The sequence below is a fragment of the Terrapene carolina genome, unplaced genomic scaffold (genome assembly GCF_002925995.2).
Source record: "Terrapene carolina triunguis isolate 2854851 unplaced genomic scaffold, T_m_triunguis-2.0 Scaffold194, whole genome shotgun sequence".
Classification (NCBI taxonomy): domain Eukaryota; kingdom Metazoa; phylum Chordata; order Testudines; family Emydidae; genus Terrapene; species Terrapene triunguis.
In genome coordinates this window covers 5400425-5472513 of record NW_020664545.1, presented here as the reverse complement: position 1 = coordinate 5472513, position 72089 = coordinate 5400425, and the positions used below count along the sequence as shown (strand labels likewise).

The 72089-nt window shown below is 42.0% G+C and overlaps 1 protein-coding gene across 2 annotated transcripts; it reads left to right on the top strand.

The window, feature by feature from the left end:
• The first annotated feature begins 12382 nt into the window (after window positions 1-12382).
• Window positions 12383-60915, top strand: PTBP1 (polypyrimidine tract binding protein 1). 2 transcript variants are annotated; one of them, XM_026654971.2, is made up of 15 exons: window positions 12383-12487; window positions 17877-17907; window positions 34475-34550; window positions 35591-35763; window positions 37101-37247; window positions 46485-46655; window positions 48664-48774; window positions 49187-49361; window positions 50460-50534; window positions 52246-52394; window positions 55173-55206; window positions 55713-55805; window positions 56275-56491; window positions 59972-60049; window positions 60514-60915. In XM_026654971.2, exons 1-15 carry the CDS (start codon window positions 12480-12482, stop codon window positions 60644-60646), a joined length of 1671 nt encoding a protein of 556 aa, XP_026510756.1. In that variant the 5' UTR covers window positions 12383-12479; the 3' UTR covers window positions 60647-60915. The 2 variants fall into 2 exon arrangements, with proteins under 2 accessions (XP_026510756.1, XP_026510757.1); XM_026654972.1 differs by lacking the exons at window positions 12383-12487; window positions 17877-17907; window positions 34475-34550 and having other exon boundaries at window positions 35683-35761; window positions 37098-37247.
• Window positions 60916-72089: the final 11174 nt, after the last annotated feature.

Here is a 72089-nt window from a genome sequence, read left to right as displayed (position 1 = left end):
TTTGGGTTGAATAGAAATGCCCACAAGGTGCATATTCACTTATGTAACTAATCACTTTACATATGCCAATTAGGCCTGGATCATCAGTGGTGAGCAAGGCTCCTGAAGATCTGCCTTTCTATCTTTCCCCCCTTAGCTCACCACAGATGCACAGGCTCACACATGAAGCCATACACCAGCACATCTGTATGACCCATGCCTCAGTGAGGGTGAAGAATGTCCTATGAAGCAAGGAAATTCAATTAAACTAAATTTAAACTAAACTAAAATTACATTAATTTAGCCTCCTGGAGAAATATTGTAGCACTATTGCATTGGCAAGGGCCTCCTGTTATCTGAGAAACCTGCAGTACATAGGTAATATGAAGTCAAAGACAGACCTACACTGTATTAAAGATACCATTTTGTTTTTTTGGTTTAAATTGTTAGTTATGGTTTCAAAGTTTAATCTTACTGATCTATGCTGTGCCTGCAGAACATGCACAAGCACGTAATGGTATATACAAACTAGGAAGCCGATCTTACAAATGACAATTGTGCAAACACGTACCAATTTATTGATGCAATTACCTAGTTTTGCACACACGGATTAAGCCCTTATGATTGACATTTCAGGCCCAATTCTGTAAGGTATTAAGTTCCTCCTGCATGGTGCTATCTGTCTTTATGTTCACATTATACTCATTGCCAGAGTATCTGAGCATCTTAAACATTTGAGAGGATATTATGTTGTTTTTCATTCCTTTGGCAGTTGAAGTCTGAGTGCCCCCAATTCCCACTAACTTTAGCATCTTGCAGGATCAGTCCTTTTGTCCTCAATATTCTTTTAATGCTCTAAAGGTATTTTAATACGCAGCAGAATTGGAAATATGCACTACACTAACTTTGGATGATTTGAAAATTCAGCATAAACTAAATAACAGCAAGGATTCCTAGCATGAGGCAAGCAGCAGCATTCATTTTCAGAGATTATCTGGAAATGTGAAAATAATGTAATGTGACTATATGGCCAGCCTCTCTTGCGTTAGACCCATTGTTTAATTTATTTATGACACAAGCCATTTCTCTTAATGCACTTCCATCTAGATAGTTCAAGTAAGAGTAATGATAGTTTAATTTTCAGACCAAAATTGGAACATTAGTTCTCAACATTTTTCAGCTGAAACATAAGCAAGTCCTCATGCCACAACAGAAAAACCACATAGCTTTGGGAACGAAGCACCACTGTGTTTTTCCATGACATAACATCCTTCAGGAACATATGGGCCAGCAAATAGAAGACGCCCGCTGCATAATTATGGCACTGACAAACCAATTGAACCTCAGCAGCTGCCACTGGGGAGGTTTAATTCATTCCTGGTATTCTTGCCTTTTAAACTTAAGTGGCACTGGAACAAGCCCATCTTTGATCCAAGTAGGAAATCACTTGGAGCTTGATGTTTAATAGCACTTAAGATCTGGGAAAATGATGTCTTTATTAGCCTATGTGACAATGCAGGACTCATGGCAGGCATGGTATACACAAGGGTTTGGTGTCTGAACTGAACTCTATTACTCTTTTGGACATACTTGAGTATATGCGTTACTATGCCAATACAGAGATGATTACAATAATACATTGTGTTTCATTAGCACACGCACTGAGCATCCCTGACTCTGCAGGGAAGCTTAAAGGAGCTACACAACTCTCAGAACAGTGCCAGCTGACTGCTTCCAAACAGGGCGAAGACCTCTCTGTAGCCTGGACAATAGAATAAAGGGGCTGGGATAGACCTCCCCACACCACAACTCCCTGTGGGGACCACTTAATTTCTCCTTTTATCTCCCATGGCAGCTCCACAGGGGTTACTACAGCATCAGGCTTAGAGCAGCTTCCATAGGACTTGTACAAAGAAGAGAGAGGGCACCATGATCCCCATAATAAGTCATCAGGTGGGCATGGGAGATCACTGGCATGAGCGCCTCACCCCATCCAGGAATTTGAGTCCACTCCATGCCCTTTCTATGCCTGCCTAGCTATCCTCAGGATTACTCAGGGCAGTATAGAGCCCCAGTCTGGGGCGTACGATGCACCCCTGCCATTTACTCTACCAAAAGATGCTGTCAGTATTTATCCCTAAGAGAAAGGTGATCCAACTTCATTTTGATGGAGTGTACTTTTCGCACGCAACATAAGGATGATACAGTGTGTTGCATTACATAATTCAGTAATTTATGAGGTGCTTAGATACTATGGTAATGAGGGAGCATATAAGTACCTTAGATCAGTGGTCTCCAAACTTTTTTGATCCTGCACCTCTATCAGTAAAAAATTTTTGAGCACACACCCCCTGCCGTGCCAGCTCTACCATTTTTGCCAAAGCAAAAAAAAAATCTCCTCCTGCCGCGCACCCCCAAGAATTCTCTTGCGCGCACCCCAGGGGTGGAGACCACTGCCTTAGATAAATAGGAGTCCTCCTCTGATGGAACTAAAATGTCTGATCATAACTTTGTTGATATAATTTCATGACAAATATTAAATAGCCATAGGAGAACTCTTCACACAGCTGTGTAACTATGTAGTGTGTGCTCCAGGACATGCATTATAACTTGCAAGCTTAGAACTAAAATCCTACCCAGAATGAATCTGGTGCAGGGGAGGTAGTGGTGAATTGCCAGCTGCATGTTCAGCATGAAGTTGTTCTACCCCACCAGGGCAGGATGTCTCAGAACACATGTTGCTGATGGTAGCATATGATCTACTCAGTCAGAACCTAGCTTACCCCTTTTCCTGCATACCACACCCCTGCAGACCACAGTACACAGCCTTGCATGTTATGGGTGCATTATGATAAAAAGGAGAAAACCTGTTGTCTGTATCCTATGTAACTATAATTTGATAAGAAAGGGCAGGATTTAGCCCTAATACCACAGCAATGGATTGTGCATTTGCAAGCCTTGCAACAGTGTAGTTATTGAAAATCTAATAAATCAGAGCCATAAAAAGACCAATAATGATTCAGTGAATACAGTCAGAGAGAACTTATGCTCAGAGTTCATTCATTAGAATAGTTCATCAGTCTCTGGTTGTGAAACATTAGGAAAGGTGCCAGTACTCCCCTTCTGAAAAGATAGTATCAAGTGTGTCTTTTAAAAAACGAATTTCACTTCCCTCTTGCATTTTAACAATATTCCACCTACATACTTGAGACACCATTTTAAAAAATCCTAAATACATTATGTTTTCAAAAGCTGCTTCAGAAATGCTGACAAGCAAGTACCCAATCAAGCCATGATTGACCAAATTCATTGGTGGATTTAATTTTAAAAGAGATGGAACCAAGTTCCTCTCTTAATTTGTTCAACTAAGAGCAGAATTTGGCTAATGCTCAGGGCAAATTTTTACATCTTTAGACAAGATAGTGAGTAGCTTGCAGATATATTTGTCTATAAAGACACAAAATAAAGAAATTCTCTGTATAGGGCCTCAGTTTCATTTACATTTGCTGCATTCAGATCTTGAAATTAGCCTGTTGTAGTCATCTAGCATCTGTGTAATCCCCAATTAAACAGCAGATGCAATGGGAGGTGACCTGCTGCCACAAGCACACAGGTGATGAGCTAGCATTTCGGTGAATGATACTGCTATCTGACAGGTGAGAGATGGATAACTAGAAGAAATAATATATGAGCTTTAACTCTGAGTTGTGTTACCCTTCTTGGTGGTGGCCAGATGCTGTTTCATCTACCACTCTGATCACTTTCATACTGTCAGCTTGTGCATTCAAGTGTTGAAATAATTAATATACCTCCATGGCCTACTCAGAGGTTTGGGGAAAACTGGATTCTCAGAATGACTGAGAACAAACAAGCCCTAGGATTCTGGAGATTGAGTTTCTGCAAGATACACAGAGACACTGGGATCCTAACCTGCACCAGGACTCTTTTTTTAAAGGAAATTGTCACCATCATTAGAGGGTACAAAAAATATAATCGGTGTAGGGAAATGGACCAGAATGCTCTTTAATTTTTTTAACAGATTTGCAGCCATGGGCAAGTGACTGAACTGTGCTAATCTTTAATTGAAGAATTGCCTCCTGATAAAATGTCTAGCAATGCAGCTTTGCAAAGGAGAACAGAAAGAAAAATGATGTTTATTGCTCTGCCTTAGGATAGCACACTGAGATGTGCTTGCAAGGATGGATGTTTGTATAAATAAATGTTCATTCTTGACTGTGGAATGCAAACTATGCTGCAGGGTTGGAAACAAACCACTTTATAAAGCTGAGGCCAGGGTAAGGGAAAGACACAGGGATTGCGGGGAAGAAATTCACATTCATTTTTAGCAACTTAGGAGAGTTTCTCAAGCATTTTTGACATTTTTAATTATGCTGTGGAGTCTATTCCAAGAACAAAAGTCATGCTTTTTCAGGGGACTAAAGGGTAAACAATTAAGAAACTTAATGCAGATCAACCTAATGGTGGTGGTATTGGTTGTGGGATGGGAAACCTAGCTTCAGCACAACTTCATATCTTGTGCTTTGTGGACAAATGGACTTCAGATGCATTGTACAAATCATGTGCAAGGGATAGTGGATTCCTAGGGAGTTAGGGCCCAATCCTGCAAACACTTTCTACTGGGATAGTAACTACCAGTGCCGGCTCCAGGCACCAGCCCTCCAAGCATGTGCTTGGGGCGGCACCTGGAGGGGGGCGGCGCTCACCCGGGGAGAGGGGGGCCGCGGCCGGGCTCGCCACCCTCCCCCGGCGCTCCGGCCGGTCGGGGAGAGCGGGACCCCGGCCGGGCTCTCCGCCCTCCCCCCAGTGCTCCGGCCGGCCGGGGAGAGCGGGGCTGCGGCCGGGCTCGCCGCCCTCCCCCCGGCGCTCCGGCCGGCCGGGGAGAGTGGGGCCGCAGCTGGGCTTGGCGCCCTCCCCTGCCGCGCTCCCGGCGGGGGGGCGGGGCGGCGGGAGGCTTTTTTGCCTGGGGCGGCAAAAAAGCCAGAGCCGGCCCTGGTAACTACTACTAAGAGTAGTCCAATTGCATTGAACAAGGCAAGGAATGGATGAGTTCATGCTGTTGCTATTTGATCAGAGAATTTCCTGCAAGGCTGGGAAGCAACACGTTGCTCTGTTTACACTGGCCAAGTTAGGACCTGTAACTTTGCAATGGGAAAAGGCAGAAACTAAAATTTCTTTTTTTAGACAAAATATTTAATTCTGCTGAAAGGCATTTCCACAATTTAAAAATCACAGAAGCCACAGGGGTTTTTTTTATGTCCGTGATTTTCTACTAACCTTGCTAGTGCACCTTTCATGGTTATACCATTGAGAAGGGCGTGATGGAATACCCACCCACCTTTCTTACTGAAGAAAGACAGGGAATTAGAAAATATTGTATATAATATAAAAATATTATAGTTCCATCTGGCATGACATTGGTTAGGTCTGGCATTGGAACATAATGCGCTCCTATTCATGGCTGAGTACAAATATTACTAAATAGTAAGGGAGCAGTTTTGCGCACACACACCTGCTCTAAGTAGTTTTGATAGATGCCACATTTTGAGTGCTAATGTAGAGAAGACAAGGGTTGCTGTGGGTACTTGTACAATATATTCAATTTAATAGGAACTTTCATTCTATTACAGTTCATGGAAAGTCACAGAGGAGGTATCCAGCTCTTGTGCATGAATCAGTCATTAAGGGTATGAATTATTCAGTGATAATCCACACAGCAGTGCTATATGCAAACTCCAAAAGGGCAGTATCCCTAACCCAACAATTCTACTGTTTAATTTCCTTCAACACATAACAGATGTACGACAGTCGAGTAAACAAGAATATTCCAAAAAAAAAACCATGGGAGAAGACTTTAAAAGGAGCAAATCGCTTTGTAGCAACAACAAAGAGTTAGGACACTGCAGGCTGGGGAGAACACTACTCTCAATTGGGTCACCATAGCAAGGCCAACCTCTAGAATAAGACATTTTGCCCAAGGTGCCTTTCCACAACACAGTTATAGGGTCGCACTAAGATGAAAAACTGGGAAATAGTTGTGCAGGAAATTAAGGGTGTGGGGCTGGAGATGAGCTGAAATTATGAAAACAAAATTAAGAGAAAAGAACAATGTCAAACAGAAGAGTTATTCTGGTCCGTATCTAATGTGAAAACCAATATCTCTATGAGCTGGACTAGTCAATAACAACATTAATTCCAGTGCACATAACCTTGCTGCCATTTATTAAAATAATCAAAAAGTCGTTGGGCCAGATACCTCCTGTAATTTCATTTTCTTCAATGCCATTATCCTGCGGATGAATTTGGCACATCGTATCTTTTTAAATGTCCTATTTGCATGCATTGAAAATGATTGGATGAAATTAAGAAAAGGTTTTGGTTCTCGTGCACTAAGGTATAGTACCATGAAATTTGGATCTATGGAATTATTTTAATTCCAACGCACAAAAAGGGATACTGAAACCCAGACTGTAGGGGGCATGCTAATGATCCCAAAGCAACATTGTGACAATCTGGCAATATTACCCTTTCATAACATTGAAATCAACATTCACTGTTCCAACCTAACTTGGAGGGGGGGCGGGGTAGGAGGTCTGACCAAACAATACATCAACCCACTCAGAAACTTAGCGCTGACTGGTAGAAGAAGTTCCTGAATTCAATAGCCAGGAAATGGCTGGTTCATTCTGCACAGGAAATGAGTCACCCAAACGCATCCAAGAGGAGCAATGAAGACAGGAAAGAGCTGAAACAACATGAACTGATAAAGACTGGAATAGCATAGACCAGGGGTTTTCAACCTTTTTTCATTTGCGGATCCCTAAAGTATTTTGTATTGAGGTACGGACTCCTTTGGAAATCATAGACAAAGTCTGCGGGCACCACAGGTTGAAAACCACGGTTCTGTGGTAATGACAGCCTTTTGCAGATACCTTTAGACATAGTCTGCAGACCCCCAGGGCATAGACAGATAGCATTCTCTCAATTTGTAATAGATTAAAGAGGGAAAGAAAAATAATCACTAGATTCTGTAGTTAAACTTGGAATTTTCATTTGTTCAGTTGTATACATACAAATTATATCTAGGTTTGATTTGACACAGTTATCACATTAAAATCCAAACCCCAAAATTTATAATGGAAACACTGACAGACATTTCAAGAATAGTGCTTGGGTAGTACAATGCTTAAGGCCCTACTTGAATTGCGGGATGATTGTCAAAAAATTGTAGCTGAGTTGTGGACATGCCTTGGAAAATTGGAGAAAAGTAATAATGGACCTTATTATTTGGGGTAATAAAGTCCATTATTACTTTTCCATGATTTTCTACTGTCAGGCACCTGGGGCTGAGAGCCGGGGATCCCGCTGTCGGCTGCCCAGGGCTCAGATTGAGGGTCCAGGGCTGAGAGTGGGGACTCTTGCTGTCGGCCACCTGGGGCTGAAAGTAGGGTCCCGGGCCTGAGAGTGGGGGGGTTGGGGTTGACAACAGGGGCTCAGCTTTCAGCCTCCGGGTGGCCAGGGCTCCCACTATCAGCCTTCCGCATGGCGGGGGCTCCCGCTGTCAAAATTATGGTGGAAGCCTAATATTGCGGAATTCACAATTTCCACAATATTACAAGTTAAGTTGAGCCTCAACAATGTATTAACTGATCCTTGAAAGTCAGGTATCAGGAAGAACCAACATTTGGCTGTGCCAACAAAGCAATTCCATTATAAAAGTCTATTTTAGGGAGTTGTTAGCCTGGTTATAAAAAATTCACTCCTCGTTGAAACTTAATATCAATATAAAGGTCTCAGTTCCAAACCCAATGTATTTAGGAATACAGTGTTGCTACTTGTAAGATACAGTTACAGAATGCAAGCCCACTAATTTAATTTATTTTCATTTTTAATGCTTCTGTATCCCCAAACTGTTTGAACCGATGGGGAAAATCCTCCAGTTTCTAACTATCTAGGTTGCTTCTGAATCCATATCTGAGAAATATGTAAAAAAAAATCAAAATCAAACGCAAGGAGTATTTTAGCAGGACTGACAGCAATACAAAGATACTTCTGCAACAGAAATACAACAGGGAGTGCTCTCTCCACTAGGTCTAGCCTAAGGATTTCCAGAGCTGCACTGTGATATCATTAACAGTGCACAAGAGAATGTTCTGGCATCTTAAGTTGCTGCAAAAGTTGCAAATTTTGTTTAAAACAAAACAGCCATGTTAACTGTAGGTCACTTTTAAAAAATAAGGGGACTATTTTTTTCCATTTTGCAGAATGATAGAAGTGCCTTGGGGATAATTTTTTAAAAAGTCAAAGGCCTCATTCCTTCAAACGCTTGCAAGCATGCATCTGCACTGGTGGACACCCTTCCACCCCCATTTACTACTGTGACTAGTCACGGCAGTAAAGTTATACAAATACATGTTTGCAGGATCAGGACCTAAGAAACTATTATAAACAATGATGAGGATAAGGAAAAATAGAAAGTGACTATGTTTTTTTCTATAACAAATTATTTAGGATATTATTATCATTGTGTACAGTATATTTGAACACAGATGACCTTCTTGGAGAGAGAAGAATTGTTTGTTTTCATTTATCTTGAAAAGCAGAGCAGCTGTCAGGAAAGCAAGGTCATTGGGGCTGCTGGTTTTCACAGAAAATAACTGCATGGAAAAATTACCTGCACAAAGCATTTTCAGCTTGAAAACCATTTACAAAAATAGAGAGAGAGAGATGCAGGGAAAGTTTCTGTGAAGAATGTGTTAAACTCAACAGAAGATAACACATACAGTAAAGGTTTAAAAGGGGGGGGGAAACCTGGGTGTCTCTCCCAAAGAACCTTCAACCGAGACATGAACAACCACAGGACTGGGGGTCAGGGAGAGGCTCTGTAAATCAGGCAGGGCTCCCTGCTGACTTGTACAAAAGAGGCTGAATCATGCTGGAGTTTAGCCCATTTTCAGTTGGGTGGCTGTTTTTTGTTTTTGGTGGAGAGAAGGTGAGGCAATTCCTTTTTCCATTAAGTTTCCTAGGGAATGGATATTTTTAAAATGCATCATGTTCGCTCCAAAGAAAAATTTTATATTACCAGATGGTATATTTACTAAATGCACTAATTTTCTCTGTCAAAAGAAAAAGACATGATAAAAAAATAATAAAAAACAACAACAACTGAGTAACTTTATTACCTGGGCAACACCCTTACCAGTGCACACAGGACTGAACAAATGAGTAGCTGAGTAACCTAGGATGCTTCAAAATCAGACTTGCTTTTATGTTGTCCACAATCAAGCACTGTAGGAAGAAAGCTGGTAAAATATTGCTCAATCTGAAAATCTGTTTATCTGATATATTTATGGGAAATCTGAAGAGGAGTGCATGACATTAAATAACAAGTTTCAGTTACATTTCATTCATTCTTTCTGTTTTTTATAAACCACATCATGACCATGCGAAAGATGGCTTGCACAAGCAATAGGTCCTTGATGTTGAGTGCCTGTTTTTGTTCAAAATAAGTGGGATGTCTGCATATGCTATAAATTGATTTGTTAATTTTAATAGTTGTCAGTAAATTGGGTTTATTTTTTATAATTAATCACTGGATTTAGTGCTAATGAAATTTCCCTTGCTAATTTGTTGCTTCCACATCTTTCCATATTGTGAAATGGGGATGATAATCCTTTCTTTTCCCCCATCCTTTGGATATGTCTATGCTCAAGCACTACAGTGGCACAGCTGCAGTGTTGGAGTGTAGACACTACAGTGATAGAAAGGGTTTTTCTGTCACTGTAATAAATCCCACACCCTAGAGAGGTGGAAGTTGGAAGAATTCTTCCATCAACCTAGCTGTATCTACAGTAGGGGTTAGGTTGACCTAACTACATTGCATAGGGCGTGAAATTTTTCACAGCTCTGAGTGAAGTAACCTAGATCGACCTACATTTTAGATGTAGATCAGGCCTTTGTCATGTTAGATTGTAAATGCTCTGGAGCACAGTCTGTGCTTCTTATTTTTAGCACCTAGAACAGGACTTTGATTTTGGTTGAGGCCATTAGGCGCTATTTAATACAAATAAGTATTAACAGGTAAGAACTTACCTTTTCCCCACCTCAGGAGCAGCAATCAACACAGTGTGTGTGTGAGGAAAAGTGATGGTATGTTCCAACACTTTCACAACTTTTTTTTTACCTTTTCTTTCCATCTGGCAGCAGTAAAGCCTTAGCCTAAGACATGCACTTATGGTATCAATTTGCCTGACGCTACGTGGAATCAGCAGCCTGCAGGATTTGCCTCCAAATCTAGGCTAGACTATTATTTTTATATATCTATATTTATATATCTTCTGTCATTACAGATCCACCAGTGGTAGCAATGATGGGATGGCTACTGTAGACAGAGTTCAGGTGTTTCTACCACTGTGTCACTGGCACTCTTTTACCGAGGTGCTTCCATTTTGCTACCACCAGTGAAGCTATGCTGGTGGAAGTGCAACAGTGAGAACTTTTAAAGAAAAATTTCTAGTGTGGGCCCAGCAAGAGAAGGAAACATGTCATACTAAAGGTTCTGTCTACATGGCGATCAGAAACATGTAAGTTACAACAACCTTTCAAACACAGTTGTAACCAGTGCAGCTCTGATCCCAGGGTGGATGGAGCATTTCATTCAGTGCTGCAAAAGGGGATTTCAGTGAGCTCTGAGCCTTTACTGAAGGATGTGGCAGTGGTTAAGAGATGGGATTATTACAAATAAGAACAATGAAAGTGAATTGCTGCTAGAATTCCAGATGAACAGACCTTATCCACATTTAAGCAGAAAATTATCATTGTGTCTACGGAAGCATGCTGCTGTACAGCAAAACAAGCTAGAGAAAGGAAACCAAATAACTAAGGTGCACCATAAACAGGTTAGTAAGGGCGAAGAGGAGTGATTATTATTTGAATTACAGTAAGCACTAGAGGACCTGATTAGAGTCCCCTTTGTGCTGCATAGGGGCAAAGTAAAAATACAGTGCCTGTCCTAGAAAGCTTACAGTGGGACTTCATTTGGGCACAAGCAGCTATCTGCATGAATCATTCTGAAGGAGTGGGGCCTAAATACACACAGCATGACTGAAAGACAGCTACCTCTGGAGTGGAAGGCATCAACTAATCCAGGGGTTCTCAAATTTCATTGCACCGTGACCCCCTTTTGACAAAAATAAATAAATAAATAAATTACTAAACAACCCCAGGAGGGGGGACCGAGCCTCAGCCCGTCCAGCCCCGCTGCCCCAGGCAGGGGGCCTAAGTCAGAGCCCGATCCCTATTGTTCCAAGCGGGGGTACCAAAGGCAAAGCCCAAGGGTTTCAGCCTCAGATGCGGGACCTGTAATCTGAGCCCCATCACCCAGGGCTGAAGCCCTTGGCCTTTGGCCCTGCGTGGTGGGGCTCGGGATTCAGCTTCAGCCCCAGGCCCCAGCAAGTCTAACACCAGCCCTGGGGCCCCCCTTAAAACGGGGTTGCAACCCACTTTCGGGTCCTGACCCACAGTTTGAGAACCACTGAACTAATTAATGCAACCCATGATTGGTATGTGTGCGGGGTAACAAAAGGGGAGATTTTGGGGTCAAGGAAGCTGGTGCAACCCTGACTCTTATGAAGAGAATCCTAATCTCTGGACTAAGCAGATAGTTCTCTAGCTCTTTAATAAAATATTATTGTGCTCTCATAGACACTTAGAATAATTTTCTCCCCAAAACACCAACTCCAGTTAAAATAAAGTTGATTTTATTATATAATTTTTAAAAAGTAAAATAATGCGATGTATTTGTAAACGTTAATTAACTGCATTTAAAAAAAAACAAATGACAAAATGTGCTAAATATTTAAGTAGTTACAATGCACTTTTATAACAGGCACATGGACCTTTTAGCTTCCTGTCCACACTGGTTGCCCAGTGAGTGAGGCCTTTTTGGGCTTCCTTGCCCACATTCACTATGGCTGCTTAGCGTGGCCTTTGGACGGTTTCCCCATATCTAAGATGGCTACCCGCTGCATGCGTACCCATATTTAATATGACAAACCAACAGGCGCGTTGGAGATCTTGCCCATATTCAAGATGGCTGCCCAGTGGGGTTATTCCGTTCTTTGCCCCTATTCAAGATGGCTACCCAGTGTGGCCATTGGGCTTCCTACCCGCTCTCAAAATGGCTTCCCTTCACAATGCCGGACGTTCATCCAATCTCGCTGCGCACCCACTCTTCAGCCCGCCCCTTGCCTCCCTTGCAGCCAATAGACTTCGCAGCAGCCGCCCCAGGCCCCGCCCCGGGAGGCGAGTGATCCCCGCCTGTGTCGTCAGGCCGACAACGGCGGCAGCCAATGGGGTGTTGGCGGGGGTGAGGCGGGCCGGACGGCGCCGCCATTTTGTGAGTCTATAACACGGAGCCGTTGGGTTCGTTCCTGCTATTCCGGCGCCTCCACTCCGTTCCCTGCGGGTCTCCTCTCTGTGCAATGGACGGGTGAGTCCCCGCTGGGCCGGGCCCTGCTACGGGCGGAGACAGGAGGGGAGTTGTTTGAGCCCTCACTGGGCCGTGGGGAACTCGGCACCTCCTAAGGGGGCTCGGGCGTTACCTGCGGGGGCGGCGGCGGCGAGCGTGTGGGGGAGGGTTACCTGAGAGGGGTCCGTTGAGGCGGCGGGTGCCCGACTGGATCCCCTCCGTCGCCGCCAACTTCCGCCCCGGGCCCCTGTGTCGCCGTGTGGGGGCCGCAGTAAGGGGGAGGGGCGGCCCCCCGATGCCTCCGCTCCGAAAGTGAGGCGAGGCCCGGCGAGCGCGCGGTGCCTCGTGCGGCCACCCCGGCGTTCGGAGCCGCGCGCGCGCTCGGAACTTCCCTCCCCCTCCCGGGTGCCTCCAGCCGCCTCGCGCTCAGCTGCCCGGGCGGGATCGCCCCCCTCCCCCCCCCAGTGCGTTGGGAGACCGAGGCGCATGATACTGGCTTCCTCGTCGGCGCGTGGCTGGGCCCTGCCCTGGTCCGTGCACCTGGGCGTGGGGGGGCGCGCGCTCACCCCTTGTGGCGCCCCCTTTCCGTGCACCTAGGGAAAGGGGATGGCTCTTTCCCCCAAAAGAATCCAGACTCCCCCGTGCGGTCGCGGAGTGGGAGGAGGTTTGCCAGGTTTCCTGTAAATTGCCTGGGTGTGGGCCGTAGCGTCGGCTTGGGGAGGTGCCTGGGAAGCGCTGCAACAGGCACCCACTCACCTTAGGAGTAGCAATCACTCCCGGTTGTACCGGGCGGGGACTCTTGCAGGCGGCAAGATTGTGGCTTTGGGCGCACCCAGAGGTGCCATCAGTAATGGGTTACACTGCCATTGCCCTGGCCTTTCCACAAACGCTTTTTGAAGTGTAATTTGGCTTATGCACGCTCACGCTACGCTTTGAGGCGCTTTAATGCCTTCAGGCATAGTTAGGGAATTTATTGGGAGAATGGCTTCCCTTGCCGTGTTACCTGGGCATCTCAGGTTAAGCTGTAACCACACAACAAGCCTTGTGGTAGTGTTTCCTTGCCCTTCTGTAGTTTAACTAGCAACCTTTTTCCAGATAAAATTTGCCTTGCTAATGATGTGGCTCCCGTAGTTTTGCAGGGAGCAACTTTTGTATGCCAAGTAATGTTGCTTCTCTCTCTAGTGACCACCCCATCTATTTTAGAGGCATTTCCAAATGTGGTGCTTAATGAAGACATCACTTAACAGAAATGAGGCCTCTTCCTACTTACCCTGTCTGGAAGGGTAACTACTGCAGTGTGCTGACTTTTAAAGAGAACAAGGTTGTTAGTCAACCCAAAATATTTGGCACTTCCAAAGAGACAGTAGTTAAGTATCCCAAAACCTTAAATTAGAGAGCCTAGATTAATGACTGGCTTCATAAAAAGTTTCATTCACAACTCTAGATCTGAAAGGGATCAGAGTCTGGTTCCTTATGTAAAGACTACCTTAGTTTGCTCAGGAATTTCAGTTCAGCTTGTTACACTTTTAACAGATAACTGCTCAACATGTTAAGTTGGTATAAAACAGTTATAGAAAAACCTTAATAATTTACAGCTGTAACTAATTTGAAAAACTCTATTGTTTTTGTGGTGAGTATTCTTTCTACTACTCAGGGTAGATTGTAGGAAAGCTGGCTTAGTTATGTAAATTAAAATACTTATTTAGACAGTTGTAGCTTTTCATCCTGTGCAGCAGAAGTGGCAATATGGGCTGAAGCCTAAAATTTTAATTATTCCATGTCAGTTAAAGATCCCAGGACGTGGTTCACTTTTTCCTTTCAGAGCCTAGCTGCTGTTTGCTGGGCTCGTGATGAGATGTGGGGAGTTTCTTTCTTCTGGAAATTGTTCCACTTCTGCATAGCTAACTGTCCATGACCTTTCATCAGTATTTCTCATGCTTACAATCCTGCTTAGTTGCATTTTTTGTTCTTAAGTTGTTTTTGGTATAAATTGTCTTGTTAAATATGCAAGGGAGCTTGATATGGCAAAGATTGCATATTAGAAAATGGCCCGAAAGAATGTCATCCCAGATCACTACTTTCAGTTTTCTGTCCATCATTCCAAAGGGAGTGTTGTTCTTTCTATGTGAAATTAAATTTTGCTAGAATTGGTGGCCCGTACTGTTAAACTAGGAGAAAACTCGGTAACTTAGACTTGGTTGCCAGGACCAGTGAAACTTGCTTGAGAAACAGCTGTTTAAAAGTGTATTCAAACTGAAAATTGAGGGCATACTTAAAAAAAAAAAATGGACTAAAAGCTGTTGTGTTGTGTGCTATTCGTGTGGCCTTAGTTATCAGATAGATTTACAAAAATATTCCGGAACCAAACAGTTTTTGGCAAATAAAAAAGCTGCTCTTGCTGGATAATTTTAAATACCATTCCCTGTAAAGGCTACTTTATGTAAAACATTTCCTGTGTGTGAGGCCCTCAAGAGGAACAGGAAGCAAAAGAAATTGCTCAAGGATAACTTTGAGAGGCTTGGAAACTTTAGATGCTCCTCATTATTTTTCTGCCTCTCTGGGAGGTTTTTCTTTGATTCAGGTGTGCAAGAAGCAGTCTGGCAGAAAAGGTATTTTTTTAAACTGAAGAAACACCAGTATCTTAAATAATTTTGGAGTGGTTACGTGCAGCAGCATTCAGTTGGATTTTCCACTGATGTACAGATGGGTTTAATTACTCCACTAAAGCTCTCCCCCTCAAGATAAAACAAAACCCATCTGTCTTCATTGGTGACTCTGAACACCAGTGGGATTGTAAAATCCTGCAGTCTCATTCAGAGCTTTTTTTAATAGCAGTCTGAGCTAGAGAAACCATAGTGTAGTTTCCTGGCATCAGCCATTGGAGTAGATTGTGACTCCAGCTGTAAAATTGCTGGGTTATGATGACATGGCAGGCTGGTTCTGAGGCAGAAGTATGAGAAGTTGAGCTGGCTTATGCTAGTACCAGGGATTGTTTAAATTGGTGAAACCTGAATGATTTTGTAATAAGCGTGAACAGTGTTTAATTACCTGAAAAATTACTAAAATGCAGGGGAAAGTGTAGCAAATGTAGGTTGTGGTAGAATTAAATCCCTTTGAATTCTAAAATTTTTCTTGATTCAAGTATGGTTACTTTTTTCATATTGCTGTGCAGGACTTAGTAGAACCCAACTTTTAGCTGTTTTCTGTGATTCAGTAGTGGGTCACTGCAGACCTGTTGGCTTGTGACTGACAGCAGGATCCTCTCTCATTCCAAGTATTTGTACAAGGTACCCTGTACTGGGGAAGGCTGACATAAGAATTCAAGGTCCGTGGCATAGTGTGTACCCTGAAGGGCTACAGGGTCAATGGGTATGTGCTGCCCAACTTTACATCACTACTTTACCATATTTTGGACTTCCTACAGCCCAGTACTTTAGTTATGCTCAAGCAGTGGTTCTCAAACTGTCGGGATCCTGAAGTGGGTCGCAACCCCATTTTAATGGGGTCGCCACGGCTGGTGTTAGATTTGCTTGAGCCCGGGGCCAAAGCCCTAGGGCTTCAGCCCTGGGTGGCGGGGCTCAGGTTACAGGCCCCCCTGCGCAGGGCTCGGGCTTTATCTTTGGTCCCCCTTCTTGGGGTCGTGTAGTGTCAGAAGGGGGTCGCGGTGCAATGAAGTTTGAAAACCCCTGTGCTAGAGAACCTCAAACATACTGAAAGAATTCTCCCTCCATCGTGAATCGTTTTACAAAAAAGGTGTAAATGTTGGTAATAGGAGTATCTCATTACCTTGAACTGCATTCTCCGTTTGGCAGACTAGTGACTCTCAATAACAGGAGTTGCTATACAAGATCTGATCAGTGGTCCATATAGTCCAGTATCCTGTCTCTGATAGTGGCTAGTGCAATATGCTTTGGAGGAAGGTGTAAAAACCCTGCGGTAGGCAGATGTAGAATAATCTATACCCACCACTAGGTGTCATCCAGGTCTCTAATGGTAGTCTCCAAAGGGATACAAAACCTGTGGCTGGCCAGGGTCAGCTGACTCAGGCTTTCAGGGGTCAGGCTCTGGGGCTGAAAAATTGCTGTGTAGATGTTTGGGCTGGGGCTGAAGTCCAAGCTCTGGGACCCAGCCTGGGTCCGAACATCTACATAGTGATTTTTAGCCCCGCCATCCTGAGTCAGGTGATCTGGGCCAGCTGCAGCCGTGCCAGGGGTCTTTCATCCCTGTGTAGACGTACCCCAACAGATTAAACCTCATGCATCAGGGCATACGTCAGTTTTCTTTACAAAATTTGTTAAGCTGTGTCTACACTGCCACTTTCAGTGCTAAAACTTGAGTTGTTCAGGGGTGTGAAAAAACACCCCACAGAGCGACAAAAGTTTTAGGCTGAAAAGTGCCAGTATAGACAGCGCTTTACTACCAGGAGCGACCACCCCTCATTCGAGGTGGGTTTTTTTATTGCCAGGAGCGCTCTCCCCCAGTGATAAAGCATGTCTACACTGCCCACGTCACAGCGCTGCCATGCTGTAACGTGGGCAGTGTAGACATACCTTTAACTAGAATCACACTCAAATCCATATAATACTGAGAAATCACCTTTGTTGTTGTGTTTTGTTTGCTGGGTGGAAGTTATTCATTGTAGGAAGTGTATCCTCTTTTGGGTGTTTGGGGGGGTTAACAAGGTTTTGTTTTCACTAAGCACTTTTAGCAGTCGTCCTGCTAGTAGTCTAATAATTGCTGTCACCAGTGGAGCTGCACTGTAGTGGAAGGGCTGCTGTACATCAGGCACAGGCTGTTTTATTCAGGTTTAGATGAGGCAGTGGTAAGCCTGTCTAGTCTATGCAAGCAGTTCCACTGTTGCTTGCACCATTGGTATTTCATCATTCTTGGGTGAATTCTGGATGCATTACTAACCCATCTTTGTAGAGGTAGCCACCCCGAGGGTCAGCTCCCTTGAATTCTTCTGCGGAATATTTGTGCCAGCTTGATAGTCTAAGTATAAAGTTTTGTTTTAAGAATGCTCTAGATATGGATTGTATGGCCTATACAGGTGAATACTAGTGACTGTAGGAGAGTAATTTTGACACTTCACTCTTGCTGTGACTTGGCCCTTGGTGGTACACTGTTTGTCTTACATTCCTGTGAAGAATACTGGCTTTGGTACCTGCATACTCCTTTCTATGGTTCACTGGCAAAAAGGGGAAAGTTCCACTGTTAGAAGTGGAAGAGGTGCACATTCCTAACACTTTGGGGCATTGGGTCTTCACCGCAACCCTTTTTTTTTTTTTTTCTTGTATGAACTCTTTGGCTCACTTGTGAAGATGGGTGCACTTTGACTAGCTTTTTTCTTACTGCTGGATATTTGTGGCAAACCTATGTAACTTAATACTCTTCTTTCTTTTTTCTACAGCATTGTCCAAGATATAACAGTTGGTACAAAGGTAGGCACTTCTCACTTTTTCTCTTTTTGCACTTGCTCAGCATTTGACCTAGTTTAGTGTTAGTTATAAACTTACAAAAATTAACACTTCAATTTTAAAGGGACTGTTTCTTATACTACATCTCAGTTGTTTTTTAACCAGAAGGCATATTTAATTTTCATATGTATGGCCTTGTTTTTACTCTGCTGTTGGAGGGCAGAAAGACTGTTGTAATTGTCAGATGAGATGTTCGAAAACAAAACACAAATGATGTTGGTGTTCAGACAAACTTGTGTTGTATCCATATAATGGACAATATATCTTGAAAGAGAAATTGCCAGTTCATTGGATTGAGACTGCTCAACTTACTTCATGTTTTTGTGGATCTCCTGTTCATTTGGATGTTGTGATAATCCTTTTAATGCTAAAATAAAAAGCATTTTACACATTGATTCTTATCTCTTGGGAGTACAGTAAATAGGACCTTTACCCTGCTAGTGTCTGGTTTTGAAAGTGCAGCCCTAACCCTGAGACTCAAGTGCTGACAGGAGCCTCCTTATCAATGGAGTATGATAATAGGCTGCTGTTCATAGGCGGAAACTTCATTCCTGAGAACTGCTAAACTGGAATGTTCAGGATAGACTAGCACTCCTCAGCTTAGTTCATTGTCAGAATCATAATTGTTAGTTTAAAGAGTTAAATTGGAAAGATTCATCAGATGTGACAAATGTGAAAAGTCGAACTGTCGGTGAAATGATGCAATTTGGGACAGGACTAAGAATTTAAACTGAGCTAAAGATTCATGGTGAGACAGGTAGTTTGTTACTTCATTAATCTATTTTATATATTGTCTTAAGCACAGGGCCATTTTTGCTACATAAAATCTAAAAGCACTACAGGGAAGCTATTAAAGCGTAGTGTCTTTCATATTGAAAGAACAGAACCAAATACTAGTAATACCATAACTGTGGGCAAGTCTGTTAAAGTTCTGTGGTTCCAGTGAGCAGCAGACAGATGGAGAAGAGATCGGTTTAACATCTATAGCGGGGAGGTTACTACTTGTGCTACAATATTTAAAACTTTATTAAAAAGTATGAAAATGGCTTAGTGTGTAGTTTCTGCTGTGACTGAATTTATCCTGGCTTTCAGCCTATCTGCTACAGGGAGGAGTTCACATTTTGAATAGGTTGCCATGCTGCTTTATGGGGAAGGGAGAAAAAACTGAGTTTTGACATTAATGAGAGAGATTTATTATTAGATGAATATAATCATATAGGTTAGACTTCCTGGAATGAGTCAATCACCTTACCCCTGGAGGATCTTTCCATGTAGTAGAACTTTTAATGACTTCACTGTAATTCTACTGTAGTGCTAAAATGTACTTAAGGTGCTGTAGCCATAGGAAGATTTCTAGTTATGCAAAGGAAAGCTTTTGCCCAGAAGGGTTGTGAAAGGTTAATTTTTGATATTCAAGCTCCAGTGATGGCAAGAACTTCAGGATGTTATTACATTTTGGGCATGCAGTTCTTGTATGTTGCATGATTTTAATCCCTTAAGGAGGGTATGGTTTGTCATCTAAATGGGGATTGGAAGAAATCACATATCAGCACTTCCATTTCTAGCACAAGACAAGATTCACTTGGGAATGAAAGAAGCTACACAACTAGTGTCCGTTCCTGAAAACTGTTCTGAGAGAGTGTTTGCTGGCTGTGCCCCTAAATTGTTGGCATGGGTATTAGAGTTAGATACAAATATATTTCTTTTAAATCAGAAGTGTTAAATGATCTCCCTCCCCTATCATCCCAAATTATATTCAGGATATGCATGAGCAGAGATGGAAGAAACCATATTCCTTTCAGTTCATTATAAGCTTGAAAGATCATCAATTTTTAGTGACTTTTTTCCAGACTGTCTTGGTCCTTTTGTTAAGCAGCACTGTAGAGAGAGAATGGTAAACATCTCTTGAACTATACTGTTAGTCAATATACTGGAAAAAAGTGAAGACAAACCCAGCAGACTAATGTGGAAAGGTGAAAGGAGGGAAAAGCAATAGGGGAATGAAAAGTTACAAGTTATTTTCCTGAAGTCTCCTTTTATGTTGTCAGTCCTAATGTTTTAGAAGCTTACAGGCAGGTCTTGTGTGGTGTTCACACTCACGTTCTTTAAATCAGGCACTTAGATTAGACCAGTGTGCTGTACTTCATCCAGCCCAGCAGGCACACAGTAATTGAGTAAGCATCTCCACCCTTAATTAATCTGTTTTAGATACTTGGGTGGGCTCTTTTTTATTATTCTGAAGTCTTTGAAATATTGTACTTCAGTAATTTTGCTGTTGAGAACACAAAGCAGTATTTCAGTCTCGAGAATAATAGTCCTGTAATCTAATTTTATTGTGCTTTAGTGCATTGCTGGATAATCTTAAGTATTTTCTGGATCATAGTGCAAGTTAGCCAGTCCAGAGGTTTAAAATATGCATATCACGTGTCCTAATTGTGGGTTTCTTCACATCTTAATATGCAGATACAGCTAGTTTAGGAAATGTATTACTGTTCTGTTGCTCACAAAGCCCCACAATTATTGGAGACCCTGATGGAAAGAGTGCAGCAGCCATAAACATGTGATCTGCTTAAGACTTCCTCTTTCAGCTAACTGACTCACTATCTGAAAAGAAAGGAAGGGGATAGCATTGTGGTTGAGACATTAGATTTGGACTTCAAGCTGGATTATTTTTCTGGCCATGTCGAAGATTCCGTTTGATGTTGGGTGAATTACTTAATCTCTTCATGCTTCAGTTCTCCATCTGTAAAATGGGGGTAATATAGCCTCTCTGTTTTGTCTGTTTAGATTGTAAGCACTTCAATTCAGAGATTGTTTCATTAAGTGTGTGCAGTGGGACTTTGATCTTAGTTGGCATTCCTAGATCTTCTAGTAATACAAATAATTAATTATGGTGATTTACTATTTTGTGCCAATGCACCATTCTTTGGGAAGAGAACAAATGGTATTGTATTTCATAACAATGAATTGCTGTAAAAATAGCTACCTATTGGATAATCCTAAACATAAAGCTACATAGTACCAGACCCTGAGCTGTGTCTGCACTACCATTTATGTTGCTCAGGAGTGTGAAAAACACCCCTCTGAGCAGCGTAAGTTTCGCTGGTGTAAGTGCTTATGTGCACAGTGCTATGTCAGCAGGAGAGCTTCTCCCACCAACATACTACTGCCAGTCGTTGGGGTGGTTTTATTATGTCGACGGGTCCCGTCGGCATAAAGTGACTACGCGAGTGATCTTACAGTGGCGCAGCTGCATCGATACAGCTGTGTCACTGTAAGTCCGCTAGTGTAGACACATGGCCTTAGAAATATACAGTTTGAAACCAGAGAAATAGCATCTGCAAAGTTAACTCTTAAAATATTGTAGAACAAGTTTTGTTAGAGTATGATACAGGCTGACTGCATAGAAGTGGTTTTGTGGTCAAGCCAGGCTCTTTGCCATGGGAACAAGTAATTATGGCTTCAGGCAGTAGGCCAAGAATGTGGTGAGGAAATTCCAGTCCCCTCTTATGGCTCTAGTTCAAAGGCTGCAACAAGCTGGCTCTTGTGGACAGGCGTGATCACACATGTAAGCCACATGTGTTTAATATGGACACAAGAAAAGCAGTATCCCAGTGGCATGGTGATCAGAAATTGAGGCAAATAGCTGCATGTAACAGGAATGGTAACATGTTTTGTGGAAGGAACATAAGGAATCTAATGTCATCTGATAGATTTTTATGTACAGCTACTTCAATTTATGGATAGATTATTCATCTTTATGAGCAAATGGAAAACTCTCTCTAATGGAGTATAGGAACTCAAATGTTGCTTTATCTGCAACAATGAATTGTACATATTACTTCAACCTGCATTATGGGTTGTAAGCAAGAGATTCCAGGTAGCACATATTCATCTGCCAATAAATCATTGTTGAGAAGTGCCTTGAATCACATCTAACCCTTAGTTTACTCTAAATTACTCATTCATTCTTATGTAGAAATTAATTAGAATGACTTGATTCATAGCTTGCTTAAGCTCCTGCTCTGGCTACTACTATAACTTTATTTTTCCATAAGGGGATTCTTAAGAAAACCCCATGTGATGAAATGGTTCAATGAAAACATTTCTCTCCAGATCTGAAACTCGAATTTTATTTTGTAGACTAGCTATTATAGTTAAAAATACTTGAGACAATATTTCACCGGCATTGAGTAATCCTCCGCACTTCTGTGATTTATCATCTCCATTAATAGGTAAGGAAACTGAAGAGGAGATATTCAGTGACGCATCAAAGGCTACAGAAGGAGTCCGAGTCTGTGGTGGAATTAGAATTAATGAGTTTTCCTGGCTCCTAGTCCTGTGATCAGTGTACTTAGACCAGAATAAAGGGGCTCTATCTAATACCTAAAATCCAAAGTGATCAGTTTCTTTTCCAGCTTCATAATCACAATCTGATTGGAAGTTGGTCTTCATCTCTAACATAACAGTGTTTTGTTTATAGAAATTCTGACCTAAAGGTTGCTAGTATTTACCAAAGCAGGTTTTTGACACACCTTCTCACTATTGTGTAATTGCACTTTTTAGGTTAGTCTTTGATCTAAACTGTGTATGCATTCCTTAAACTGTATGTACAGGGTGAAATTTTATAGAGTAATTCATGTAGTCACAAGATGTTAAAGCTCTCCTAAGTGATCCCTTATTTTGCTAAGCGAGGTGAGTCATTCAGTTTACAATTATTTTCTGGCACGTAGAAAAGCACTAATTGTACTAAGCGTTTCCTATTAATGCTATATAAAATATAACCTTTTGGTTTTAAGCACTCTCAAATAATCTTTAAACATCTTGTTGGTCACAAAGAGGTTAAGTTAGGTAGGAAGCCTGGAACATGAGTGATATAAATGCTGAAGGCTATTAGCTGGGGTGTGTATTACCCTATAGAGCAAGAAATGACTACCTTACATCACTACTTTTAGCACAGGAATTTTGGGCCAGTTAAAATGGCCACACCTTTTATTCGCTCAAAGGGCAGGTTTGTTTTACAGGGTGTCTCCATAGTAGCTGTCAAGACTAGTTTTTGTGAGAATGAAGGTTAAGGAGAGGCAGACTAGATGAGAGGGTTGAGGAGCAGGGACTTCCTGTTAGTGCAGAAAGTCTTTAGCTTATCATTGAGCTGAGACGGGAATAGAATAGGGGTTTAAATTTTAAAAGGGGGCAGAAGCAGCAAGTAGCCATGGTACCACTGTAAAAGAGCATGACAAAAGGTATACTTTGATATTACAAAAAGCCCTCAATAGCTGTACAAGTTGCTGTGTGTACTTAATCTTGTAACAGATTTTAAGCAGAAACCCTTTAAAGCTTTGATTTACTTACATTAACTATATACTGTTCTGCATTCAGGACCTCAAGTCATCTTGTTTGTTGCAAGGTGTAATCAGAAGTAACTTTTAAAAAGTGACTAAAGTAGAAACTCAAGGATGTGCTAACCATCATAGCAGTGCCTAAACTAGGAAAAAGGTATTTTTAAAATTGTTAGCTAAATATATTTGAAACATCTCTTAAGATCTAATATAAGTGCAGTTTAATCTCTTCAAAGTTGGGTTAGCTATTCAGAGTGGATCCTAGAGTTAGACTCCATTTTTAATGTTGGGGAGGGGGTACAAGTCTTAAAAATGTGTTAAAATGTTTTAGCTACAATTTTTTTTTAAAACCAACCATTTATCCTAATCTGCATATGCCTTAGGGTAGTATTAAGTAGTGTTTCAAATCGGACTAGCGAGCAGTAGATGTTTTTAAAAAAAATCTTTTTTACCTAAAAGAATAAGGTTCATGTGGTACCACTTGTACTCCAATAACATCTGAGTGCAGCCAACAGGGAAGAGGCATTACAACCACCGTTGGTTTAGATTTGCTTTGAGTTATGATACACACTTGATTATGGCTGAATTTGAAGATCACTGGAGCCGCTACAGAGAGTGCAAAGCACTTGTTTTGAGTTCAGTTGGTCAGAAAAGCCTCCAGAAACATCTAAGCTGAAGTTTAGATGTTTGACTGTTTGAAGACTGACACCTGCTTTGCAATCATAGCAGCAAACAAATTTTAAAACTACTGGTCTAAAGTATTAAATAGACAATAGATAACTTTCATGTACAGGTTGAACCTCTCTTGTCCGGCACCCTTGGGACCTGACCGGTGCCCAACCAGAGAATTTGCCAAACCACGGGAGGTAAATGCAGACTGCCAGCAGATCTCCATAGATGCAGGGAGTAAGAGTGCGGGGGGGGTGGTGGTGGTGCTGCAGCACACCCAGGCTTTGCACCCAGCATGGCCCCCCCACCCGGGGGCCTCACTGTCACCCGAGGGCCTGACCGCCAACCCCCTGCCTGGGGGTTCCGATGCTGGTCCCGGCTGCTGGCCCCTCACCCGGGGTCCCAGCTGCTGGCCCTAGGTTCTCCCCCTGCCTCCTGGAGCTTGAATACCCCGAATCAGCTGTTCGCAGTGCTCTGGAAGTGCTGGGAGAGAGGAGGAGGAGTTGGTAAGTGTGGGCCCGCCAGTGCACAAGAGGCACATGGGGAGGGGGCAGAGGGGGGAACTTGGCGCTGGTGGATGCTCCGCACCCACTAATTTTTCCCCATGGGTGCTCCAGCGCCTATGCTGGACCAGGGAGTGCCCGATTAGAGGTGTTCAACCTGTACTAAGATCACAGTTCATTTGTAAGATCTGATGGTGAACTCATCCAACGTTGAGATTCCAATCTTTAGACTTGGCACAAGATTATTTAGCACCATTTTGTCAGAAGCTGGGACTGTCCAACAGGATGGATCACTCAATAGTTGCCCTGTTTTGCCCATTCCCTCTGAAGCATCTGGCCACTGTTAGAAGATTAGATACTGGGCTGGGTGGACTTGGTCTGACCCAGTATGGCCATTCTGATGTTCTTAATGTTAAGTTCTGCTTCTCTTTCAATTTTGAGCTCAGGAAGGAAGTAATTCTGTATTCCAATTGTTCTTTTTAACTGATTTATGTGAAAATGCACCAGATTGCTGCTTCAGTGTGACCCAGACTGTACTAATTTCCTGTGACATTGATCAACTTGCCTGTAGATTACTGGGAGGTAGGAGGGAAAGACTGTGCGAATAGGAGCAAGTCCCTTACTAGAGGCAATCTCCTGTATAAAATCAGGAAAATAGACATGAGATTTGCCCTAGTAATTCAGACAATTCCTTTTTCTGGGTGAGCTCACTTGTGTATCTTAACTCCGCAAAGAGTATTGGCATATAACAGCATCATAATTCATGTTCATGCCATTAAGCATTCATTTGTCCTGTTAACTTCCATTCTAATGTATCTGATATGTGAAATCAAGTCTCATAGACGCACAGTTGGTTGAATCGTCTAATGAAAAAAAACTCTAGCAGTGATCTTTTTCTGGGTGGTGTTTTTTGGTTTTTTTTAGAGGGGGAAAGAGGAGGGGGTGAATCATCCCTGTTGAAAGAGAAATGTTTATCTAGCTGAGACAACCCTTGAATTTTCCTTCCTACTCATAAAGAAGCTTCTAAAAATACTCATTAAAGAGCATGTATATCCAGCAAGTGTTTCAAAATTTGTTCTTGGTAGATCGCTTTGAAAGTTCCCACAGTGATACAGTTTTGAAGAGCTCACTGTTTTGTGTGCTATTACAATTTAAATTTAGTGTCTCATTTTACTGACATGGATCCCTCTTGTATCTTGAAAGTCTAACTTAACCCTTCAGAAACCAGATAAATCGGTTAATTTCTCAGGGCCTATAGGCAGAATTCCTTTCTGCAAGGAAAATGGCCTGTTGACAATGGCTGTCAGCCACAGTCTCCCCAGGGACCTTATCAATTAGTGTTGAAAGCTGTTTAGCTAGCATAGCTATCCGGTGTGTTACAAAATGTGATAGATGGTGGAGCATGGTGTCGGTCATGGTTTTTGTAACATTGTTTCAGCCTGCGCTATAAGCTCAAACATTTTACATTGGACAGAGGGCACCTGATTTTTTTTTTAACTATTTTTGTTTGTAGTACCTTAGTGCACAGGAGCCCTAGTCATGCACCAGAACTCCATTGTGCTAAGTGCTGTACAAACAGAACAAAAGGATGGGCCCTGCCCCAGAGATCTTACAATCTAATTATGATTCATTTTAGTGTATATGTGACATAGGAGGAAGCTGTTGCAGGGCATGGACTTAATTAAATAGTCTCTGTCTCCCTCGTTCTCACAACAGTAATTCTGGCTCTCAGTACCACAGTTGGATGGCAGTTTCAGTGCAAGCCTTGCAGCAGGTCTGCATTTAAAAAGCTGCAGTGACTGGTGCAGCTGTGCAAAGATGCTACTATGCCAATGGGATAGTGTTTCCCGTTGGTGTCGTTAATCCACCTCTGTGCAAGGTGGTAGCTATGTTGACGGGAGAAGCCCTCCCATCCACATAGCGCTGTCTACTCTTCTGGGGAGGGTGGGGAAAGGGAGTTGGTCAGTATGACTGTGCACTCGGGGTGAGGACTTTTCACTCCCCTGAGCGATGTAGTTATGCTGATATAAGTTTATAGTGTAGGCCTGGCCTTGATGTCTCTATCAATTCAGGAGTTTTGGGGTACATTTCATAGAAAGGTAAAGCACTGTGGTGCAGCAGCAAGCCTTCTTACTGTGCTTTTTTAAATTGGTGTCAGTACTGTCTCATTGGCATAAACAATATAGGGGTTGAGAGCTGCAAAACTGTACAAAAGGATACATTCTTCATGGTGTGTACAAGCTTGACTTCAGACATTTATGCAAGGGAAATGGAGTATGGAAATCTCCGAGTTGTTGTTGGTCACTGTGATAAAAGGACAAAAGCCTTAATCAGGTATTTTCTTGTCTGATTGTTAAATTTTATCGGGTCAAACGTTGACTTTACCAGTTGACAGTTTTCTCTACAGGGGTGTGTGGGTGGGGGGGGTGTTCAGAGGTGCAGATGAGTTGTGTCCAACTCCCATTGAAAGTCAATAGGAATTAAGCACTTGCCTACCTTTTTGTGCCTTTGAACATTTCCCCCCAGGATCCTAAAGAGAGGCGGGTTAACAAATGCTGTTCCTTCCATCTTCACATAGTTGATGGAGCAGAGTACGGCACTTCATATCCAAGGGCTGGGTGTACTGCTGCTTTGCAGTATTTACCACTGTTTGACCTAGAGTTAAATTGATTTTGTATATCTTTATTTTATACTGCCAGTAAACCAGCAGAGTAGCCTTTTTCTAATTCTTGTCATAGCTTAAACGTTACCTCTGCTGACAGACTGTGAAATACAATATTCTGGAAGTACAGGTTTAATTCTGTGTAATAACTTGAAAATGTGGAGGAGTCCCACAATTTCATGTCCTATCTAAATGCTTGCTAAAGCTTTATTACAGTTTTCTCTCATTAGTAGCTTTGATGCAGAACATACTGGTATTCAGGTTTTCAATTAGCTGCCACCATGGAACATCACTAGGTTTAGTCTTTAAATTATTCATGACTAAACAGTCTGTCTAGCTTGGATTGCTTTCTAGCCCTTTGCTCAGACAGAATGCAACTAATTTATTTTTTATGGGTGACTAGTCTTTAAGTAGATGAAGGATTATACAGATCAACTGAAAATTTATGGAGTTCCATAGGTGTGCTTTGAGACACATGACCAAGGCCCTACCCTAAGATGTTTGTATTCATACAGGCACTCTGTCTTTGCTCAGAAACTCAAGCTAGCTAATTGGAAGTAAAGTTCTAATGAAGACAAGGCAGTTTGTAATTTTCACATGAGTTAGTGGGTTGAATTAGGTTGGGTTTCCCCCATAGTGTTTAACTTGACCCACTAACTTATGTGAAAAATGCCTTGTGTGCTAACTCAAGGTAAAAGACACTTTTTTCTTAGTGAAGACAAGGCTTTACCTTTATTTTACAAGAAGAGGGGGAAATGGGAGCTGGCATTTGAGAATTCAAAACTATAATTTAGAAAACGTGTGCGAATGTTTATATATTTTATCCCACAGCAACTTACCCTTTTCGGAGTATAGACCTTCCTTTCCAAACATTTTGAGGAAGAAATTATTTGAAGTTAATATTGTACAGCTAGCCTACGTGGTGTATAGGTGCATTTTATTAGATAAATGCTGCTAGAGCAAAGAACTGGTAGCTATGTGTGTGGTAGACAAAAGTAGGCTGCTGCCATAGAAACACCCACAGTCATTATTTAACCTGTTAATATTTTATGATGTAGCTAATCATCAGTGATTTTTTTGGACTACAAAGACAAGGTATACAGCTACCGTGGACAAGACTAACCAACATATTTAAATACACTTGCTATGCTTTGTTTTCTGCAAACAAGAAGAAAGGTAATATTTCAATAGCTGTAATAGAAAATATGAATTAATAGGAGTTCTTACACTATTAATAGGAGTTCTTACACTAGCATTAACACCATTCCTCATGGTGTTCGGTTACTCTTCTGAAATACCAGGTGGGTAAGGGAGATGGCTTTCAGAAATTGCACTGCAAGATGAATAATGTAGTGTTACCTGTCATCATAAATGTTAACTTCAGTATCTGAAGAGCTATTTGTGCAGAGGTAGAGTATAGTCCTGGGCCTTTGGGACAATAGTCTGGGAACAAAATTGCAATGTTCTTGTAAAAAGTGATGATGCGGCAATTAGAAGGGGAAGAATGCACTACAGTATAAGATCTACAGGAAGTAGGGCTGTTGATTAATCGCAGTTAACTTATGCGATTATCTGAAAAAAAGTAATCACGATTAATCACACTGTTAAAACAATAGAATACCAATTGAAATTTATTAAATATTTTTGGGTGTTTTTCTACATTTTCAAATACATAGATTTCAATTACAGTACAGGATACAAAGTGTACTGTGCTCACTTTATATTACTTTTGATTACAAATATTTGCACTGTAAAAATGATAAAAAAATATTTTTCAGTTCACCTCCTACAAGTACTGTAGTGCAATCTCTTTATCATGAAAGTGCATGTTACAAATATATTTTGTTACATAACTGCACTCAAAAACAAAATAATCTAAAACTTTATAGAGCTGCAAGTCCACTCAGTCCTACTGCTTGTTCTGCCAATCGCGAAGAGAAACAAGTTTGTTTACATTTACAGGAGATAATGCTGCCCACTTCTTAATTACAATGTCCCCTGAAAGTGAGAACAGGCGTTCCTATGACACTGTTGTAGCTGGCATTGCAAGATATTTACTTGCCAGATGCGCTAAAGATTTATATGCCTCTTCATGCTTTGGCCATCGTTCCAGAGGACAAACTTCCATGCTGATGACGCTCGTTTAAAAAAGTGTTAATGTTATAGCAGTCTCGGATGACCCAGCATATTGTTCGTTTTAAGAACACTCACTGCAGATTTGACAAAACGCAAAGAAAATACCAATGTGAGATTTCTAAAGATAGCTACAGCACTCAACCCAAGATTTAAGAATCTGAAATACTTTCAGAAGTCTTAAAAGAGCAACACTTTGATGCGTAAACTAGAGAACCCAAACCACCAAAAAAGAAAATCAACCTTCTGCTGGTGGCATCTGACTCAAATAATGAAAATGAATATGAGTCCGTTCACACTGCTTTGCATGGTTATGGAGCAGAACCCATCATCAGCATGGACGCATGTCTTCTGGAATGGTGGATGAAGCATGCAGGAACATATGAATCTTTAGCACCTCTTAATATCTTGCGATGCGATGCCGGCTACAACAGTGCGATATAAACACCTTTTCTCACTTTCAGGTGATATTGTAAACAAGCAGGCAGCATTACCTTATCTCATAGACTTAAACTTAAAGGTCAGAAGGGACCATTATGGTCATCTAGTCTGACCTCCCGCATGATGCAGGCCACAAAAGCTGACCCACCCACTTTCCCTTAACTCAGCTGTTGAAGTCTCCAGATCGTGATTTAAAGACTTCAAGTCGCAGAGAATCCTCCAGCTTGCGACCCCTGCCCAATGCTGCGGAGGAAGGCGAAAAACCTCCAGGGCCTCTGCCAATCTACCCTGGAGGAAAATTCCTTCCCGACCCCAAATATGGCGATCAGTAGAACCCCGAGCATACAGGCAAGATTCTCTAGCCAGACCCACATTTTACCAGTGATGGCACTTTATTACCTAATTGACTAAAATCACGTTATCCCATTAAACCATTCCCTCCATAAACTTATCTAGCCTAATCTTGAAGCCAGAGAGGTCTTTCGCCCCCACCGTTTCCCTCGGAAGGCTGTTCTGCAAGTGTAAACAAACTTGTTTGTCTGAGCAATTGACTGAACAAGAAGTAGGATTGATTGGGACTTGTGGGCTCTAAAGTTTTACATTGTTTTATTTTTGATTGCAGTTTTTTTGTACATAATTATATGTTTGTAAGTTCAATTTCCATGATAGAGATTGCACTACAGAACTTGTGTAAGGTGAATTGAAAAATACTTTCTTTTGTTTTTTACAGTGCAAACACTTGTAATAAAAATATAAAGTGAGCACTGTACACTTTGTATTGTTTTAATTGAAATCAATATATTTGAAAATGTAGAAAACATCCAAAAATATTTAAATAAATGGTATTCTATTGTTTAATAGCGTGATTAATCATGCAATTTTTTTGTAATCGCTTGACAGCCCTAGCAGGAAGTAAAAGGGGAATCAGTTTACTAAGCTTTTTTAGTTATTTTGTTTTTTAAAACACATGTAGACTTCTGAGTCTTCAGACATCCAGCATTGAGTGATTCTTAATACTGGCTCTTTAAATATAAACTGCATTCCTTGGTTCCAAAACTTAAGAAATGGGTGAACCTTTCCTTGTGTTTTTTGATGGCAGGAGACTTTAAAGAGCACCAAATTGGTTGGCTGGCTTCCTGAAGTTGCTTTTTGTGGAATAATATTACTAGTACAACTTGAAGCTTATGCATAGCATAGCTTGTGCTAAACTGAAAAAGGCTACTGTTATTCTGAACGAGTGTATACACAAAGTTATACTGGTACAGTAATTCTGTAAATTTCCCCATGTAGGCAAGACAGTGTAATTGTAGTTTTCCAGTCTCTTAAATTCTCCCTCTTCATTAGCTCACATTTCCAGCTGGGAAGCTTACAAATAGACTGCTGCTTCTTTTGGTGTAAAACAGTCTTCCCCCTCTACCTTCTGGCTCTTGTCACAGCAGGCATTTAGAATGTCTTGAAGATAAGAGGGGTGTGGATTTGTGAAGTTACACTTTGATTAAAGAAACCCTGAAGTGTGGAAAACTAGCAGCAGTAAGCATTTCATGCTTATATACACTTGACATATTTTTAAGTGTAAGAAGAAAATGGTGTAAATCTTCAAAGTACTACAAAAGCATCCTTCAGGCTGGCAGATTTGGAGGAGCCAAATTCTTTCTGCCATAGTACGAATGTTTGTTTTTCCAGTCGATAGTTTCCTAAACTTACCTCCCACAGAGGACAAATAAGTGGCTTATTCTTCTAGTGTTTCTATAGATGTATCATGAGGACTTACTACTGTGTGAACAGAACCAATCTCTGCGTGCGATCAGCTTGATACTGGAGACTTCTGATCCATAAAACCTTGCCTGGTCTTTTAAATAGAAAATTTAGCAATCATGGTGATTTTTTTTTTTTTTAAAGATACTTGGGTTAAAAGCTGGGATTTGCAAAAGTGTTTAAGAGGGAGTGAGGCAGTCAAACCTCCCTTGGAGCTTTTGAAAATTCCAACCAAAAGTATTTTTATTTATTTAAAAAAAATATATATCTTATGAATGCCATAGTAGATGGACACTTAAACAGTGAAATGTGAACCAAGATTATGCTGCTTTAGCTTGTATTTCACGGTTTGGACATAAGAAGAGACTAATTACGTGCACTTGTTAATAACCAGCTGCAATTTGACTCCTAGTTTCTCATGCACTAGCAATGTTGCAGTGTTTAGGTACAGCAGAGGAATGTTCCTGAGAACAGATTTACTGGGATTTTTTAAATGTCATGGAACAACTTTATCTTAAGTTTTACGAAAGTTTATTTTCAGATTTTTTTTCAAAAAAAACCTCTAAATTTAAAATGGTGTAATACTTCAGTTCCAATTGCTTTAGTTCAGGGGTTCCCAAACTTTCGCAAGATGGACTGCATCTTAATAGTGAAGTTCTCTTAATGCCGTTTATTGGTAGGAAACAAGGAGAGACAACGTAGTGTGCCTACTCCACTCTCTACAGACCCCCAGCAAATGCTTTGCAGATGACCAGTGACCCATAGACCACAAACTAGATCAGGTTCCCAAGTTATCTTGTGGTGTGCACCAAAGTATTGCATTTGGCTTTGGAAAGTAGTTAGCAAGTCGCCCAACGGGATATTCAACACACACATAGATAAAATTTATTTAGACTATAACTCCAGTTCATTTTGAGCTTCTTGTCTGACCTACTTTTGTAAACCTGCTCAGATGCAGTGAGCAGAGTGCTTTCATCTTTACGCAGATACTGTTACTCCTTCAATTGTCACTAGATAGCTGCCATGTTAAGAGAGATTGTTTCCAGTAATTGGAGTGTGAGATGATAAGGGAGTATGGTTTCATCAAGATGTTGGAAAACAGAACAACTTCCCATTTGATTGAGGCAGAGACTATAGAAGCAGATAAACCAAGTTCTCAGTTACCAGGGGAAGTCTTTGTTGTGCAGTAATTTCATGTGTGGATCAAGATAAAAAAATTGACCTACAGCTAAAAAAATGCCCTTTTTGGTACTACCCAACTTACTTATTCTGAGTTTTCAAATCTTCTGTATAATTTTTTTTTAGACTTCAGTGTTGAGACTGTTTTGCTGTGTAGCCCTAACTTAAATTAAAATTAGGGAGATGATTAGCTTGTTCTAAAACTACATACACCAATATGAGTATAAGCCAGGCTGATAGTTAATGAGTTTGAGGTTATATGCAGTTTTGCTTTTTTCTTTATAGTAAAAATAGTATGACCAGCTAATGCTGTTTAAGATTGGCCTTGATCAATAGAAGTAAACTAGGTGGTTGAATCAGTTGAATACTTACATCAGTCACTGTCCACTGTTTCACAGATCTGTCTGGTTTCTCTGGCGATGTTCTTTTGACTGTCGATTGCAGGGTATTGGGAGATAAAGAAGTACCAGACTGTTCAGTATTGTAATTGCATTAGTGTCAAGGGTCAGAATTGTCATAGTTGTGATCCGTGAAAAATGTGGAATTTTTAACTGTCTCCATTAAATTTACAGTAGCAATCAGAAGTTTGTCTATGTAGTCTCACTGGTAGAAACACAATTTCTGTTAATGAAAGCAACAATAGTTTGTATCCAAACTGATTTTAAAAATCTGCTCTAGAAAGAAATGTGCATGTTGTCCCATATAGAAATGTAACTTTACAATGAGTTACTCAGAGGCTGCAGGTTGTGCTACCTTTATGTTCATTGGATAGTTGCTCAACAAGGAGCCCTGCTGATTGCACAGTACCTTATGCCTTGAGTAGTCCCACTGAAAAGTGATGGTATCACAGTCTGGCCCAGTGCTTTGGTAATAAATATTGTTTGTATTTCGAGGAGTTTAGTCTGTTCAGCATTTTTATTAGACTAAACTTGTACGTTATCCAAGTGTTTGATTCTAGTTCTCCAGGCACTTATTTTATATGGAGATTTGGGTGCTCTTTGTTACTCTCCAGACTCTAGCTCCTGAGATACAAATTAAAGGACTTAAAAGTAAGATGGCAGACAAATGGCTGCAATACTTTTTTGCTGAAAGTGTACACTTGGACTCGGATATCTGGAGATGATTTAATAAAATAAAACATCCCTTAGGCTTATAATAGGACAATATCAAATAAATGGCAAAAAACTATCTGGGGAAAGACTTGTAACATTGCATTTTCAGTTCCTGATCTGTCTTTGTAATCTGCGTCTTGTCCTTGCCACTGAAAAATATGCATAATACGTCTTGTTTAGCAGCACCTCACATAGTGTGTGACTTAATGTCACGCAATAGCGTTTTTAGATGGCGTGGTTTTAGACCTTATAAGTAAGGGTTTAACTAGCCGTAATATTTAGAGCTTTTTGACTCGTTCTTTGTAACCTAAGGCAAATATTAGGAAGGGTGGGTTAGTTTAATGTTGCTGCCAGGGTGAATGGAGTATTGTTGTGTTTTTAAACTAAAGAGTGGATGAAAATCTTGTCTGGTATAGGTAATTCTGCCACTAGAGTTTCAGTGCCTGTTATCCTAATAGCTCAGGAAGGTATGCAGTCCAGAGGTTTTTGTTCCTGGTGGTCTTCACACTTTACTCCCCCCACCAAATTTATGTAGCTGTACACATTTGCCTGACTTAAAATTACATACAGGTGAATGAAAGGCCAAGTAGATCTACTGTCAAAGTATTTTCCCTTACACACTTCTGCTTGGTTTCTCTACCATCTTAATTTCTGAATTGTCCTCCTGTTCTCAAAGTACCTGAATAGAATTTAGAAAAATGCTGTCAACTTACCCTTTTCCATCTTTTTCTCTTCCAGCGGGGATCTGACGAGCTTTTCTCTACTTGTGTTACTAACGGACCCTTTATCATGAGCAGCAACTCTGCTTCTGCAGGTAAAATTGCTAGCAAAAAAGTATAGCAGCCCACGATGAGTGTTGAAGGTACAATTAGCAGGGCTACTTTATTCCACTTGCTCTTGGTTTAAAATCTCTGCTTTCATTCTCACTGCTTGTTCTGGTTAGGGTTTGTGTAAGACCATACAAAATATCTGACTAGCTGCTGTCCTACATCCTTAAAAGGCCTAGCAGCTTGAACAAAATTGGTATCACAGGACAACTGCTAAAATGGCCCTTTAAGGGATTAGACCACACAGTTCATACAATAAACCTCTGCCGTTAAGCATAAATTGATCCTTTGGTTGATTTCGGACATATGTAGTCACCATGATGGGTATTATTGAAACAGTCTTGCGCAGTATGGAGGTGAGTTCATAATCCTGCTCTAGATAAACTCATTAGTATTTGAGTACAGAATGCTGCATTTCATGGTTTGCTTTATTTGCCTCAAATTCTGCAGCTTTGAGCTAACAATCCTCCAGAGTTATCTTATGTTCTGCTTAACTTCTGGCCTTTCTGCCAAGCTATATCATCTAGTGTATGTTAGTATACTGCTAACAATGTATGGCTAGCAATCGGCTGATGCAGAATCCAGCTGAGCTAAGATGAAGTCTAGAGTTGCCATATGTTTGCTGTTTGATATTGCCTATTTAAGGCGCGAGCCCCCTCAAAAACAGCTTCACCACCAATAATACTAGTCAAAGTGAAAAGGAAAAAGCAGACTGAAAGAGTCTCAAACCTTAGAGTAGAAATATGGGCTGTGACATACTGTAAACATAAATGGTAAAATGGCCACTTGAGAGTTAACTTGTGATTCCATTGCTGCTATGTCACTCAGCTCACTTATATAATTTGAAAAAATGAGTAGAACCATGTGTCTTCATATTTGGGTTGCCTTAGAGCCTGGAATTTCTCTTAATTTGGTGAGTTGGAAACTGAATGTGGGAGGCAAAATGCAAGACAAAGTGGTAACCTGATGCCCTGTCTCAGATCAACTGGAACTGTAACAACCAACAATGCTTGTTCGTTCTTTTCAGCTAATGGAAATGACAGCAAAAAATTCAAAGGTGACAGTAGAAGTGCGGGGGTCCCTTCGCGAGTAATCCACGTCCGTAAACTCCCCAGTGACGTCACAGAGGCAGAAGTCATTTCTTTGGGATTACCTTTTGGCAAAGTCACCAATCTTCTAATGCTGAAAGGAAAAAATCAGGTACTGTCCCAGCAATTGAAAGTGGGGATTTTATGGGAGATTTGATTGAAACCATTGTCATGGCATCAGCAAATAAGATGTATGTTGCTAATACAACTGCCAGATAGTAGTTACTAAGTTCCAGATACATTTTTTGTTTCAAGATGATTTTAATTTAAGAGCTATTCAAAAACACCGCCTTTTCTGACTTCAGGGGCTTCAAACACTGCTTGCATGTAGTCACTTCTCTATATTCTAATTGATTGTAAAATACAAAGTAGGAGAGTAGTTTAGACAAGACCGATGTGAGCCAGCTCTTAGTCATGCTGGCCCAGTAGCCTCTTTGGACTTCTAACCTTTGAAGTTAAAGGAGGCCTAAAAATGTAACGAGTAAACCCCAGTTGGACAATGTAGTATGTTAGCACTAATTCATGGTGACCAGGAAATCCACTGTGGATTATAAATTGGAAAGCAAAGAAGCAAACCGTTTTACAGTTACTGTATCCCATGAAATACTTTTATACTTGCAAAAAAAAAAATCAGAGAATAAAGTGTTGCTCTCTTGATTTGATATTTCATAGTATATAAATTGCATTTATGCTGTGTATCATAAAAGTAACTCACTGCAGCACATTTGCATCTTTGTTAGAAGTAGTATGAGATCATAAGAATAAGCAGATTTTAAGATTCGCAGAGAATTAGTGAGGTTCTACGTTACATGTTAATACGTAGTTCATGTGGTTTCATGCAACACAGTTAATGTTTACAGTTTTTTAAATGCTATTTTTAAGAAGTGGGAGATTTTAGCTTGTAAATTTAAAATACACAAGAGTAAGGCCTGATTTATATCTACAAAAGAAAAAAAGTGAAAGTAGGCTGAAATCTGGGGTAACGCTTCAGTCTGAGCTAGTGTCACTGTCACACTTTTGGCACTGTCAGAATTGATGATCTCTTCAGTCTGATTACTGAGATTCTTTTGCAAACCGTTTTTTATAACAGATCTGTTGCCAAAAATTGTGATCTGAAGTCCTAAAAATGAGACCCAAGCAAATGAAGCTGGTATTTTTAACTGCATAGTGAAAACTCACTTGTTTTCAATATGGTTTGTCTCTTCTAAAAGCAAGACTTAGTTGAAAACTTCTTGCAATTCTGTTGTACAAGCAAGTGGCCTTGAAAGCTTGCATGTCAACACACTCCGAACACACTACTACTGTACATCTTCCTGAATCTCACTTAATATCCTGTACAGCAGACCTTCCATCGGTCACATCATGATACCATCCAACATTCAAATTGCCACCTTAACGTAAGCATCTCTGCTAATAACCGGGACATGTCACATTTGTGATCCTATGCAGGCTTTCATAGAAATGAACACCGAGGAAGCAGCCAACACCATGGTAAGTTACTACACCACAGTCACTCCAGTCCTTCGAAGCCAGCCCATCTACATTCAGTTCTCCAACCACAAGGAACTCAAAACAGACAACTCTCCAAACCAAGCAGTGAGTAGTAATTCTTTTTATTGTCCTTCAATAACAACTGTCTAGCACTTCATTGAGTACCCTTAAACCTCCAATTGCCAGAAGCTGAGTCTGGATAACAGGACGAATCATTCAAAATTGCCTTGATCTTTGAGAAGTGTCCCTATGGGTGCTCCATTTCATGTGCACTTGTGCCCCATGTGCCTTTGATTGGAGATTTTCATTAGTATTGTCTGTCCAGCCTGCGCCGTTGATATCCTCGTCTTGTGCTGAGGGTATATCAGGCTGTGCGAGTGAACTGCCCTCAATTCCTTCTCCACCACCTTGACCTGAGGTGGAGCTTGGCGTGTTTGCCTTGGCTTTTGCAGTGCTTGTTTATCCCAATTTAGCTAGCTAGTTAGTTCTTAGTTTGTAATCATAGCTTGTAGTTTCTTGGGGGGAGGGGAGGAGTTTTTTCTTTTCCTCTGGGGAAATCCTACCAGTGTGGGGCATAACTGGTTTACTGGGATTTAAATGTTACACCTCATGTAGAGGGAGGCTATCCCTATCAGTGCCGGACACTCAAAGTGCATTTGCTGCCTGGGAGAGTCGCGTGTTCCTCAGAAGTGTAGCTTCTGTTTAGCCCCCTAATGTAGGGTTTGGAAGAACTGAGAAGGGAGGCTGTGACTACTGATGGTGAAGCATTCCCTTCACCCTGATTCAGAGCCAGGTAAGAACTCCCATGTACATCACTCCCTGGGGGCCTCTAGCGCCCCTTCAACTTTGGCACAACACTCTTCCAGAAAGGGGAGATCCTCAGAGTCCTCTTCTAAACATCCTAAGCAGAGGAGCGCTAATTCCCCTCCCAAAGAACCCTCCTCAGAGATCTCATTCCCTCACCAGGTCAGCCGTCTCAGAAACTACATCCTTGAGGCTCAGTACCATGGAGGCAAAAATATCCTCCAGTGCTGGTAAGCAGGAAATCAGGTTTAAGTCCAGGCATGGTTCTCTGAAGGCCCCAGTACGGTCTCCAGGAGATTGACAGACCAAACACAGAGGAACAGTACTGTTGGACTTAACTCCTTTCCCCATACCCCCATGGAGTTCTTCAGTACCATGTAAGCCTCCAGCCACATCAGCATCCTAAGCAATCGGTACTGACTAGCAAGGACGAGCATACTGATCTGTTGGTGCTGCAACAATACTTGGTACCGCAACATCAGTCAGAGCTGCAAGATTTTTAGATACACAAAGGACTTATCGGTGACTGCTGAACCAGTCTCCTCATTGCTGGTGGTTACAGAGTGCCTTTTGGTACTGAGTCACTCAGTCTTCAGAGCTCTATACATTTCCAGTACCATCACCCCCTTTTCAGTTGAATATCTACCAATAAAAGAAGAGGATGATTATTTCCCTTCAGCATCGATTGCTGTTCAGGGTTCCCTTATGTTACCCATATATGGACCTCCTTTCTCAGAGTGGTAGGAGCAATACTCAAGGACCTCAACTCCTGGTGGGAGCAACCCTGGGTGTCACCCCTTCCCCCATATGGTCCTCAGTGGTGATACTGGAATCCTTGAGTGCTTTATCACAGTTTTCCAGGCCCCCAACCCTCTCCCATCGGAATGAAAGGGAGACTCGAGCGTCTCTTGTCCAGCAAGAGGAAGAAACATTTGAATCCCAAGAAACTAGGTCAGACGAAGCCAATCCTTATACCATTTTGTACCATCTTCACCAGAGGAATCTGTAATGCCTCCTCCATCTATGGTGGATGGCTTTTGGCAGTTCCAGGATCTTGTTAGGCGAGTGACAGAATCCTTAGATAGCTTGTTGAGGAGGTCAGAGAATCCAAACACAAGCTGCTGGATACTCTGCACTTCGCAACACATCCAGAATTGCCCTTCCTCTCAACAAGGCTCTTCTGGAACCTTCTAAAACCATTTGACAAACCCCAGCTACAGTAATGCCCACATGTCAGAGGACTCGGAGGTCTTATTCTCCCACCCTCCATCTAATGCTTGGTGATTGATGCAGTTAATGAACGGGGCAAGCAACATTGTTATAAGTCCTCCCCGTAGGACAGAGACCAGAAGTGCCTGGCCCTGCTGGGCAGAGAATCCTATTCATCAGCAACCCTACAGATCCATATTGCAAATTACTGGGTACTGAAGGCAAAATACGAATACATCAATAAACTATACAAAATTTGGATGATTTAACACCTTCCTCCTAACCAAAGGGAACAATTGCAGGCCACTATTGCTGACAGACAATTACTGGCCAGGACATCTCTTCAGGCAGCTCTGGGTGCTGCAGATACTGTAGCCCCCTTGAGCTCTACGGCAGTGGTGATGCACAAGGCTTCATGCTTACAGCTTCCCCAGAGAAGACTAGAATATGGTGGTGGAGCTTCCATTTGATGGACTGAAGCTGTTGGTGGAAAATACCGATGAGTTCTTTGCATACCCTTACGGATTCCAGGGCCACATTACACTTGTTAGGTATCTACACTCCTACAAGCAAAAGGAAGTTTAGCTCACAAATGGCTCAAAGGTGATGCAGTTCTTCCGGTTTCAGAGGCTGAGGGAACCTCTTGAAAGACACAGGTTCCAGAGAAAAAGATCTAACCTATCTGATGCATCTGCGCATCCACCTGGTTGAGGGTTCAAACCTCAGACTTCCATTAGCTTGTCAACTTCAGTGTTTTCCCCATTTCCCCCCTTTGGAGACACTCTCTCATTTCCAACAAGCCTAGGAGTGTATCACCTTGGACAAATGGATGTTGGATGTAATATCGGGCAGCACCACCCATTTTACATCCCTCCCGCCCCCTCATTCCCCTCTTCTGTCCTTCATGGATCCCTCTCACAAGTCCCTATTAGGACAGGAAATAAATTCTTCTTTGTTTAGGAACGATAGTCTGGGCCTTGTTCAACACAGGGGGAGAGGCTTCTATTAATGGTATTTCCTTGAACCAAAGAAAAACAGAGGGTGGAGACGCATCGTAAATCTAAGGCTCATAAACAAATTTGTGAAACCTAAAAAGTTCAGGATGGTGATGTGGGAAGCTATAATTCCTTCTTTAACTTCCGGGGTTTGGTTTTCAGCCATTGACCTTCAAGATGCACAGTTCCATATAGTGATGTACCTGTCTCTCAGAAGGTTCCTGCATCTTGTCGTAGGCCAGGTTCATATTCGGTATCGGGTGCTCCCGCTCGATCTCTCCTTAGCTCTGTTGGTGTTTCAAAAGGTTCTCTTTGTGGTGGCTGCCTACCTGCATCATCAGGTGGTCATAGTATTTGTGCCTTGACAACTGGCTGAACAAGGGGTTGGACATACCAAGAGGAGTCATCTGCCACAGCAAAAACGCTTTTCTTGTTCTTAGACTGGGGTCTTCAGTTGAATGTGGAAAAATCCACACTGATACCCATTCAGAACATACAATTTATAGGGACATTTGTGGATTCTTTAGCAGACAGGGCCTTCCTTCCCATGGACAGGCTTGTGACATTATCAGACCTTGTCAGAATTATTCAAGGGAGCCCCCCAGACTTCAGTCATAAACAGTCTTCAACTCTTCAGTCATGTGGTAGTTTATACCATTGAGACAGAACATGCGAGGGTATACCTTTACTGTTTCCAGGGGTGACTTGGATCAATTTACTCGCCAGACAAACACAGCCTAGAGAAACAGGTGTCAGTTTCCCAGCTGATGAAGCGTTCCCTAGACTGGTGGAAGGTTCTTCGCAGTGTAGGGGCAGAGGTTCCTTTTCTTAAACTAGCCTTCCTAGTGGCTATTACCTTCACCCCGTTGATTCAGAAAGACTGGGGCCTTTATGGCAGACCCTCCTTTCACAATTTTCTACATGGCTAGTGTCCTTATCTGCATCCCCGGGGCCTTCCTAAAGTGTCTTCAGAGTTTCATCTGAATCAGATCATTTACCTACCAATTTTCTTTCCAAAAACCTCACAAATCCAACATGGAGACAGTGCTCCATACTCTAGATATCAGAAGGCCATTATCTTTCTATCTATATAGGACTAAACCATTTAGTAAATCCCGTAGGCTGTTCGTTTTGTTTGCAGACAGATCAAAAGGCTCTGCTGTTTCTAACCAGAGGCTATCAAAATGGATTTCAGGGCTTATTATATAGATAGTGTTGCTAGCATTCCATCTTCTGGAATCTTGTCTGCTCACTCCACAAAATCACAATCTGCAGAGCTGCTACATGATCTTTGGTACATACCTTCTCCAGACACTCTGCGTTACTCGATGCCTCCAGATCTGAGACAGAAGTTGACAATGTGGTTCTTTCCTCTGTAATGGACTTGATTCCAAAGCACCCTCTTCCTGATTGGATACTGCTCGGGAGTCACCTCAAATGGAGCACCCATATTGACACTACTCGAAAGAAAGAAAGAAAGAAAGGTTACTCACCCTTTGCAGTAACCATAGTTCTTTGAGATGTGTCCCTGTGGGTGCTCCACTACTTGCCCTCCTTCCCCTTTGTTCGGAGTTTGCTTCTGAGCCTCGGCATTGGAGAAGGAACCCGGGGGTGGTTCGCCTGCACAGCCTGATATAGCCTTCATGTGGGGCACAGGAATATCACTGGCTCATCCATGGGCTGAACAGACACTTAATGAAACTCTCCAGTCACAGGTGCATATGCGCATCTGAAATGGAGCACCGATAGGTGGACACATCTTGAACTACAGTTACTGCACTGGGTGGGTAACCTCTTTATGTTCGTTCCCTCTAAAGCAGTGGTCACCAACCGGTCGATCATGATCGACTGGTCAATCCTAGAGACTCTCCCAGTTGATCGCGATCTCTGGTGGTGTAGTGGGGCTGCTGCTAAGGCAGGTTCCCTGCCTGCCACGGCCCCACACCACTCCCGGGAGTGGCCAGTGTGGCCCCCATATTGAGGGGGGGAGGGGCAGGTGTCTCAGTGCGCTGCTCCTGCCTGCAAGCACCGACCCCGCAGCTCCTATTGGCCGGGAACAGGGAACTGTGGCCAGTAGGAGCTGCGGGGGCAGTGCGCGGAGCCATGTGTTCCCCCCTCCCCCCCAGGAGCCACAGGGGCGCGTTGGCCCCTTCTGGGAGCGGCATGGGGCCGGGGCAGGCAGGAAGCCTGCCCACGGTAAGTGCCACCTGGTGGGAGGCCGCACCCCTGCCCGGAGCCAGCACTCTGAATCCCCTCCTGCACCCCAAGCCCCACCCCAACCCAGAGCCAGCATCCTGCACCCAAAGTTCCTGCCAGAGCTTGCACCCCTCACCCCCTCCTGTACCCCAACACCCTGGCTCAGGCTCAGCCTGGAGCCCCCTCCCACACTGCGACCCCCTCGGCCCCAGCCCAGAGCCCACACTCCCTCCCCGGCTCCTGCCTAGTGAAAGTGAGTGAGGGTGGGGGAGAGCAAGCAATGGAGAGAGGGGAGGATGGAGTGAGTGGGGCTTTGGGGAAGGGGCGGAGGAGGTCATGGCTTGCCCTTAAATTCAAAAAGTGATCTTGGGGGCGTAAAAAGGTTGGAGATCACTGCTCTAAATCATCGGGCATTGTCCACTGTCAGAGACAGGGTAAAAAGCTGGATGGACCATTGGTGTGACCCACTGTGGCCATTCTTAACTATCCGTTTGGTTTCATTGTTGGTCCTGATGCTCCACTAATGCTGTGGCTCAATGATCTGAAAGGGCTACATTTATTAATTTTATACTGTGTATTATTTAAGCACCATTATATGGGATAGGGATTGAAAATTATGCTGATTTGAGGCTCAAGCTGGATAAATTCAGTCCTGGATTAATGCTAAAGCACTGCTAGTCCTTATCTACTAACATGCTATCCCACCTTTATATCCTACTGTGAACACGACCCTAGACTGAGGCTGACATGACAGCCTCCAAGGCATGATAACTTGACTGAACAGGACAGGTCTCCAGTAGTCTTACATAATCACTTCTAGTCCTGGTAGATTGCAAAAAATTGGACCTTAGAATCACATGTTTTTGATTGCCCTCTTGCTTTTTCCTCCACTTTCTGATAATTTTCTGTTGCTAACTTAAACCGGTAGAACTAGAAATTAATAACTTTTGCAATCTAGAAAGCTTGGGGGTGCAGCTCTCAGGTAGCTAATGCTGTTAACTATTCATTTCTGCATTCTATGGGAGATGAACTGCTAAAATTATCAGTTGAAATGATAGGGGGTGAAGAACATGGTAGCATTTTCTGAAATGCTTCCAATTCCACACTCAGGGCCAGTTAGACAAGCAGAACTGCAGGGCCTCAATGCATAGATGAGATGATGTTCAAAGGAGAGATTTAGGTTTATTAGCAACTGGGGAACTTTTGGGAAAGGAGGAACCTTTACAGGAAGGCTAAACCAAAACAGAATCAGATTGTTCTAATTTTATATGCCGCCAATCATAGAGGAGACTAAACTAAGGGCTGGGGGAAACAGACAGATGTGGAGGTGCACACAATTCAGATATCCCTTAGGTGAGGATTTATTAAAGGAGACTATCTATATCCTAGTAAATATATCACATAAAGACAGATACCTAAATATTGACAAATTTAAGTGCTTGCATACAAATGCCAGAAGTCTAAATACTAAGATGGGTAAACTTGAGTGCCTGATATTAAATGAGGATATTGATATAATAGGCATCACAAAAAACTCGGAACAATGATGATCAACAGGACATGGTAATACCAGGGTACAAAATATATAGGAATGACAGAGTAGGTCATGCTGGTGAGGGCGTGGCACTGTATGTGAAAGAAAGCATAGTCAAATATAACTTCAAAAAAGGGGAACCGCACAAAAATTAGGAAGTTAGTTAAAAGGAAAAGTCATGAATGAAATGCCTGCAAGCTGCATGGAAACTATTTAAGCACCATAATAGAAGCTTAAACTAAATGTATCTCCCCCCCCCCCCCCCCCAATAAAAAAAAGCAAGAGGACCAAACAAATGCCACCATGTAAAAGAGGAGGTTAGAGACAGTCTTCCTTTAAAAAATTGGAAGTCAGATCCTACTGAGGAGTATAGAAAGGAACATAAACTCCGGCAAATCAAGTGTAAACATATAATTAGGTAGGCCAAAAAAGAATTTGCAGAGCATTTAGCAAGACACACAAACAGGAAAAATTTTTAAGAACATCAGAAGCAGGAAGCCTGCCAAACAATCAGTGGGACCACTGAGTGATTGAGGTGCTAAAGGAGCACTCAAGGAAGACAAGGCTCTTGAGGAGAAGCCAGATGAATTCTTTGCATTGATCTTCACTGCAGAGAATGTGACTGGTAACAGAATGGCAGGTGAAATTCAGCATTGATAAATGCAGAGTAATGCACATTGGAAAACATAATCCCAGTTATACATACTAAAGGATGGGGACTAAGTTAGCTGTTATCACTCAAGAAAGATCTTGGAGTCATTGTGGATAGTTCTTTAAATCCATCTGCTCAGGCTGCAGCTGCAGTCAAAATAATGAACAATGTTAAGAACTGTTAGGAAAGGGATAGATGAGGCAATAAGTATCATAATGTCACTATATAAATCCATGGTATGTCCGCACCCTGAATACTGCATGCAGTTCTAGTTGCACATCTAAAAAAAATAAAGATATATTAGAATTGGAAAAAGCACAGAGAAGCGAAACAAAAATGATTAAGGGTGAGGAACAACTTCCATTTGAGGAGAGATTAAAAAGAGTAGGATTGTTCAGCATGGAAAAGACATTACCGGTGGAGATATGATAGAGGTCTATAAAATCATGACTGGTATGGAGAAAGTAAATAAGGAAGTGCTGTTTACCCCTTCACATAATGCAAGAACCAGAGGTCACCCAATGACATTAATAGACAGCAGGTTTAAAACACACATAAGGAAATATTCCTTTGCACAATGTGAATCTCGTTGCCAGGGGATGTTGTGAAGGCCAAAATTATCACTTAGTTCAAAAAAGAATTAGATAAGTTCCTGGAGGATAAGTCCATCAATGGTTATTAGCCAAGATGGTCAGAGATGTAATCCCATTTCTAGGTGTCCCTAAATCTCTGACTGCCAGAAGCTGGGACTGGATGACAGGGGATGGATCATTTTGAAATTGTCCTGGTCATTCCCTCTGAAGCATCTGGCATGGACTGCTGTCAGAAGCCAGGATATAGGGTTAGATGCACCATTGGTCTGACTCAGTATGGCCATTCTTATGTTCTTAAGTAAAGTGAACATAGATGTGATTCTGAGAGCCCAGGTATCTGATTAAATAGTAATGTGCACATTCCAATTTCCAGTGTGTTCTATAAACAGTCTCAGAACAGGAACCTCACAAAGGGAGACTTTCTCCATTTTATGAAAGTATTTTTTTCAAGTTTCTTTTAACTTCACTGTCCTTAAATAAAACATCAAGGATTTGTAAACTTGTTTGAACTTCCTAAATAGTTTAAAAAAAAGGTTGCTCATTAATCATTGTTTTGTCAGTTTCTATAGCTTGTCAAAAGCTCAGCTCTGACTTGCCAGTTGTTGTATTACTTTACAGCAGAAGACACGTGCAAACACCATAACTAAAGAACCTTAATTCTAGTTTAATTCTCAGTCCTGGGGATGAGGGAGTATTCTTTGCACATTTAGAAGGGTGAAGCCCCAGTGTGTCGTGGTGTTACTTTTAGGATAGTTCTGTCTCCATGCCTTTTCTGTTTTCCTCACTCCTGTTCCATGTGTTTCTAGCATGTCCCTAATAACAGTTATAAAACGAAATGTGTAATGTTACCAGTGCTGCTTGTTTGGCGTGGTTCCAAGTAATTATACTAGTAATCCAGACTCTTCATCTAGGGTGTGGGCGTGCCCAGCCTGAAGTTCTTTATTATGGAATAACACAGACCTTGCATCAACAAATGTTGAACAAGATCACTCGGTTTAGGCTTTTGGGAGGGTGGGTGGAGGGGAAGCTATCACTAGTAACGGGATCATAGCAAGTATGAACTCTAGCTGTCTTTTCCTATAAGCAATTCATGCGTGTGAACTTCTAGTTTGCATTTTCATGTTGCAATGCTCTTGTTGGCTCTGAAGTGGGCAACCACTGCCAGAAACTTTGAAATGTACTGTTACATGAACAGGCTCTTAGTTGTAAGTTTCCTTATACAAACTCCTAGTCTCCAATTGTGGTGATCAGTGTTGTGTTCTATGGTAGTTTCCAAGTGGGAAACTTGCAACAAAAAAATTAAACTTGAGTACTTCTACCTGCAGTAGTATTAACCTCACAGGATGTTTCTTTCCACAGCGGGCCCAGGCAGCTCTGCAAGCAGTGAACTCTGTTCAGTCTGGAAACCTGGCACTGTCAGCCTCTGCTGCTGCAGTGGATGCAGGAATGGCAATGGCTGGTCAGAGCCCTGTCTTGAGGATCATTGTGGAAAATCTCTTCTATCCTGTCACTCTGGATGTCCTGCATCAGGTGAGATCATGCTCAAATTGCCTCTTGCAGATCAATATGGAAGAAATGGCAACAGCTGTTTGTATGGAGCAGTGTTGCTTTATCCAAAACCTCCTTCATGTGATCATCCCTTCAGTTTTTTTCTCCTTTGTCTTAGGTTAAGTCCTTGCATCCGGGAATGTTTACAGCTGTAACGCACCATGTACATTTACAGTAATACATAAATGTGTTTTAGCAATGTAAAACACACAAGCATCTCAGAGAATCCAGATAAACTGTTGGCTGGCACATCAAAATTTTCACATTGCCAGCTGTTTTTAAAGCTGAATAGTCAATGACGAAGTATTTGACACATATTAAATATAGAGGCATTTCAGTTAATAGCACTTCCTGTAGTATCCTCTCATTTTTAATTGCCAAGTCACATTCACAGTATTGGATTGCATTGTATTAATTTGCTAGTGTTCACTCCCCACCTGAAATCTAGTCCTGTGAAGTCTGTTGGGGTGATAGGCGTTCAAGACTTGTGGCCCAATAAACATAAGAGCATCCTTCATGCAGTGAAGCAAAAAATTCTGTCTAGGAAAACTTCGAAGTGTAGGCAGCGGTAAGGCAGACTACACTGGGCAAAACTGTCTCAATGAGACTACTGGTAAAGTTAGGGAGTTTGTCAGTGAAATAGTGTCATGGCTTAAACCAGGAAACTTTAGTTGATGGGCATTACATCTAATGCTACTAAAATGTGCCACATTTAAATTCTTATAGATGCTGTCAACCATAACAAAGAAATTAGCCTGGTTTAGTTGCACAAGAGTAAAAATTTGTTTCTATTTTAAACTTATGCTTGTGTTGCACTTGTGGTACACTAGTTTTTTTTAATTGCAAAGGGCACTGGGGACAATAATTTTGCTCTGTTCAGTGTCTTTTCCGTTTAAAATGCAAAGCTTGATTTTTGTATGTGAAGCATCCTCTTCCTTCAAACCCTCATTTAAAAATACACTAAGTGCAAATACTACAACACATGCTTTAACAGCACAAGTTATCCAGCTAGAAGTTGAGTTTAAAGTAATTTTGAGAAGAGCTACAAAGAGTCCTGTGGTACCTTATAGACTAACAGATGTATTGGAGCATAAGCTTTCGTGGGTGAATACCCACTTCGTCAGACGCATGTAATGGAAAATTCCAGAGGCAGGTATAAATATGCAGGCAAGAATCAGTCTGGAGATAATGAGGTTAGTTCAATCAGGGAGGGTGAGGCCCTCTTCTAGCAGTTGAGGTGTGAACACCAAAGGAGGAGAAACTGCTTTTGTAGTTGGCTAGCCATTCGAGAAGAGCCACACTTCAAAATAGTAGCTGGTCGTGATTCAGAAACAAAGGGAAAGGACCTAATTGTATCTTTTAAAAGGTAGCTAGTTATGCATGCATAATATTTTTCTCATGTTGGTAAGCATGCGTGCAGTGGCACGTACAAAACTGTCATAGATGTTTCTATTCATTGGAGGAAGCATTCAGGTCTCTTTTGTGAAGAATCCATATTAAACTGTTTGTTTACCATACATGGTATTAGTCACCTTGACTGCAAGACAAAGATACAAATTAGTTACCAGTTTTTTAACCTAACAAAACAGGAAAATGCCTTTGCTTAAACATCTTTAACTCCAGTGGAAGTAAATAACTCTTCAGGGAAACTACTAAAGTATTTCTCTTAGCAGGGTTTCAGCATTATCGTACTAAAGTTTTTTTACACAGGAAAGCTAAAATCATGCATAATACAGCTTTGGAAATTCAAATTCAGTAAGCCTTTGCAGAGATCCACAAGCCATTCATTAAACAGAATCAGAACATAGTTGAGAAATATGTTTTAACACCCTATTTCCTACGTTACTTTTCCATTCTGGTCTTAATAAAAATTAGATTAAAAGATGAAAGTGGCTTTATTTGCAGTTTCTTATTGTGAAAAGCGGAGATACAAAGAGAAAACAACTATTAGAAACGTGAGATGACATGGTATGCAAACTTTATCTTGCAGATTTTTTCCAAGTTTGGCACAGTGCTGAAAATAATTACATTCACCAAGAACAACCAGTTCCAGGCCCTGTTACAATATGCTGACCCTATGAGTGCTCAGCATGCCAAACTGGTGAGTATACTGGCAGCTCCACACACCTAAACTCGTTAAGGGATGACTTGTAAAAGAAAGGGTTTCAACAGATCTAGGAACAGCTGTGTCTTGCTTCTGTCACATGGAAATGTTTATAATAGTACAGGGTCAAATTCTGCTCTGTTACACATGTGCAACTGTTTCACTGAGGTTTTGTGTGTGTAATTGGGAGAGACTTTCACCAATAAAAGTGCATTGAAAGTGAAATTTTAACACAAAGTCAGTGTCAGGATCTTGTTAAATAATTTTATAGCATGTTATCTAAGCAAGCTGTTTGCGCTTATTCTTACAGCTTTAAGATGTCTGAATAACTATCAAGTTAATCAGATTTATTCTTTAGCATAAAGGTACCTTTGACAAGGTAAAAGAGCTCTGGTTTGTTTTTCTGCAGTCTTTAGATGGGCAGAATATCTACAATGCCTGTTGCACGTTGCGCATCGACTTCTCCAAACTCACAAGCCTCAATGTTAAATACAACAATGATAAGAGCAGAGATTACACACGACCAGATTTACCTTCTGGGGATAGCCAGCCCTCTCTTGATCAAACCATGGCAGCTGCTTTTGGTAAGAAAGCCCCTCTAAGAATATATTGACTTCTTGCTAAAAGTCTGTGTATTGTGGGCTTCAACATTCAGAACTTGAGTCAAGTAGTGAAGGTATCTGAGTGTTGACACCTCACAAATAATAATTGCTCATTGCACTGTTGATTCAAACCACTTTCTGTACAGAATGAGATGTTTTGTTGTTCCCTGAACAATACTAAGTATCAATCTTTAGTGGAGTACATCTGGTTCCTCCTTTTCATTTCATAATGACCCCCTCTATAGTGAAATTAACTGTTGGCTCTGAAACTACATTTCGCAATGCGGAATGTTGGCATTAACCCATGAATGCATTTTTAGCAACAGCTCCTTACCTCCATTCAGAAGAGTTTCAAATACTGTCTATGGGGGTGAGTCTTTTTTTCCTGCCAGTTTGATTTGTGCGGTAACCAAGACTTCTTGTATCCAAAGTTGGATTTACTGCTTAACCAACAGATTATTCTGCATTGGATCAGTCAATTTAATCTCCATTTAGTCTCTTTGGTGGCATATAAGTCTTAAGCTAATAACATGGAACACTAATATGGTTGTACTAAAAAAAAAAAGACCATGCATCTCTGATAAGCCATCTCGCTTCTCTTTACCAAGAATCCTTGCAGATGCTTGTCCATTTGCTGTGCTGTTAGTGCCACCTGCTGTTCTGTCAATGATTTGGAGTGACTGGTATTACTAGTTATATCCCTGGCTCTTTGAGAATGGTGTTATACTGAAACTGACATGACATAGGAAAAAGTAGCAGGCTTTTCAAAAGTGCAAAGTAGATAGAGAGAACCGTTTTTAATTGCTGCTTCAAAGCAGGAAAGTGTCTTCAAAGCTAAACTTGGAATAGGAAACTGGTTCTTGGCATTCAGTGGTGACACTCTCTTAAAAGAAATGTTTAGTAGCTTTATTGGATTGTAGAGACAGTTCTAATTTTGTGATGTGTCTAGGAGCTTAGTCTGTCCTCCGTTACATACATTTCAAGACATGTGACGAGACAAACTGGCTGTCCTGAAGTGGGGTTGTCTTGTCTATTGGAATTAGATTCATAGACTTAACTGTCTTACTCTTTCTTTCACAGGAGCTCCAGGAATAATTTCTGCCTCTCCATATGCAGGAGCTGGCTTCCCTCCTGCCTTTGCAATTCCTCAAGCAGGTACTGTATTTCAAACATTAAACTTGAATTCCTTAGGTTGCCTTGCAATTGCTGGCCATTGCTAGAGCAGTGCCTTTTGAAACGTTTTGTCACTGAACAGCCACTTCAACCCAAGTTGTCTCAAGATCATTCGGTTAGAAAAATAAATATTAATTCCCTCTGAACTGTTAAGTCTGTGTGCTGATTACAGGGTATAGAATGAGATGGTCCTGTAATAAGTAGACAAAATGGGGAAATGGCTTCAAGGACTTCAGTATCTTCCATCTACATGGACAAGTGTGGCTGTAGTGAATGAAGTAATCAACGTAGTGGGAGGGGAAAGAAGGCAAGACACAAATAGTAGTCATGAGAGTAGTATTTTGAAAATAAAGATAATTACATCTGTTTCTGAACTCTCTACCAAGCGTAGCAAATTTGGTATGTTAGTGGCACTAGAATTTTAACTTTATAGCACTTACATGGAAGCTTCTTCTGAAACTGGAAACCACTTTCCATTCTGTTTTAATAATTTTAATTGAATAAAGTTAATATTTAAACTTAAGTGTGGTAAATAGACAGCCTAATGAACTTCAGGGCTCATTGCCGATATCAAAATGATGCATATATGACTGAAGTGCCAATTTTAATAAATGTCATTCTCAAACCCTTCTCAGTGTTTGGGTAGTAAATACTTGTATTGAACTTCAAATAGTAGGCTAAGCACTAGGTTGGCTCCTTTTTACTATAGTAAACTATGGAATGAGTTACCAATAAACTGTAGAAACAGCACAGCTAAATGGAATTTGAGATGTCTATGGAAAAATTTAGTCATGAACCAGGTGGTCTGTCGGGCCATCAATTCCTCTTTAATGTGTCATCCCTCTAAGGAGGTTGTACATATGCCCCATAGATGTTTTTAATCATTTATGAAAGAAATCAACCAGTAGCTCTATCAGTACTTAAAGATGGAAAGCTCTAAATTGAAAGGAGTCTGTGCTGTAAAAAAACAAACAAACCTCGACAGTCTCAGAGCCTGGGTCAGCTGTCCCTGGCTCCAAAATCTGGCGAGGGGGCTGCGTCTCAGAGCTCAGGCTCCAGCCTGAGGGAGAACATCTCTATTTTTAGCCTTGTAGCACAAGCTACAGTCGACCCAGGCACTGAGTCTTGCTCCTACACAGGTGTTTTTTTTTTTCCAGTATAGATGTATCTTTAAAGACTTTGTGATGTATGTTTGATATTGTGAGCATCACGTACCTACAATGAGCACCATATGCCTGTACATAAAATTAATCCTTTCTCAGTTTGAGTAATGAATAACTGGTAGGAGTGTATAATATTTGTTTTCATTGCATGCATGGTAACTGAATGAAGCACTTGTAGCATGCATTGGTTGGAATAGTGTTACAAATGCACTGCTTGTAGTACCCTTCCTGCACCCACAGAATTGAGGCTTTGCACTCATACAATTCTGCAGCCTGTGGAACATGTAAAATATTAAAACCAGCCAGATCACATCCAGAGGCATCTGTCATGCAGCCGGCACCACAAGAGAGCGAAATACACTGTTAGAGGAACCGATCAGTAGTATCAGAATTGGAGGCACTTGTCATTATTAAAGTAAATGCTTTTGGACTGTGATTGGTGGGGTTTGAAACGCTCCCTTCTAGTGCAGCAGACACATTAGAGTACGTGCTGTTAATTTCTTTACTGGCTAATATTCTTTAATTTCCAGGCTTGTCAGTTCCAAATGTTCATGGAGCACTTGCTCCTTTGGCTATCCCATCAGCAGCAGCTGCAGCGGCTGCAGCAGGACGGATGGGCATTCCCGGCCTCACTGGGGCAGGGAACTCCGTTCTGCTGGTTAGCAATCTGAACCCTGAGGTTAGTGGAGTTGTAATTTCACTTTTTTTTTCTCCTTCCAGTTACCTCTGCTTTCACTTTCTGAACACAGATTGTGGTGGAACTTACTGAAAGTGAAATCTTACTGTGTCCTAAAGGAAACGGCAAAACTAGAAAAGCAGATGAAATGTGCTCTGCCAGTCTTAAATCTCAAAGCAGATCAATACTCTAGCCACTAAAGGGAAATGGGAAGGTCTATCTTTTAAATTGAAATCTTCGCTCTTCCTTGGTTGATAGCCAAGGGTGTTGCCTCTCTGCTCTGGTCCCATAAAGCTACAGAGTGTGTCCCTCCCTTGTTGTTGTTTTTTTACAATCTCCCATCCACTCCCATGGATCTTGTGTGATTTGGGTCACAGAATAGCAAAGTCCCTCCCTTCCTTCCTTGGCATGTTCTAATTTTATACATTAATTCAGAACTACAGAGAGAGTTCATTCTGCCCTCTACTCTTTCTGTTTAATGTCTTGACCCCCGCCAGCTTGGCTTCATTGTACCTCTGCAGTGTTCCCTCTGCCATGTGCTCGCTCGCACATGTATTTTTTTCCTTTCCAAGATTCCTTGAAGTTTTTCTTTATTTATGCTCTTAACTCACAAATTTACATTTTCAATTCCATTTAACTTTTCTCAGAGTTGAAAATATTTGGTTTTTTTTTTTTAAATGAAGGCAAGTAAAATTGGAACAATCCTAATAAAGGATGAAATATAAAAGATCATTTGGTAAGAATTAAGTCAACTTTTGGCTGCTTGTTGGATTGAAAGTGTAGACTATATTTCAGTTTGTGTGCATTAGAAGATAAGTCTATATTGCCTGAAAAATAATGCTTTACTATATCTGGTAAGATTGCCCATAAAACTTAATTCCTACTACGTGTAATTATAAAACTTTTATCAGTCATGTCAAAGTAACTGTAAAACCTCTTTTGCTTCAAAAGAAGTCTGGATGAGATAAGGAATAATCAGAATATTTAATTCATTGATTAACAAATTTAATCTATCAGATTTCAGATTATTCTTTTCACCTGACTATCATTACGGTTTTCTTCGGGGCATGAGATAATGCCAGTGGCACTGTCAGGGTGCTCTGATTACAGGCTAGATCTTGTCCCTAGAGTGGAAATTCTTCTTATGATGCTTCAGGAGTTAACACTGACTTCCTAAACAAAACAAATGGAGAGCCCCTTAACTGGCAAAGGGCTGGCATTATAATTTTCAGATTAATATTGTGAAATTAGGTGCACTTTGATTCCAGATGTTGTGTTATGCTCAGGTGTCAATGACAGGCACAGCATAATCCATTTTTCTGTATAGGCATTAAAAATTTGGAATTTTGATTAAATTTTTGTAACCTGACTAGGCTTCTAAAGAGCCGTTTCTGAACAGAGTGAACAAACGTTTTTGCCGAATGTAGGAATTAAGCAATTACGTCATGCCTTGCATTTTTTGATGACCTCTTCACTATCCATCCAGCTTGTCTTTGGGTTAGAGAGACTTTGATACCTATAGTGAACTAACAGACTTAAACTTTTTTCACTGCTTGTGTAATCAGTATTTTAGAAACTTACCTATGCAACAACTAGAGAGTTAAGAGACCGTATTTCCCTGGAGTGACTCTCTCCCTCTAGTAATATGTGAAATTTCTTTCTAAATCCTAAGAGCTAAAGTGGGATAAGTAGGGAGAAGTCCAGATTTCTCCCATTTGCATTGAGTTTCCATGTTTATTGTAGACTGTGTGCTGGTGTTTGCCTGCAGGTTGAATTATCATTGTGCCCTGGGAGGACAGGCTCCTCCTGCTTACTATCCTTGCTGATGAGAATTGGCACACTGACCTCTGCAGTAAGAGACTTGCTTCATTAATGTGTTGAGTATGTGGAAATCTCAGTTCCCCTCCAGTACCTGTGGTAGTGTCCCCTTACAGCAGACACTTCTCCTTTAGCAATTCATTCTGATATATAGTTAGCAGTGGTGCAGCAGTTATTCCAGTTAATCTTTGGCTTTGGAAGCAATGATTCATGTCGAGACTGCACTCCTTTAGTTTAGTTGCAGTGAAGTGTGCAACACGAATCATCTCCACTAAACATTCCCATGTTAAGCAGATACTTCAGAGTGTTGTCACGCTGTTTTTAGTTTGACCGTTAGTACAGGTTTCAGCCTCTTTTAGAGGCCAAAAAAGTCTTGAACCATTGCTTTGAGAAGGACAGTTGGGATATCATTAATGTTATCGTTCTAGAAGTCACTCTGCAGTGATACAGTCTCTTACCTTCTATGTATATCTTAAGTAAAAATGCTTTTCTTTATCATTGTGTTCCACTAGGTAAAACCTATTAACTATTCCTGTAAAACAAGTATTGTATGTAGAAATCTGTAAATCTGACTGATGGAACACTACATATTCCTTATGTATTTACTGACCTGTGTTTTTTGCTACTTTTTCTTTTCTCCCCCATCCCTGAATTTTTTTTTCTTCCCCTGATCCGGAATTTCTTTGCCAACTGACTGCACGGTACTTCTGCTTCCTGTTGTTGCTTGAAACAAAAAAATAAAATAAAAAAAATCCCCCCTCCAAAAAACCCTGCTCTTCGGAAACCAACCTGCCCTTCAATATTAACCATCTTGAAAACTTCATCATCCATCAACCAATTTCGCCATTTCCTGCGGGGACTCTGCCCTTCCTCGTTGTGGACGATTTGTGCAACCTCGCTCTCCCCTTCGATTCCTTACCTCTTCCCTGTCCCTCCGCTGCCTTGCTCTGCTGTTCTCTAAAGAGAGTTACACCCCAATGCCTCTTTATTCTTTTCGGTATGTTATTATTCACACTTTTTATTACCTTGTTTTTCATTTATTTGAGATTACTTTTTTGATACTTCAAAAATGTACAGTTTGCAGTTTGCCATTTTTGAATGCATAATTTCATTTTTTTTACATGGTTACATAGTTTGCTGTTTAGTTTAGTTTGCCTTTATTTTTATGTTCAGTTATGCATGGTTTATTGCTTTGCATGTCTTTTTATAGGAGTTTAAAATTTGTGGTAGCATGCTAAATTGTCCAGTTCAATCCTTTGACAGTTAGATTTTTTTTCTTTTTGCTGAAACCCAGTATCTGTTTTCTTTAATGTATTGTTCCATTATTATTCTGCTGTATATAAGTTTCTCCCCCTAAGTAGAGCAGAATAAGTCAACTTGGTTGGAATGAGATCAGTCTGGTTGTGGATGATTGTGGTGTTGAATTGATTTGTTATAAAGTTGGATGAGACTTTTCTTTTCCTGCCTAAAGACTTTTTTTCCTTGTCTCCTCACTTTCTGAAGGAGTCTATGGTGATGTGCAAAGGGTGAAGATCTTATTTAATAAGAAGGAGAATGCCTTAGTTCAAATGGCTGATGGAAACCAGGCCCAGCTTGGTAAGCATGTTCTGTTGCATCGCTCTGGTAGCATAGTAGTCTTTCATAGCACTGCTGCTTGTTTAAATGTTCAACATCCAACTAAGGATCATATTGTTATGGCAATCAAGTTAGCAATAAATCAAAAACACCTCCTCCATGGAAGAGTGATAGTCAATACTAATGTTGCTCTTCAAAAGGTGCAGAATAAGTATCCATGCGCTGAATTGCTTGCCTACATAGTAGGCTGGGGTTTGGTGTTACACTCAAGTAGATATTCTTATGCCAGACAATCTGCTAATTGTAAAATGAGAGAGGGCAAAATATAAAAAGGTGCAGGTTAATAAATAGTAATAATGATAGGTGTCTTGGTGTTTGGACAGTCTGTATAAGGAAGTGGATTTGATTGAAATTCTAGGTTTGGGTTAAACGTCAGCTTTAACTAGTCTTTCAACTTCTGTTCCCCTTACGCTATTTTTAATTGTTGTAGCAATGAGTCACTTAAATGGTCAGAAGCTTAATGGGAAACCCATCCGTATCACCCTGTCCAAGCATCAGACAGTACAGCTTCCCCGTGAGGGACAGGAAGACCAAGGATTGACTAAAGACTATGGAAACTCTCCTCTACATCGTTTCAAGAAACCAGGCTCCAAAAACTTCCAGAATATCTTCCCGCCTTCTGCTACCCTTCACCTCTCCAATATCCCGTAAGTACCCATGTGAGGGATGTACATATGCTCTGAAAAAGGGACACACTTTGCAAGTGGAGAGGATATTGGGTACCAGGTTCTGTGGAGCATTAATTTAAGATCTGCATTCTCTAGGTATAGTGGAGTTTGGCCACATTCATCTTAAAACGGGGACAGTCAACTCTTGCACATGCCTAACTTGCATTATGTCAACTCATCTAGATTTCCCCACAGCAGTTCTAGTTCTAAGGTCCATTTCTTCCAGAAACCTGAAGACACCAGCTGTCCAAGTTGGTCCCCATAGTCATCAGTCCTTGATTAGGTTTGTGCTTCTATGGTTGATCTTTTAGAAAATAATTTGATATTGGTAGCACTTCTTAGAGTGATTTGCACATGTCCAACTTCAGGTGTGTATGCGTCCAGTGAACTTGTCAGATTTTTTCCCCCTAGTAGTACCTTTGGAGTGGCACATGCGCCCTCTTCTGCCTCGCATACCTGCTTGGTGGTATAAAAGGCAGAACTACCTCCGACCCCCTCTCAGTTCCTTCTTACCACATGTGGCAGTTGGAGCATTCTACCTTGCTTCTGTTTCCCTCTTTTTTAGCATTTCTATTGTATATAGTTAGTACTCGTTAATAGTTGATAGAACTACAGTAGGACTATAAACTACACTAGTGATTTCCTTTTTGTTCTAGTGTACTTAGTGTAAACTCCTGGTTCTTGACCGTTTGAGGTACCAACACACGGTGCCATGATATGCTTTGGTCCCCAGGCTTCAAATCTTGAAAGATGCAAGAGGCTGATGCCTGAAGTGTCTAGGAGAAGCACACACCAGGGCGGGTGCCACATCTGCACCGTATACTTTAAGCCCAGAACTAAAAAGGACTAGACAGTACATCAAAGCACCTCTTTATGGAAGGAACCCTGTTTCCATCTTCGTAACCTTTCCCTTTGGGGTGGGCATCAAATGCCTCTGCTTCAGTTAGCAGCACTCCTCCAGTCATGGCAGAGTCTCTGTGCCAGTCTCCTTCTCCAGTACTGAAAAAGGAGGACTGCCTGGTATTTGGCATCCAGGAAATTAAGGTCCCCAGTATGAAAGTCCACTGAACTAGCTGGAAAGGAGAGTAGTGCGTGCTTGGTGCTGAGACACTGGTGCATATATCAGTGCACCTCCGGCAGAGTCTTCAACTCCAGCATGGGTACTGATGCCATGGAGACCAATCTCTAAAGGAGCACCTTCCTGTTGAGTGGTGCTATAGTCTGTCTCCTCTTTGCTGCTACAGCAGCAAGAGAATCTCCCAGTGCCATCAATGTCTGAGACATACACCATGGCACCCAGTCTAAGTTTCTTGGCGCTGGCTTTGCCAGTGGTTCAAGAATCATTTTGCTTGGTGCCAACAGACACTCGTGGATCTGTCAGCCCCTTGGGTTCAGTGCCAAGTACCGTGGGCACCTCTGCCCACTCTGGTACCTCTTGTACTGTGCTGTTGAATGGCAAGCCACCTATGATTTCCTTAATGCCATCCTCTCCAGACTGCCGGCACAACTCCTTGGTTCAGAGAGGCACCGTGCCTGCTTGCTCAGATGACTCCAGTTCATAGTTCAAGTTGGAAGTGGAATCTTATGTCACAGTTGTATGCAGTCACTCTCCCAAGGGATTTTCACCCCTGGTATCCAGCAGAGCTTCCCCATTAGTCTGCTTTTAGGAAGCCATGGCTTGGTATTATTAGGGTGCAGCTTGCTGCTATCTCTGCTTTATAACCTCTTGGTAGTCACTTACTTTTCTCCAAACCCACGTCACGAAGGTTTTTGAAGAGTCTGGGCTGATTATATCCCCAACTAGACAGCCCTATTCCCCCTGGAGACTTAAACCTGGTGTTAACAAAAACCAATGGGTCCATCCTTTGAACCTCTGGCTACCTGTTCGTTGCTTCATCTGTCAGTGAAGATAGCCTTTTTGGTAACAGTTACCTCTGCATGGAGAGTTGGAGAATTGAGAGCCCTGGTATCTGACCCATTGTAGACCGCCTTCTGCAAGGACAGGAGGGTATACCTTTGTCCTCATCCAGATTTTCTCACTTCCACATCAATCACGCAATATACTTACCAACTCTTTCCTGAACCTCATGCTCATAAGGATGAGAAGAATGTTAGGAGAGCATTAGCATTTCACTTGGATAGGCCTAAACAGTTTAGCTTATCCTCACGTTTGTGGTGGTTGTGGACAGGATGAAGGGCCTTCCAGTCTCATCCCAAAGAATTTTGTTGTGGACTTCCTCCTGTATACATTTGTGACATGACATGGCTGATGTAACTCCACCGAACAAGGTGCTAGCACATTCAGCAAAATCACACGCAGCCTTTCTAGCTCAACTGCTTGTTCTGGACGTTTGTAGAGCTGCAATTTGGTCTTCAATACATATTTCTGCTTCTCATTGTACCATCTCTCAGCAGTCTAGAGATGGTGCCAGATTTGCATATATAGTCTGTCATCTTTCAGAGAGACTCTGATCCCACCTCCAGATTGAACAGCTAGTGAGTACCCTGAAGTAGAATAGAGATATGCATCACTTCCAAGAAGAAAACTGATACTAATGCGTTCTGTAATTGTTGTTGTTTGAGATGTTGCACATGTCTATTCCACCACCCACCCTCCTTCCCGTCTAAAGAACTGAGGGAGTCAGGTGTCAGCTATGCCCTTTTATGCCATCACGCAGCAGCACGAGGCAGCAGAAGGTGCATGCTCTGCCCTGTTGGGTACTGCTAAGGGGAAAATATCTAACACTGATGCACTGGCCATGCACACAATTGAAGCGGAATGGACATGGGCAACACATCTCAAAGAACAGTTACAGAATAGGTTCGTAACTTTTGGGGTTTTTTAATAAAAAATAGAGAGTTACAGCTAAATCCCAGTGCTCCTGTGAACTGCTTAGTGGTGGCAATAAGACAAATTATAATAACCTAGAGGTCAGTTTTTCTGAAAATCTTGGGGGGAGAGTCTCCTACATAAGTCATGTTTTTGGATCTATGGTTGCTTGTCTGCTTTTATTTTGGGGGTGTTTTTCTGCCCATGGCAAACCTTAGTGGCTCACTTCTGATATTCAGAATGTTGCAGCATTTCAGGGGAAATATTTCCAGAGGGAGGAAAATGTGTAATAATGGCAAGGCAGGAGCACATAGTCACTCTGAAAAGGATGCATATGCAAGACAAGCATCAAAACTTTGCAATTCTAAATTCCAGCAATGTTACCAGAATGCTTCTCATAGTGTAAAGTAATGACTCACTCATCAGGAGTAAGGGGAATGCCATATTCCACTGGTAGCAAGAAGAAATGCTTATCCATTGTTCTACAGTCTGACATCTTAGATGCCAGTGCAAGAACGACAGTAAAAGAGAGTTCAGGAAAGGAACTCGTAAAATGTATAGTTAAGACATAAATTCCTAGTTCATACCAGTTGACTGGAAAACTGACTATAATTTCTTGACTTTTTTAGACCTTCGATAACTGAAGAAGACCTTAAGATGCTGTTCTCAAGCAATGGTGGGATGGTGAAGGGATTCAAATTCTTCCAGTAAGTCTAAGATTTTAAAACTGTCCTCTTGGGAGAAAACTGGTAAAGCTAAATGAAATCTACCAGTGAGTTCTCCACAAATTTGAAGATGCTAAAAGCACTGGATAGTAACTGTCTCAGACCAGAAATTTAGCTTGGCTGAATTATTGGTTGTATGGAATTGTCATTCCTGGATATCTCTGGGTTAGGGAATGGGGGCAAGGATAAGAAGTGCACATAGAGTGCTGGAGATGAAATTTAGTCTAAGATGACTGGGTTGGTGGCTTGGATGCGTGTTTTCATCGTAGAGACTACTCAGTCCTGTGGGAGGAAAGGAATAAACCTTTTAATGAGCAGTTTTGCCTGCTGAGATATATGTTTGGCTTTCAGCATCAGACAAGAAAACTTCTATTAAGTCAGCGAGAGTGGGGCTATACAGACACAGTACCAAACGTGACCTAAAACTGACTGACTTGTCTTGGCAGGAAGGACCGTAAGATGGCTCTAATCCAGATGGGCTCTGTGGAAGAAGCCATTCAGTCACTCATCGAGCTCCATAATCATGACCTTGGTGAGAATCACCACCTGCGTGTGTCCTTCTCAAAGTCCACCATTTAAAGCTTTGGAGGGCATGAGACAGAATGGACCTGACTAAAACCTCATGGGTTCAGCCCTGACCTTAAAGGGCTGAATGCTAGGAGACAACTTCCATCATTCCAGAAAAAAAAAAAAGCCACTTTAAAAATGCAGCTGAAGTGACCTTAAAGACCAGAGATTTTATTTTTTTAAAGAGAAATCAGTTTACCGGTTTTTAAAAAAATTAAATCTAATTCATATTGCTAACCTTGCGGTGATGGGATAACAATCTTGATGGCTGTTCAAACAAAAAAAAATCACAAGTTAAAGTTTACACTTTGGAAACTGCTCTGGGAATTTTCCTCTTCCTCCCTCCGTCGCGTCCCCCTCAAAAAAAAAAAAAAAAAACAAACCAACAAAAAAAACGGATCCTAACAAGCTTATCAGGTTTCACATTGATGCCTTTTTTATTTTCTTTACCCATGCAAGCCTTGGAAGACCCAGAAACCACTGTGTGAATTCACATTAGCGCCTTTGAGTCCGGATCTTGCAGGAGATCCTAACCCACCCAGTGCAAAGGGTTTTAGGGTAATGTTTTCTAAGCTGCGCATCTGCTATCCTGTGCCTTAAATTCTTTTTATTGGGGGAAGAACATCATCTGAAGTGTAAAGATTAGATTGGGGGAGTTGAGGAGAACAAGTGAGTTCTGGTTGTTGGATCAACTCGTAATGAAGGACAAGTGAAGCTGGCAGAGTGGATAAAGAAAATATTGGGCTTTAATTCCTTAGGCAATTGATTGTCCCACTGTCCATGAAATGTCTAATAATCTGCATAGTATCATGTATCTTCTTGCCACTTTTCTAGTCCGCATGTGGTTTTACCTCCATCTCTATAGTCTTCTAGGTGGGAGTTAATTATGCTTGGTTTATTTCATTCAAACTAAGCAGAAAGGTCTGCATGGGGAAACATTCCTATGGCCTCATTATATTCCAATGTTGGTAGCAAGGTGACAGGCTCCCTCTTCACAAGAGCCTTGATCAAGCTATAAAATTAACCACTGTTGGAAACTTGTGAAGAAAACAAATCAGTATGAGCTTGTCTGAATTGTACATAAATCTAAACACTTGACTAGGATTTGAAGAATTATTGGATATCCCATGGTTAGAAAGGTGTTTATCTGAGTCACCTTCATGCCCCTAATTTGACAATTAACAAGACCAGTGTAGCTCCGCCATCATTCTTGTAGCATGTCTTCAGCGTTTGAGCTTTTGTTTTAATCCTTGTATTATACTTTTTGATGCAGTTGCTGTCATCTGTACCTAGCAATATTTCCAGTTGACCAAATATTCTAATCTCTTTATATGCAAAAGAAATAGTTTAAGTAACTTTTTATAGATCAATAAGATGATATAAACGTAATCTAAATTTACTCCTTTTGTTGGTATTACCCTTGTATACTGTACTTATTTTATTCTTTTTTTGTAATTGAAACTGTAGGGCAGGAATTTAGTTTCAGGCTGAGGTCATGACTGAGGATGAGTAATGTAATGAAACAGATACAACATGTTAAGCTAAGCAGAGCTTTTTTAAGAAGCAAAAGGTGTTCAAAGTAGTGAACACCAGTGATTTCTGATTACGATTGAGTAAATGGACCAGGCTAAAGTTTTTACTTTTTTTTTTTTTTTAAAACCTATAAGCCCAGATTTTTTTAAGTTATAGGAAGAAAATTTGTTAAAAGAAGTAGAATGCGGCAAGTTGGTTTTTTCCCCAATGACAAAACCACTGTTAAACTGAAATACCATTCCTCTGGCTTACAACTCTTTCCCGTGCCGTTCTGCCTTCTATTTTGTATAATCCGATGTTGCCTTACATTTCCCTTTAACATGCAACCTGTTTGGATGCAAAAATAACAATAATCTTATACTTTTTTCAGGGTTTTTCTGCAAATAGTGGACCAAAGTTTGTTTTTTTAATTGTCTCTCTTTGTGTTGCAAGTTATGTTTTCCTTGCCTAGCATGGAAGTTCCTGACTTGCCTGTCACTGAGGGGTTGGAAAAGTCTTAACCTTTCTTAGTTCCTCTCTGAGCTCTTGTGGTTGTGAACTATGCTGGAGAAGTGTGTAATGTCTGAGTGAGGGTTCAGCTTGGGTTGCTGGCATGAGCTTGGTAGTACTGGCCTGCCTTATCTCCATCTTCTCCTTGCTTGTGGCTGAAAGGAGTTAGAAGCCATCTTAAATGAAACAATAGTGTTGCCCACAGTTTCGAGTTGAAAAAGGGCTCCGCTAACATGTAGATGCCGGCTCCAATTACCATAGATCCTTATAAGCTTGTTACAGAAAAGTCTTATGATCTCCTTATCTGAAAAGCTCCAGATTTCCTTGGCCAGCATCTTGCACTCAATAGAGCAAATTAACAGTCGTTCTAGTCATTGCTAACAACCAGAGTTAATTTGCTTCATCTCCCTTCCCTCAAATCAAAAACAGTAAAACAATTTCCCTTGTAGCTAGGGGACACTAGCTATTGAATGTGTACCCTTGAACATGCCACAGGCAGCATTCTACCTTGAAGAGAGATCCATGCGCAACCCAAGTGGAACAGCTGCAGTTTAATTTTTAAATGCATTCAATCAACCTCACCCAAGAAACTGGGAAGAGGCTTATTGGAATGAAACCTGTTTGCTAGCTGCTAACATTGGATCAGTCAGCAAACAGACTATATATTTTGTAAGATGCAAGCAAATGAATTGAGGTGACCCCAGAACCCAGACAACTGTGGGTTTATCCTTTGGATCCCTATGTTTGCATGTAAAGAATGAGTAACAAAAGGGTGTAAATATTTATAATTTTTTTATACCTGTTGTAAGACATGAGGGGGCAGCAAAACCCAGTTTTTTATGGTGAACAGATGTATTGTATATTTTGATAACAGCTATTACAGGTTCAGTATTGTGGGAGGGTGACTACACATAACATCAAAATTCCATTGCCTCTTTCAAAGAATGTTTGTAATGCAAAAAGAATTGAAATTAAAACTATTTTATAACAAACTTTGTACCTTTCTGTAGATCTATTATTTACTGTTCAGATTGTAGAAAGCAGTTATTGGCCAGTCTGTACTTGTGCTTTCAATAAATTTCTTCTGTATTCTTTGCTTCTGATTTTCCTATCTTTTTATTGTGCTTTTTTTGTTTTTGCTTCTGATTTTTCCTTCTAATGTAATTTCAGCTGCCTCATTTTATATAACTTTGACTTTCGCATACCTCTGGGCTGGTGGAGTGTTTACATTAGCATTTTTGACTACACTGAGTAAAGGGTGATAATGAGAGACATATTAAGAACCAGAAAGGACAAATATAGCACATTTAAATAATCCACTCCAAACTCTTCACACTCCAGTCCTTCCATGTTTGAATGGGTGAAGTTCAGAGGTATGAGGTTACAGGGTCCTTAACTGATGCTCTGCCTTTGTCACATTCCAACACTTTTTACTTCATGTTCCTAAACTTTCCATATACTCTAGCTAATATCCATGGAATAACCTAACCTTCAAGTTAAACGTAATACCCTTTGCAGTATTCTGCTCTAGAGATGTCTGTAAACTTTTGGTTAGCTTGATATCAAAGCAGTGAGTGATCCACAGCCTATGTTCTTGTCTCTAACCCAGCAAGACTCCTGTTCCAGTCACACCAATATAGCACATTTCAGAGGTAATATGAGAGATGCTCTTGATGGTTGCATGTGATTTCAGTGTGCACCTGCCCAGACAGCCAATATTCTGGGTCTCTTTGAGTTGGTGATTATGACAATGACAGATAAGAATTTGTTTCTTGAACAACTCAGTGAATTAACAGTTCTGGAATACCAAAGGTAAAATCTTAACCAATTCATCTGGAGATTTAAGGATATAAAGTGAAAAACAGTTCTCTTTTGTTGAGTTTACATCTCATTAAAAATGTTGGTGAATTTCCCAAAGGAAGCTGTGGTAATCCAAACACTTAAAACTAGACTGTACTTAACAAAGCTGTGTTGATATATTGTGGGCAAAATGGGTATTCTCATTTCTATGAAAGTGTGATGGGTGGCTGCTCCATTAATACATCTCGCCTAAATTCTTTAACAATATACTTTCAACCCTAGACTCTCCAATACAGTGACAGAGAAATGCTTGAGAAAAACATGCTTTGCATTCTTTTTATTCATAGGTTCAGTGCTGTAAACGGCCAGAGACGTGTCACTGCTGTTGTCCATAACAGGAAGGAAGTGTTGGTGCAGCACGAGGGGCTGCATTGTTGTGCTCTGGGCCTAGTAAGTGATGAAAACCCAGTTGCGTTTGACTAAACATCCCCCGGGGGGGAATAAGGATAGTAGAAAAGCTCATTGAACTGGGTTCAAAATATGAATTTGGGTCTCTGCAGTTTTTTAACCGTTTTTAGTGGAGGGTTAATGCACATTAGCATTACTCCTGCCTGTGTCTGTTCTGTAGACAGATCAGTAAGACCAGCCTCCAGAGTTGCCAAGCTGACATTTTTCAGGAGCTTTAAACTCTAATAGAAGGAAAAGATCTCTCTTCTCCTCCCCCCCCCCCCCCCCCCGCCCCCCCAAATGTCAAAGGTTTAGTTAGACTCTTTTTAGTGACTCTAGGCAGAGTGGATCCTCTATCCTCAGGGGCGGCTCCAGGCACCAGCCCAGCAAGCAGGTGCTTGGGGCGGCCAAGGGGAAGGGGCGGCACATCGGGCTGTTCGGTGGCAATTCGGCGGCGGGCAATTCACCTGCCGCCAAATTACCGCCGAAGAAGAAAGCGGCGCAGTGGAGCTGCTGCTGGAGTGGCTTCCCCTGCTGCCGATCGCAATTGCAATCGCGGCCCAACCCCCCCCCCCCCACCCCCACCCCACCCCGCCGCTTGGGGCGGCAAAAACCCAGCCAGTCCTGTCTATCCTTGCCATCAAGTTTCCAGATGGTAAAACTCCTGTCTCCATTCATTACTGTCAGGAAGTCTATTATGACCTGACCTTCGCTGTAGAAGAGGAAAGTGCTCCTCAAGAGCAAATGCAGCACAGCTACTGTGCCCAGGTAATTCAGATCTCCTAACCCATGCTGAGTAAATTGTGGTTGTGGTACAGAGGCACACGTTTGGCCCTCAGACCACACCTGTGCTGCAGCAGGCACATATAAGCCCCAAGGGGTCCTGCTGTGTCCTGAAAAGTTGTTTCCTTTCTCATTTAGTTCTTCCTTCCAGTTAGAGAAGTTGGTTCGTATTTCTAGAGGGCCCTTCTGCTGTGCTGAAATCCCACCAGCCACACTGCAATGTCTTGTTGGTCTGAGGCCTGTGTTGTTAGGGGATCTCCTCCCCCTTCAGAAAATGTGCCTGAAAGGGAAGTATTGAGCTTCCTAGAGCAGACTGTGACTGCCTAGGAGGGGAGGAATCAGGGCTTGTCCTGCATTCCTGTCCCTCTCAGCCTCGCACAGTAATGAATTGCTAATTATCAGCTGTCTGGTGCAGTAATTATGCCCTCCCAGATCTGCCACTCTGGGCAAAGCAAATATCGATTGAAGGGACAGTTGGGACCAGATCTCCATGGAGACGGCTGCGGCTGTCAGAATGCGTGTATCCTGAGCTCCCGGCAGCTATTCCATCTTATTCCCACACACACTTCCTGTCTCTCCCTGCACATGCAGCTAAGCAGCCTGGCTCATTGCCATGGAAACTCCTTGGCTGGGGCCCAGCGTGTGCACAGCTTCACAATGCAGAGAGCTGGGCCATTTCCTGATGTTTATCTAGTTTGTAGCGGTTACCTGGCACCAGCTTGACGGGTGGTCTGTCCAAACTAGGTTGCTGAGGCATGCTGATCTAGTGGAGGGTAGGAAAGGCAAAGGGGACAACGCATTAACTTGAGAACAGATGTGCATTCTGGTCTGGGCATAAACCCATGTGGATATGTGATGGGAGTTTCTATTCTAGGTTTGCTTCTAACCCCTAGAATTAGCTCTTTTTCCTATTCACATGCTTTTAACTGGACCGTCACTCCCTCTGTAACAACGTGCAGTAAGCGCCACTAGTCTCTTGTGACTTTTAAATTGCTGAGAATCTAAAAGTGCTAAGACTCCTGCACCTGCCAGATGAGACTCCCCAACACGCACATGCTGCCCAGGTGAAGTATAAGACCAGGTGTGACTAAGGCTGTGTGAGGAGGGAAAGCTTGTAAGAGTTGTCATACACATGGGGTTTGTGCTAAAGCTTTGATCTAACCAGTTGCGCAATCCAAAAGGTTTAATCTCCTTTGACCTCCTTGTGGTGGGCATCTCCCTGCAGTCTGAATAAACTTCACAATCAAGCACTAGTGGGAGAAACTAAGTTTCCCAAAGCATCTAAGTATGTCTTGCCTACAGTAAGGAAATTATGCAAACTTCAACCAATCAACAGGGCTGTAAATAGTGTCCTCTAAGCCTCCTTCGAGCAGGTCTACGTGATCCAGTGTTGGAAACATTTGGCACCTATTCTACATGAGCACTTCCAATGTTGCTAATACCAGTGCAGTCGAACCCATGTTTGCAAAGACAAAAGACAACTTGTCGCCAAGGCCTTGCTTGTTAAAACTTTTTGAAGATGGAAAAGCGCTATGTATCTGTCTTAATACACCAGTGTGGAGGCACCTAGGCGGCTGCTACTGCAGCCTCTGACCTCAAGATTTCTTCCCACCAGCGTCTATTGCAGACTGCGATATTGACACAAGAATAAACCTGTCCGCATCAATAACTTTCATGAGGCACTGAGCTATGTCTTTAAGCACATCTGCATTTAACTGCTTCTAAAGTGCTGCTGTATGGCTTACAAGCCCCTTGACCCAGGAATGAGTGCGTTTCTCAGTAAGCTCTCTGCTGGTCACAAAACTCTTCACGGCACTAGCGAGAAGAAACTTAAGCACTTGAGGGGAAGTGTAACCTTTCCTTTCCGCCACAGTGCCCCGGGTGGACTTGGCAAGGCCTGAGCAGCGTGCTGTACTGAGGTTAGATGGTCTTACTGCATTCATCCTAAGAGATCCACAAGATGACTTCAGTGATTTAAAACCCCCTTCTCTCATTTCTAAATGTGTAGAAGTGGTGCTGGATTATTGGTTACTGTTTGTCCTACAATCTTCCACATCTGCCTTTCCTGCCACAAGCTCCTTATCTGTTGGTTCAGCCTTTCATTGGGTTGTTTTATTTGGCCCTTTTTAGTCTCTCCTTTCCTGCTGGTTTTAAAGAACTAAGCATGCTAATTGACAGCATAGGGTAGATTTCCAGTGTTAACCTTTCAGTACAGGCTTGTTACTGTGTAGGCTACAACAACCTTCTGATAGTGAGGTCAGAAAACTGACCTACCTTTTAAAAAATGATTATATTCTGATACATTTGCCAGATTAGTTTAAAAATTATACTTTCCTCCATGACACTTCCTACAGTTTTATTGAATTCTATACCGGGAGTTCGACTAGATCAATAAGTCTCTTCCATCTCAGTGTCTGACTTTGATGCAGGACTCTAAACAGCTGGATTGTTTTTAATCCACTGTTCTTTCTGAGACCTTAAGATACAGATTTTTTTTTTTTAGGTACAACCGAGATCTTTGTTAAAAAACTGCTTTAAAAAAAAAAAAAAAAAGCCTGCTCATTCCTGGCTCGGCAGGAACAATTAAACATTTCTGGGTTGACAACTGTGAAGCTGGGCCCCTGAGGAAGGGGAGTTAACAAAAACACATGTTGATTTCAAATGTCAGAAATGGAGGAGAGGAAAGTGTGTGTAGTGGAGGGAGGGGGGTCAAACACACAGGGAAAAACTTTAGGAAATGCCTGGAAACTTTTAAACCACATCTCAGAGGGCAAACTTTCTCTGGCCTGGGGGTTAGGCAGGAGGTCAGACTAGACGGGGGTTCCTTGGCTGTGGTAGGTGAGCTTGAAAGTGGAACTCAAAAATCTTTCAGTGTGAAGGTAACAGCAGTCCATGCTCTGCAGCGTGCCTCGAAATGTCTAAGACTCAAGGTGCCCTCTCCTGCTTGCTGTCAGTCACGTAATGGCGTATAACGGGCTGAACGTGCCAGCGTAGTGTTGTGTGGAGTGCTGGGGCTGTGCGCGTGGGGGCTGTACTCTCAGCTGGGTAGTGTTCTGCTAGGTGTCTACTGAGCTGCACAACTCAAACCGGGTGTGGAGCAATAGGGACTGACACCCCATGATAGAAATATTGTAGGGTCTGCCCCTGCAGTATGCCCACTGTACCAAGGGAGCATGTGAGATGGGGTAGACTGGACCCCTCAGCCGGAGGAGTGGGGTTGCCGGGAGGTAGAGGCTGGAACTGGGCTGGGTGGGGAAGGAGCAGCTGGCTGGAGCCACATAACCAGGGACGGAGGGAGGGCTGTTTCCCTTACAGGGCTGGAGCGGGGCTGGGAAAGTGCACTGAGGAGCCCAAACCTGTCACCCCATTCAAGGTGAGCTGCTGCTGCCCTGTGACTCGAAGTACTGAGGCCGACTTCGAAGTTCCATATCACGTCACGGGAGCACCAAGGCGCGTGTGTTCAGGGCCAGTTCAGAGTGGCTGCAAAACCTGCAGCTGCCGGGAGCCCTGAAATGAAACACGCGGGCCCCCACATCTATATAGGACATAGCTGCAGAGCAGGAGCTCCCCCTCCCACTCCCTTTCCTGCAGAGGCTGCAGCCTGGCCTATGCAAGATTGGGAGCCAGGAGGCACATAGGGAATTCCCTTCTGTGTCTGTTGAGGAGTAGGGTTGCTGTATTTTGCCAATCCGGAGCATCCAGGAATCAGGCTCCAAACAAAATCATGAGATTATTATTGATGATTAATTGAGATTATTAAAATTGGGTTTTTCTTCGCTTTCTGGTTTCTGAGCCTTTCATGTGCCCTAATTCACATTTTCAAGCTTTTTCTGTAACCCTGAGGGCTAGAAACCTCCTGCCTTCCTGAAAGCTGAGATCCTCCTGCAAATGTCTTGATTCCCGGAGCCGGGCCTTTAAGAAACGCACCAAAATTCACAAGATTCATGACCAAATCATGACAGTTGCCAATGCTGGAGTGGCCAGTTAGCTCTGATGGATAAAAGCCTGCCTACAAACTAAGGAAAGTTCACTGGCTGGAATTTAAACCCCTTTCCAGCTGGGTCAGTCCCGATGAGGTTTGCCCAGCACTGGAGGGCCAGCATCCAGGGGTCCAGAGCTACTGAAGGAGCAAGAGAGTTCGTGGATCAGAAGCTGCCGGCTGCCCAGGTAAAGTCTCCCCACTTCTAGCCAACGCTGGCTCATGTTCAGCAGTAATCGAGATACAATTAGCAGCAACACTGAATTTAAATTGAACAAGGTAAAAAGTCGAGCCATTGACATAGTTCATCTGCACCGACCGAAATATATCGACGTCATTTATGATGTACATAATTGTTTCTTGTCATTTGAGTAACACAAAAGACTTAAGTAGTAGCAATGGCTGTTTCATTGTTCCTTTTTGATGCACTTACAAAAAACCTGAGGTGCTGGAAAATCAAACGTTTTAGGCTTCCTTAGGCAACTGTTTTACAATCATCTGGAAATGCTTCAGGTAAGCCTATTAAGGCTCAAAATAATTGGGCACTAAAAGAAATTTGCAAATGGGACTTCAAAGATCAATGTTTAAAGGAGGCGTGGACCAATGATCCTTGAGAATTACTGGACTGTATGTGCAATAGCCTTGACTCTGTGTAGAAAACAAAACCCTTTAAAAGTTCTCTCCAGGAAGAGGAGGTCATGATTTGAGAGAGGAATTAATAGAGGCTTTCTGCTGTAGAATCTTAAAGGCAAGGGGGCAGGAAGTGGGTTGGAGAAAGTCCTCTGCATCTCCCACAGCTCTCTCTCTTCACCACTTCCCGTGGGATGCTGTAATGTAGCTATGGGCTGTCTGGATTTTGAGTTTAAGCACTGGAGAGAGAGAGACATGCAAGGGGGTGGGCCTCATCGCTTGGGCTCCTTTGCAAATCGCAGCTGGCAACAGTACGGTCCACCGGTAGGATTCAGGTGACGGGAACCTCCCCGATGAACTTCTGAACAGACCCAACAGCAGAGCGACTCCAGCCACCGTGTATATGGAAGAATGCACCCAGCTGCATATCTAGAGTACTGCCCTGGGAGAAAAGAGACCTCGGTTCTGTTCCTGACTCTGTCACTGACCTGCTGTGTGACCTTGGGGAAATCACTTCCTCGCTCTGTGCCTGTTTCCCCACCCATCCTTGATCTGCCTTTAGACTGTGAGCGTCTCAGGGCAGTGACTGTCACTAGGGGTATGTCTACAGTGCAGTCAGAGGGGTGAATGCAGCACGTATGGACAGAGGTAAGCGAGCTTTGATCTAGCTCCTGCGAACAACTAACAATAGCACCCAAGCCATGGCAGCACAGGCGAGCTGCTCCAGGGTTGTGGATAGGGTTGTACAGTTGCGGCTTTGCTGCTATTGTTGCTCACGCTAGCTAGATCAAAGCAAGTGTGTGTGGGGGTGTGCGCGTGCATGCGCACTTCAGTCACACCTCTCATTGCAGTGTAGACCTACCCTTTGGATACATACAGCTCCTAGCGCAGCAGCTTGATTTCTGCTGGATGCTACCATATTACCGATAGAAGCCCAGGGGAGACATATTGTCCCTTTCCAGTACAGATAGGGCCCTTTTTCTTTTAAAACTAACTAGCAAAAACAAGAACGTAAGAACGGCTGTACTGGGTCAGACCAAAGGTCCATCCAGCCCAGTATCCTGTCTTCCGACACTGGCCAATGCCAGGTGCCCCAGAGGGAATGAACAGACCAGGTAATCATATAGTGATCCATCTCCTATCGCTCATTCCCAGCTTCTGGCAAACAGAGGCTAGGGACACCATCCCTGCCTGTCTGGGTTAGGTTCATCAATGGCTACTATCCTCCATGAATTTATCTAGTTCTTTTTTTGAACGCTGTTATGGTCTTGGCCTTCACCGTATCTTCTGGCAAGGAGTTCCACAGGTTGACTGTGCGTTGTGTGAAGAAATACTTCCTTTTATTTGTTTTAAACCTGCTGTCTATTAATTTCATTTGGTGACCCCTAGTTCTTGTGTTTGAGAAGTAGTAAACAACACTTCCTTAAAGCTGAAACTTTGTTCTTGAGTTTGTCTATATTAGAAATGCACTCTGTTGAAAATCAATATAGTTTCACCAGAGCAACCCCCCTAACATAAGCAGGCTTCAGCCAGTTTATACCTTGTTAAGTTTGCTGACCTCAGTAGATGGATCTTCCTGCTTTAAACTAAACTGAAATGAGGTTTAAACCAATTGAAGCTCGTCTGCATTAGGCGTTTGCAACCATGTTACTTTTCTGGTATAGACCAGCCAATACCTACATCATACCTCTAGCCCACGAAAGCTTATGCTCAAATAAATGTGTTAGTCTCTAAGGTGCCACAAGTACTCCTAATTAACATGGCTGCTACTCTGAAACCTACATAAGAATGACC

Bases quoted from the DNA above. Each gene is read 5' to 3' on its own strand.
- PTBP1 (XM_026654971.2), top strand. The intron at 37,248-46,484 runs GTGAGTAGTAAT...TTCTTTCCACAG, and splicing joins ACAACTCTCCAAACCAAGCA to CGGGCCCAGGCAGCTCTGCA. The intron at 55,207-55,712 runs GTATGTTATTAT...CACTTTCTGAAG, and splicing joins ATGCCTCTTTATTCTTTTCG to GAGTCTATGGTGATGTGCAA.